Source organism: Lycium barbarum, chromosome 3 (assembly GCF_019175385.1).
Source record: "Lycium barbarum isolate Lr01 chromosome 3, ASM1917538v2, whole genome shotgun sequence".
NCBI classification, from domain to species: Eukaryota; Viridiplantae; Streptophyta; class Magnoliopsida; order Solanales; family Solanaceae; genus Lycium; species Lycium barbarum.
The window spans coordinates 112,747,835-112,799,160 of record NC_083339.1 but is presented as its reverse complement, the minus strand read 5'-3'; the positions used below and the strand labels follow the sequence as shown (position 1 = coordinate 112,799,160).

The 51,326-nt window shown below is 38.3% G+C and overlaps 1 long non-coding RNA gene across 10 annotated transcripts; it reads left to right on the top strand.

Annotated features, from left to right (window-relative positions):
- The first annotated feature begins 16,328 nt into the window (after positions 1-16,328).
- LOC132631851 (uncharacterized) lies at positions 16,329-26,909 on the top strand. 10 transcript variants are annotated; one of them, XR_009579123.1, is made up of 5 exons: positions 16,329-16,386; positions 17,279-17,613; positions 18,005-18,113; positions 18,222-18,283; positions 19,231-26,909. It is a non-coding gene; the product is annotated as an uncharacterized LOC132631851 (long non-coding RNA). The 10 variants fall into 10 exon arrangements; XR_009579121.1 differs by having other exon boundaries at positions 17,279-18,113; positions 19,231-19,338; positions 19,862-26,909; XR_009579124.1 differs by having other exon boundaries at positions 17,279-18,113; positions 19,260-26,909.
- Positions 26,910-51,326: the final 24,417 nt, after the last annotated feature.

Sequence of the window (51,326 nt, the reverse complement as noted above, 5' to 3'; positions counted from 1 at the left end):
CTCCCCCCCCCCCCCCCCCCCCCCCCCCCCCCCCCCCCCCCCCCCCCCCCCCCCCCCCCCCCCCCCCCCCCCCCCCCCCCCCCCCCCCCCCCCCCCCCCCCCCCCCCCCCCCCCCCTCTCCCTCTACAAATGTTGATAGATTATGTATACATTAATAATAGAAATCTTTTGATTACTGATCTGCGTATTAAATATATATAAAAGCTGGTCTGTATCGTTTTGAGATATATATGATCACCGTGCGTATGAAATCTATATAAATTATATATACTGTAGTTCTTAAAAATGTTAAAAATTAATATATGTACGAAATTTGTATTAATATGATATATATCATTTTTTAGATATATGTGGTCACAATGTGTATGAAATGCGAATAAATTGGATATAAATTAGTCTTAAAATGTGTATGAAATGGATATGGAATCTGGTTTGTATCAATTACAAAATTTATTATATATATCCATGTTTGAAGATGTAGCAAAATTACATTAAAGTTGTATTATAATTGTATGTTGAGTTGTATGAAAATTGTTCTATGAAATTTGAAGAATACAGTTTTAATATAATTTTTATACAAATTTTATACAACCGATAATTACCAATTAGAATGGACTTTTGAGTAAAAGGTGGAGAAAATCAGGGAACAATATCTGTTAATTTGAATGGAAAGAGAAAAGTGGATAAAATAAGGAAAGATCAAGGTGGAGAAAAATCAGGGAACAATATCATATATTTGAATGGGGAGCGAAAAATTGATAAAATAAGGGAAGATCAGTTTCTTATGTTATTTCCATGATTGGCGCTTAACTTATTTACTGTGTTTTATTCATTGTTTTTAATTTACCTGATTAGGATAGATTTTGTAAGAAAACTATTAATGTATTTTATAAACTGAAAAGTTTCGTCATTTCTGTAAATATATCCTTTTACTATGTACATGTAATTTTTTACCCGTCACTTATAGAATTAGTCCATGTATAGACCTTTTCAAAGCCCATTAATTTGCCTGATCTTGTTTCCCGCATTAGATGTCATTTGAAAGTCGAGACATCAATGCAACCTTATTTCTTACTTTTTTCATTTTGTGTGCCACATTAGCATTTGGGAGTCAGGTATTGGTTCTTTGAACAGATCAAAACTTCAGTTCTTATTTTATCATCATTGAAGTTGGAATATTATTTTTAAAAAATTATATTTTAGAAAGTGTCATTTCAATTAAATGTACAAGAATTTGTAGGCTATTTTATAAATAATTTATGGGTCAAAATTACATATTCATAACCCATATTTTAAATTACAAATCTACAGCCCAACATTTTATGACCCAACTTGAATATTCACCTTTATACAACAATATACAAATTTATACACCCACTGTACACAATATATACACCTTATATAAAAGTGTATAATAATGTATAAGACTAGTATACAATATTATGCAACAATATATAACATTATATATTTACTGTAGACAATGTATAAACCTTGTATAAAAGTGTATAATAATGTATAAGACTAGTAAAAACCGAAGAGGAAAAAAATGGCTATGACGGGTAATTAAAATAAAAGGGCTAAAATGGGTAAATATTTTGCCATAATTGGCATATAATGTAAAATTCCCTTTTATATAAATATTCATGTTAATTCCAGTAAAACACTCATATTTTTCTCCAAGTTTGATGCTATAAGAACTGCAATTCATGTGGAAACCTTCTTTTAATTTCTAAAACTGCTAAGATAACCGATAGGACACTCGAACACAATGAGTGCACCATAGTAGTACAATAATATTCTTTCCGTTTCATAATAAGTGGTGTTTTTAGCTTATTCACACCCCTTAAAAAATTGTTCACTCATAGAAATTAGGAGTGTTTTTACTAACTTACCCCTAATCAAATTTTACCTCTTTTCTAGAAAAGCTACGTAGGCCTCATTTGTTTAGATTAAGATTAATATGTCTGAATCTGAATACACATCTGAATATTAAGATGTTCATTAAGATTTAGATGTCTGAATCTGAATGCACATCTGAATATGTCTGAATCTGAATACACATCTGAATATTAAGATGTTCATTAAGATTTAGACGTCTGAATTTGAATGCACATCTGAATATTAATATGTTGTCTCTAGATCTGAATACTGAACGATTAAGACTGTTTGTTTTCAATATCTGAATGTGCATATGGAATTAACCAATATATCAATGAAATATTATAAAAATCTTATTTCAGCAAAATAAATTTATTTTTTGATAGAAAAAAGTATTTTGAATATTTACATTTGATAAATAATTTGAACTATCTAAAATGCAAATAAAAGTTACTCCATATATCAATAATAAATTAGTGTAACAAGGTAACACTAATATTTTTAAGAATTTGTGCTTATTATTAAAATGGTAAACCTTTCTTGATCAACTGAAAGTGATAGAGAGCTATTACGGCTGAATCCCACAAGATGTTTTCTAGTAAGAAACTTTATTAAAATAAGATAAAAGGGGTAAATTTTTCGATGCTTGACACAATTTCTAAACGTTCTCTGTTGTTTCTTGAAGCTTGTATTATGTATTAAGTTTCAAATTTGATTAGAGGGTTTTGTAGTATTCAAGTTTTTTTTTTTTTTTTAAATTCATTGTTATTGTCATATAGAGTCACTGCGATCTTTCAAAGATTGAGAAGTGGAGGTATGGCTTTTATTGAGAAGATGGATTCACTCGTGTTTAATTTATCTGGTGCAGATTAGAGCATGAACTGGGTAGATATACATGAGATTTCAAACAAAGTTTTTAAGAGACCTCAAAAAACTTCAAGAAAACGATTTTGCAATCCCAGTTAATTAGTTAATTTTTGCGCTTTCTGTATACGGTAAAAACCGGGTATGAGTCAAAATCGGTGATACGGGGAACAGAAGGAAGGAGGTCACAAGAACATAGATGAAGATTTTCATTCTGAACCGGAGGAACGGTCGGACCGGAGGATCGCCCGGACCGGAGCCAAGCGCGGGGCCGATTGGTCCGGTTTCTTCATTATCGGTCGGTCGAGGCCGTTAGTCCGAACATCCGTGGCTATTGGTCCGATAGAGCCGTTGCGCGTGAGCTACGCGTCGGTAGCGTCCTGTCATGGTCAACCACCAACCATGCGTGTGTCAGACCGTACGGTCAACCTAACCCACTCAGAGCTGTCCTTCCTCTTGTTTTTTAATGATTTGTATTGTATGAGGCCCATTGAGGCAACACTATAAATAAAGCTCATCCCTCTCCTTTGTAGAGGTTGGCTTACAATTGTCAAGCACACTTTGTAATAGCAATATATACACAAGATCTCTCTCAAACACCTGATTTCGGTCACATTTGCTGTGTTATTTCTTGCATTACTTCAATCGAATAACATTCACACATTAGTGAAACACACAAATATATAGCAAACCACCGATTATCATTGCTTTCGTCGCATTATATCTATATTTATACCTTTATTTTATCAAGTAGATTGAGGCTTAGCCACGTATCTTATACCCACTCACAAATTCAATTGATTATCCAAATTCGGGGTAAACAGTTTGGCGCCCACCGTGGGGCTAAGATAATAGTGGCCTTTTGCCTTGATCTCTGCCTTACCCATCTAAATCAAAAGCACTTTCTGTTCGTATTTGAAAAAACAAATGTACTAACTGGCTGACAGCGGGCAATCCGGTCACGTCAACAACAACGAAATCGTGGCCGAAAACGATGGAAGCGGTCCACGAGGACCACCGAACCCCATTGACCCTAACCCCATTAATTCGAGGGAGGTCCTCAATCGAAAAAACACCGTCGATCAGGAGAATGCCGCCTTGCCGGCCACTGACCCTCTAAATACCCACAATTCTGTCACTTTGTCCCGGGCACAGGACCGGAGAGAACCGAGTGCGCCGAGTGATAATATTGACTTACGTTTGATTTTTGAAATGTTGCAGGAACAAAGAACGGCGATTGCCGAGCAGGGAATCGCAATAGCCCGGTTGCAAAACGGGGGGAAACAGCGACCCCGGGAAAAACGAGCGGTGTTGCTGAACCCAGAAGGGAGGAGGCACGCGTTATCGAGAGCAATGGATCCGAAGCTGGATCCTCCACCGAGGTTCTGAAAATGCTCGAAACTTTGGCAAAACGGGTAGACTCGACCGAGAAGAGGGTCAAAACATACAACTCTAGGGTGGATTAGATCCCGAGGGCTCCGCCTTTACTGACCGGACTCAAAAAGGTACATCCAAAGGCCTTTCCCTCCGAGTGCGGCCCCGAAGCTAATCACGAAGAGGTTCAAAATGCCGGATATCCAGAAATATGATGGCACAACGGACCCGCACAAGCACGTGACCTCGTACACATGTGCCATAAAGGGTAACGATATAGAGGAGGACGAGATTGAATCGGTACTGTTGAAGAAGTTTGGGGAAACCCTGTCAAAAGGGGCATTGACGTGGTACGACCACCTACTCGAGCATTCGATCACGTCCTTCGAAATGCTCGCCGATGCCTTCATCAAGGTCCACGCCGGTGCCAAAAAGGTACAGGCCCGCAAGGCCGATATCTTCTGAATATCTCAAAGGGACGATGAGTTACTGCGTGAGTTCGTCAACCGGTTCCAAAGGGAACGGATGGAACTCCCCCCGGTTCCAGAGGAATAGGCCGCACAAGCTTTCACAAAGGGGCTCAATGTTCTAAGTTTAACAGCTTCGTTCAAATTAAAAGAAAGTTTGCTCGAATACGAGGCTGTCACATTGGCCGATGTCCATAATCGGTATGAGTCGAAGATTCGGGTGGAGGATGATCAATTCGAGCTCTCCCCGGGCCCGGTAAATATGGATAGAAGTTTTGAGAAACCAAGGAAGGGTTACGAAACAAACGCCGAATCATCGAAGGAAAGGTGCCGGCCATACTCCCATTCGGAGAGGCAAAGTTTTTGGTCGGAAAAGTCAAGGGAGAGCCCAAGCCGTTTCTCAGGTCGGGGCAGCAAGCGGGGCGAACACCCGTCAAACAGCCGGGGGCTCTCACTCAGGAGCGACGCCGGAAGTTCTGCCGGAAACAAGGGTTTGCCAAAAATATCGGAGTACAACTTCAATGTTAATACTTCGGGCCTCGTCTCGGCCATCGGCCGCGTCCCGGATGTAAGATGGCTGAAACCCCTGAGGTCGGATCCGGGCCAGCGGGACTCGAGCTTGGTGTGTGAATACCACGAAACCCATGGTCATAGAACCGAGAATTGTCGCCAGTTGAGAGAGGAGGTAGCCCGGTTGCTGAAGAATGGTCATCTCCGAGAGCTGCTGAGTGAACGAGCCAAAAGTCACTACAAGGAAAGGGAGACCTATCGAAGGACCGAGCCAGAGGAACCTTAGCATACGATCAGCATGATAGTTGGTGGCACCGATGAACCTCGAGGGCCCGTAATGAAACAGGTCAAGGTCTCTGTAGTTCGGGAGAAGCGCAGCCGGGATTATGTACCCGAGGGCTCTATCTCTTTCAGCAACGAGGACGCGGAGGGCATCATTCAACCACACAATGATGCATTGGTAATTTATGTACTTATCTTTAAGACTAAGGTTAAACGTATTTTGATTGACCCAGGTAGCTCGGCCTACATCATCCGGTGGAGAGTGGTCGAACAGCTAGGGCTGCTTGATCAGATCGTACCGGCAGCCCGGGTACTCAACGGGTTCAATATGACAAGTGAAACCACAAAGGGGGAGATCTCATTGCCTGTAAACGTCGATGGCACCATTCAACAAACTGTGTTCTACGTGATCGAAGGGGACATGAAGTATAATGCATTACTGGGCAGGCCCTGGATACATAGTATGAGGGTCGTGCCCTCAACGCTGCATCAGTTACTGAAATTCCCCACCCCGGAAGGGATAAAAACCATCCGGGGTGAACAGCCCGCTGCAAGGGAAATGTTCGCAGTAGAGGAAGCGGCGCCTCGGCCCATAGAATCGGTTCAGAAGGAAAAGGGTGTAACCGGAGGAGAGCGCGCCCAATAGCAATCAAAGCACACCGGGTCAGATCCAGTGCATGAGGAGGATGATTTCGAGGTACCTAGATCGTTCTTCATGCCGGATGACTCGGGTGCAAGCAAATCAACTGTAGAGGAGCTAGAGCAGATCATCCTGTTCGAGTACCTACCGGACAGAAAGGTATACCTGGGCACGGGGCTTACCCCAGAGCTCAGGAGCAAGTTAATTGAATTTCTTCAAGCTAACGCCGATTGCTTCGCATGGTCGCATATAGATATGACAGGTATATCACCAGAAGTAGCAACTCACAAGCTCAGCTTAGACGGGAAGTTTTCCCTGGTGAAACAAAAAAGAAGGCCCATGGCGGAAGTAAAACACGCCTTCGTAAAAGAAGAGGTAACAAATATTTTAAAAATAGGATCTATCCGGGAGGTGAAATACCCGGATTGGCTTGCTAATGTGGTAGTGGTGCCCAAAAAAGGTAATAAATTTCGGATGTGTGTCGATTACAAGGATTTAAAAAAAGAATGCCTGAAGACTCATTTTCGTTGCCTCACATCGATAGAATGATCGATGCGACAGCCGGACATGAGATGTTAAGTTTTCTCGATGCTTACTCCGGGTATAACCAAATACGGATGTACCCGGGGGATCAAGAGAAAACGTCCTTCATCACCCGGTACGGGACTTACTGCTATAATGTGATGCCATTCGGCCTAAAAAATGCCGGTGCAACTTACCAACGCCTAGTTAACAAGATGTTCGAAGAACAAATAGGAAAAATAATAGAAGTTTACATTGACGATATGGTTGTTAAGTCCCTGGAAACAGAGGACCATTTGAAGCATTTGCAGGAAACCTTCGATGTGCTCCGTAAGTATAACATGAAGCTTAACCCGGAAAAATGCGCCTTCGGTGTCCGATCCGGTAAGTTTTTGGGTTTCATGGTGTCAAACCGAGGTATTGAAATCAACCCGGACAAAATCAAGGCCATTGAGGATATCGAGGTAGTGAATAATGTCAAAGGAGTACAGAGGCTCATCGGAAGGATAGCGGCATTGAGTCGCTTCATATCGAGATCTTCGGACAAGAGTCATCGCTTCTTCTCCTTATTGAGGAAAAAGAACGACTTCGTTTGGACACCGGAGTGCCAAGAAGCTCTACAGGAATTGAAGAGGTACTTGTCTAGCCCCCCATTGCTGCACACACTGAAGGCAGACGAGCAGCTCTTTCTCTACATTGCTGTCTCCGAGATAGCGGTAAGTGGCGTCTTGGTCCGAGAAGAATCAGGTACACAATTCCCTATCTATTACGTGAGTAGAACTTTGGGGGATGCAGAGACCCGTTATCCCATATGTGTAGTAACTACTTACCCTCTGAAAAATATCATGCATAAACCGGAATTGTCTGGTAGGTTAACTAAATGGGCTGTAGAAATTAGCGGTTATGATATCGAGTATAAACCTCGAACGACCATCAAATCCCAGATCTTGGCTAATTTCGTGGCAGATTTTACCCCGGCTATGATCCCCGAGGTCGAGAGAGAGCTTCTGCTGACCTCAGGAAAGGCCTCGGGCGTTTGGTCTCTACATACGGACGGAGCCTCGAACCTCAAAGGTTCCAGGCTAGGGATCGTCCTTAGGACCTCAGCCGGGGATGCCATTCGACAGTCCATTAGAACTGCTAAATTGACTAACAATGAAGCCGAGTATGAGGCTATGATTGCAGGTTTGGAATTGGCTCGAAGTATGGGGGCCAAAATAATCGAGGCAAAATGCAATTCTCTTTTGGTCGTGAACCAGGTGAACGGCGTCTTCGAGGTCAAACCCAAGTGGTACTTTATCGATTTAAAGAATGGACCATGCAGCATATACCGAGGGAGCAGAACAGCGAGGCCGATGCATTGGCAAATTTGGGATCCTCGGTCGAAGGGGAGGAAATCAACCCCGGGGCGACGGTGCACTTGTCAAACACGGCCATAGAAAACGGACACGCTGAAATAAACACTATGGGTTTAACTTGGGATTGGCGCAACAAATACATCGACTACTTGCGTGATGGTAAGCTCCCAAACGACCCAAAGGAATCACGGTCACTAAGGACCAAGGCCGCCCGCTTTTGCTTGGTAAAAGGCCAATTGTATCGACGCTCTTTCCTCGGCCCCCTGGCTAAGTGTTTGGGCCCCAGTGAAACGGAATACATGATGAGAGAGGTACACGAAGGAACTCGTGGCAACCACTCCGGTGCAGAAGCTCTGGTCCGAAAAATTATCAGGGCCGGTTATTACTGGAACTGGATAGACAAAGACTCGAAAAATTTTGTCCAAAAATGTGACGAGTGTTAGAAACATGCTCCGATGATTCACCAGCCCGGAGAGTTGCTCCATTCGGTGGTCTCACCTTGGCCTTTCATGAATTGGGGAATGGACATCGTGGGTCCGTTACCCTGGGTACCAGGTAAGGCTCGATTCATTTTGTTTGTGTCTGATTATTTCTCTAAGTGGGTGGAAGCGCAGGCCTTTGAAAAAATCAGAGAAAAGGAGGTCATTGACTTCATATGGGATCACATCATCTGTCGTTTCAGCATCCCCGCCGAGATAACTTGTGATAACGGCCCTCAGTTCGTGGGTGCCAAGGTCAGCAATTTCCTCGAGGGATTGAAAATCAAGAAAATTGTATTAACCCCGTATCACCCGTGTGCAAACGGGCATGCGGAATCCACCAACAAGACGATAATCCAAAATCTGAGGAAAAGACTTGAAGCATCGAAGCACCATTGGAGAGAAATATTGCCGGAAGTGTTGTGGGCTTACAGAACCACGTCCAAATCAAGCACGGGGGAGACCCCATTCTCATTGGTTTACGGGGCCGAAGCCCTTATCCTTGTGGAAGTTGGCGAACCAACTCTCTAGTTCAGGTATACCACCGAGGAATCAAACAAGGAGGCCATGGCCGTGAAGCTCGACCTCACAGATGAACTATGCGAAAATGTGTTGGTTCGTATTGCAGCCCAGAAACAGAGAATGGAAAGATACTACAATCGAAGAGCCAATTTTCGACACTTCCAAGTTGGGGACTTGGTGCTTCGAAAAGTTACCTTACACACCAAGAACCCCAACGAGGGAAAGTTGGGTCCAAACTGGGAAGGCCCGTATAAGATAACCGGGATAACGGGCAAGGGGTCGTACCAGTTGGAGTCCATGGACGGGCAACAGTTGCGTAATAACTGGAATGTGGCTCATCTGAAAAGATATTACTGCTAAGGTATGGGCTCCCCGTGTTCTCCTGTTAACCTTTCTCTTTTGCAGGGAGTCAAGAACGGGATAAAATTAGAGTTTAGGCCTGAAAACACGTGTTGCACTCTTTTCCTTAGTACGGTTTTGTCCCAAAATGGGTTTTCCGACAAGGTTTTTAATGCGGCAACCAGTACAACGTGTTACTTGACAAAAATAAAGGGTGAACGCCCGGGCCAGCGAGGTCACGCCCTCCGAGTGGGGACTTAATAGCACTCACCTGACCTTGCAGCTCGAATCAGTGCTAGGGGAATACTATGCCCACATCGAAGATCACTCCGGTCAAAGAAGACGAAGAAACTCAACACTTGCCAAGGAAAAATTATCCCGGCCATCGGCCATAACCTTCGATGTAAGGACCAAACGATCATAATGAATTGTGTCGCATTTAGCATTCGATGTAAGGACCAAACGATCATAATGAATCGTGTCCCATTTAGTATTTGCTACGACAAAGGCAAAAGGAATGAAAATTCTCATGTGAACAAATATTTGGCAAGTAAATGGGCGTTATCCCGGTGATAACAACCGTATTTCGACACTGCTTCATTCACACGCCCTATACCGGGCACAATGGTCGAAATTGTACAAAGGCAACGAGGTCATAGCGAACCGAGCCAGGTAAGAATAAAAAATTCGACTAAGGCAACGAGGTCATAATGATCCGAGCCAAAATTTAGCCAAGGCCGAAGAAATACCAGCCCTAAAATATTGCCGAAAAAATACCGACCCTAAGGAAATGCCTATCGTGTTTCGGAGACATCTGAATTCACAACGCATCGGGTAAGTCCTACGGGCACGATGAACTAATAACCACGAGCCAGCTCGCCCTCGAAACGGACCAACACTTCCGACCAAAGTAATGTCAAACATTCAAACAAGGAAACCAGAAAGAGGCATTTTTCATTTACACAAAGGGATGTTCTTTACATCGAAAAATTAAAGTCCCACAGAGGCAAAAAATAAAATAAAAGCTAAGTATAGGCCCTAATCTACTCGGAATGGCTGGAACCGGAGCGCTCAGACTCTGTCTGCTCGGAGTCATCGGAGTCGGAACCAAGAGAATCCTTAGCCTCTACTTTGACCCTTTTAGCCTTGGCAATAAGGGCCGGAAGATCGGTGAAGCCATGCTCGGCTTGCTCGAGAGTAATCCTCTGAGACTTCCACTTCTCGTATTCAGCAACAATAGTAGCCTGAGCCTCGGCGGCCTCGACGCTCTTCAGAGCCTCGTCCAAATCAGCCTCGGCCTGGGCCAACTTCGCTGTTAGGGCATCCCGAGCCTCCCCAAGAACATTCTGCATCTGGATGGCCGATTAAAGCTCGGCCTGGAGGGTGTCATTTGCATCGGCCGTTTCCTTAAGTTCGTTCTTCAGGTCATCGCACATCCGGGCCCTATTCTCCGCTTTCTCTTCGAACACCCTAGCACGCTCTTAATACTGGGCACTCTTAGATTCGAGGAGCCGGTTCCTCTCGGCCAAGATGGAAGCATCTGACTTCACCAAATCCAGCTCCTCCCGGAGCTGGGAGAAAGCGGTCTCAAGCTCACCGAGCCTCGAGGAAATTTGAGCTTTATCCCGGTTAAGGTCGATCTTCTCAGCTTCGAGGCTCCGATTGTATTCAGTCATGGCGACCAGCTCACTCCTCAGCTGCCGGTTCTCGACCTTCGCTGCGTCAATCTCGGGCTGAAGATTGGAAAGAGTGACTGCTCGACTCAGCTCCTCCTCCTTCTCCCGATGAAGATGCACATACTTCTCCGTTTCCCGGCCCTGGGCGTCAATTGGCCCTTAAGATCGTCCATCTCCTGCTGGGCGCGAACGAAGGCCTCGTTGACAAGCACCACACTCTATAAAATAAAGCAAGTTAAATTTTTTAACAAGACAGGGTTAAATTCTTAGTAAAGGTGTGCAGAGACGGCTTAAAATCCTACCCGGTTGCCCGCATGCATACCCTCGTTGATAAGGCATTGCCAGGTGACCCCGGTCATCTTCCGCTTGTCCAAATCTGAGACAAGAGGCCTCAGGTAACTCGCTACGCCCACCGGGAGACAAAGGAAGCTGCAGTCCTCGGGGACGGTGACCACGACCGATTTGGTTCCCCTCGGTTCCACGCTCGGCGCCGGAAAAATACGCACCAAGCTGTCCCTGGCCCCAGATTCGGAGGACCGGTTGGCCGACCTCGTGGCCCGAGGGATAGGGAGATGCCCGAATCCAGCAGCTTCGCCGGTAGTGGGAGGGGTGCCCGAGAACATATCGTCAAACTTGTCAGGCCTCGGAGCTGGAGTAGAGGAACTTGGTGCAGCCTCAATATCTTCGGCAAAGATCGGGGGTTCCGCAGTTGCAGTAGGGTCATGCTCGGGCGTCAGATCAACGGCAACGGGGACTTCGATCTCCGGTTTCGGCCCGGTCTTTTGACCGAGTTCAGCAGCGGCCGCCTCCCCGGACCTCCTTATCCTTTGCAGGGGAGCTTCTTCAGAAGAAGTTTCACCTGTAATGTCGACAAAGTCAATCAACCTTAGAGGAGCCGGGGAAAGAATTTCTTCCGCACCTGTTTGTGAGACCGGAACCAGGAGTTCTTCAGCAGTGGAAGGAAGAGGTGAAACGGCAACAGCCTCCTCAGGGATCGGAGCAACGGGGGAATCTGCATCAACTCTCCGAATAATGATGTCGGGCTCTGCTTCATCCCGTGAGGTCCGGGCGACGCTCCTCGCCCTCTTCTTCGACTTTTTCCCTCTATCCGAGGGCCTCTTTCTTTTAGCAGCAGCAGCAAGGGCACGGGACGCACCCGCTGAGTCGAACTCAGATGCCGGCGCGGTGGGTTCGGCGCCCGACTCCGGTCTTGGATCCACCAAGCCCTTGGGAAAGCCTGAAAGCCGAAGGAACAATGAGTACGGATAATGAAAAATGCAGTGAACACAGGTAAAAACAAAGCATTACCGGGGTTTTGGGCGACCCATCGGCCGCGTGACAGGTGGGCCCATGTCTGGTTGTCATGGTCATACTGGCTGAGGAGCGTCGTGACCCATTCATTTAGGTTACGGACGGCCGGAGGAATGTATCCGTTGGCTAATAAAAATAAGAAAAGCAGTGAGAAAATAAGACCGAAGAATGACAAAACTTACAAAGGCAATAACTCGAAGTTCAGGCTTACGCTTGTTGTTCCACTCGTCTGGGAAGGGCATGAAATCATTCGGAATGATGTCCGAGGTCCTCACCCGGACGAACTGTTCCAACCAGCCTCGGTCCCTGTCTTCATCCATCTTCGAAAAAAAGGGGTTCCGGCTGCGTTTTGCTAATTTTATCACGCTGCCCCAGAATAGCCTCGGGGAGTATAGACGTATCAAGTGGGCCAACGTGAACTCTTTCTCGGCGTTATTGGCCAGTAGCCGAAGGCACGCCACGACCCTCCAAACAATCGGGTCGATTTGGGCCAAGGTCACACCGTAAGTCCGACACATGTCTAGGATGACCGGGTCGATCGGAGGGTCGAGTTTGAGAGTGAAGGGGTAGATGTAAACGTACAAAAAGCCTTTCCGGTGGTTGGTGACTGATTCGTCTGGCCCGGGGGCGAAAACTTGAACCGAACGTGTATTCCACCCGCAGTCAGCCCGGACCAGGTCGAGCTTATCCTCAGTAATGGAGGAGGGGTATCGCCTCACATCGAATCCCCTGTCGGCCACCGACGAAGGTTTTTCAACCTTGAGATCTTTGCTGAAGTTGAATTTGGCCGGTATACTATCCGAGGCTGTAGGCTCGAATGAGCTCTTTGCTTTAACCGGAGATACGGTCTCGGTTCCTGGGGATGAAACCGAGGGAATGTCATGGGAAGTGGTTTCAGACATTTGGAAATGTGAAAAGAAGAAGTTGAATAGATTCAAAAGAGGGGCTACAGAAAACAGAGGGCAATAGAGGAGCAGACAATGTGGAAGAACTCAGAAAATGAGAATCAACGGTGGACAGCAGCAATTCAGTGTGGAGAATGGAGCAGAATTGTCTCCTTTTGCGTAGAGTAAACAACGAATTAGCAACAAACTCGATCTGGAAGGAGAGAAGATGTGATGAAAAGGAATAAGCGAAGAGCAGAAATCTAAAGCAGAGAGGAAATGGGTTGAAGATTTGAAGGGTGCTGAAATGGAGAAATGAAGGGTTAAAAGGACGTTTTATAGTTTTGGGAGTTTTTGTGGTTACGGTTTTCGGCCAATCCGGGAGTGCCACGTGCCCCCATAATTAATGAGAAGCGACTCGAAACGACGTGCATGCGGCGGTTGTCAGATCGGACCATCCGGGACAGGACACGTGGCCGCTGAAAAGGGAGACGTGACGCAACCGTTCCCGCCAAAATGAGTAGATAACAACGAGCTAACGGGGTCACCGGTTTCGTGATTCATCCACTTCCCGATTACCCCGATAGATCAGTGACCCGGGAATTGTGGACACTATCTGTATACGGTAAAAATCGGGTATGAGTCAAAACCGGTGATACGGGGAACAGAAGGAAGGAGGTCACAAGAACATAGATGAAGATTTTCATTCTGAACCGGAGGAACGGTCGGACCGGAGGATCGCCCGGACCGGAGCCAAGCGCGGGGCCGATTGGTCCGGTTTCTTCATTATCGGTCGATCGAGGCCGTTAGTCTGAATATCCGTGGCTATTGGTCCGGTAGAGCCGTTGCGCGTGAGCTACGCGTCGGTAGCGTCCTGTCATGGTCAACCACCAACCATGCGTGTGTTAGACCGTACGGTCAACCTAACCCACTCAGAGCTGTCCTTCCTCTTGTTTTTTAATGATTTGTATTGTATGAGACCCATTGAGGCAACACTATAAATAGAGCTCATCCCTCTCCTTTGTAGAGGTTGGCTTACACTTGTCAAGCACACTTTGTAATAGCAATATATACACAAGATCTCTCTCAAACACTTGATTTCGGTCACATTTGCTGTGTTATTTCTTGCATTACTTCAATCGAATAACATTCACACATTAGTGAAACACACAAATATATAGCAAACCACCGATTATCATTGCTTTCGTCGCATTATATCTATATTTATACCTTTCTTTTATCAAGTAGATTGAGGCTTAACCACGTATCTTATACCCACTCACAAATTCAATTGATTATCCAAATTCGGGGTAAACACTTTCAAGAGTTCTTGGTAAACATCAATGCACTCAAGATTTACGAATATGAGAAATACTAGACTAATTTATGAAAACTCACTAGTTCGAGAGGTTAAAGATTGGTATGTGGTTGAGAAAGGGTAGCTAGAGGCATGAGAAGAGAATTCGTGAAAGATTTTATGAAATAAGAGTATTATTTAAATGAGTTTGAATGGTATTAAGACTCTGTTATAGATTTGATTCATTCAGACCTATTAAGAGGCTTCATAAGGAAACAAAACAAATGAATTTAATGGGCTGAATCTGAATGACTAAGATTCAGACCTCTATTAAGTGCAAACAAATGAGGCTTTAGTGATTCTTGATTAGGTAAATAAGAGTAATTTTGAAAAAATAAGATTAATTTCTTCTAAAAATTTTAAAGCACTAATTATTTAAAACAAAATGAAAAGCATAACACACGATTTATTTAGAAACGGAGGGAGTACCATTTACTATTGTGGACATGGGTCGGATCGCCAAAGCTGAATATGGATTTTGATTTCTGGGAAGATTTTTGTTGATTGGAGGTTGGCTTTCCAAATGTAATCCACTCCTTTTGCAAATGCCTTCTCCACATTATTAGGTTCAGTCTTTCATTTTAAAAACTTAAAAGCATTATTGAGTAATTTTGCGTTGTTAATCCTTCCTATAATGTGATGGCTACTTATTTGTAGTCCACACTCTGACAGATAAGCAGACGTTAATAGCAGGTTTAATTATTATATATTAGAAAAGGCTTAAGTTTCAATCAAGGGTGAAAGAGTAATTTTGCCTTGCTTCCATGAAAAAAAATCAAGTTGATGGCATAATTGACCTTTCACAGAATTGTCTTTCTTTTACCTCGCAACTAAGAGCCTGTTTGGGTGGGCTTATGCCTATAAGCTGCAAACAGATTATAACATAAAAAAATAAATTGGGGTAGTTTAAGTTATTTTTTTTTTGACTTATAAGTTTATAAGCTGCTTTAGATAAGCTAAGTCAAATAGGCCCAATTATTTTTTTAAGCTTATTTTAAGCACAAAATGACTTTAAACTGGCCAGCCAAACACTTAAAAAAGCTGAAAACAGCTTCTAAGCAACTTATAAGCCAATCCAAACGGGCTCTAAATAGGCCACATAGAGCCGGTTTGGATGGGCTTATGCCTATAAGCTGTTTGCAACTTATAAGCTAAAAAAAAAATAAGTTGGGTAGTCTAACTCAACTTATTTTTTTGGCTTATAAGCTGCTTTAGATAAACTAAGTTAAATGGGCCCAATTATTTTTTTAAGCTTATTTTAAGCACAAAATGACTTTAAGCTGGCCAGCCAAACACTCAAAAAAGCAAACGGGCTCATAATCACTTTCCACAATCTTCTAAAGCGTTTTTCGGAAAAGGGCCAAAATTACCCCTGAACTTTGAAAAATAGTTCATCCATACCCTTTGTTATACTTTAGGGCCAATTATACCCTTATAGTTATACTATGGGGTCAATTATATCCTTATGTCTAACTGCTGCCACGTGACATCATCCTAACCCTTCAAAATTATTGCACCCTCAAATAATTTTTTACCCACTAAAATAACTCAATCCGACCTGAATCTTTTTTTCCAGCAAAAATAATACGGAATTATTTTTATTTTATTTTGCTGGAAAAAAAATTTCAGGTCGAGTTGAGTTATTTTAGTGGTTAAAAAATTATTTGAGGTTAAAATAATTTTGAAGGGCTGGGATAATGCCACGTGGCAGCCGTTAGACATAAGGGTATAATTGACCCCATAGTATAACTGTAAGGGTATAATTGACCTAAAGTATAATGAAGGGTATGAATGAACTATTTTTCAAAGTTCAGGGGTAATTTTGGCACTTTTCCAAACTTTTTTTTCCTTTATTTATCCGATCACTCTCTCTTGCTCTCTATGTTCAGAAGCTTCAGAGTTTTACTGGTGGTTGATGCTGAGGTACTTCTTGTTTTTCTACGATTAATTTTTATTTTCGTTTTCTGTTTGGTATATATCTGTTAAATTTGAAGTCTTTCTGTTTTTGGTTAAAATTGAGAGTTTTGTCAAACTTAATAAATGGGTTTTGATGCTAATAGCTGATGTTGGGTATCGCTAATGGGTGTTTATGTTTCTAGCTGAAAATTGATCCTTATTGATGTCGTTTGTCTCTTAATTGTTGATTCCTACGATCTAAGCAAATATTAATTGATTTCTCCCAAATCAAATTTCAATAAGCACACACAGTTAATGGCTTGCGCTCAATTGCATATGTCGTTGATTTTTTTTTTTTTTTTTTTTTGGGTTTTTGTTGCGTGTCTATAATTGATTTCGTTGATGCTGAAATCTTGAAGTTTTTCAATATTTTTTCGCCAATGCTTTCGTTGCTTTGTTTTGTTTCATCTTCTTCTTTCAGTTAGGCTCTGCCATATGGCACTTGTCCGTTCTTGCATAGTCAATTTTCGGGTGAAAATAATACTCCTACTGTGTCCTAGCTTGAAATTCCAATGTTTATTGGTGTTTTCCCTGTAGTATTAGACAGTTCTTCGTAGAACTTGCTACTAAGTGTCTTGCTAAAAAAAAAAAAAGAGTGTCATTTTTCTACAATGTTTACCGTTACGATATTCTATCGGGATTTAAGTTTGTGTGCACTTTTAAGATGCTATTGTCTTTGCTATAATTGTACTAGAATATGCACAACATACATTCAACTCTGGTCTCTTTATGAAAATTCCATTGTACTTCTCTCTCTTGCGCTTAACTATTTAGAGAAGGAGACATTATTCCTGTCTCCTCCCCCATTTTCCTAATACATTTTAGAGTAGTTTCTAATCAAAGAATACAAAATTGGCAGGCCATGTTGTTCGTAAGCTTCAACAGTGAGGTAATGGATACTCTTACGTTCAAGTAATATGAAGTTGCTGAGCAATACAAAGGGAATGATATTAGTTTCTTATCGGTAATATTGAAGCCAATCAGAATCTCTTAAGTTAGGTTTCTTATCTGTTGTGCTTGGTTAATTTCTCATTTATGTACATCAATAGGGTGATGATATATTTGACTTCATTTAGCAGTTCTTTGGACTTGAAGATCAGATACTACTACCCATCATAAGGACATATGATGGATAGAAATATCTCAACCCAATATCGAGCTTGATGATATTACATTATGGGTTAAGGGGTTTAGGTGATGACGCTCTCTGCTTTTTCTTGTGTATTATATAGAACCGCTATAATTTTTGTCATGTTTTCGATATGGCTGCTGCTTGTCAATAATTCTCAAGCAGAGAGTATATTGGAGTTTTTAGCTATTTACTTATACATGACTTTTATCTTGCAACTGAACAGCTGCGTATCACACCACTTTCAGTTTGTGCTACATTTCATCGCCTTCTATTTTGAGTAGTTTTCTCTTGTAGCTCTGTCATCACTCTTTTCTCTAGAAACTGCTGATTTTATTCATCTATTATATATTATTTAGTGTCAAGCCACGATTCATTTCACATATGCGGGGACGCTTCAATTATTGAGTTTTAATTTAGGTTGGTATATACTTATGTCTTTGATTATATCAGCAGCTTCGATGTCAGAGTTCGAGAGCCAACAATGGAGTTTTTGATAACTAGAAGGGTTCTGAAAGAAGAGGAATGATGGCGATATTTTGATGTTATAAGTTCGTTAAAGCCTGTAAGCATTTCATTGCGTTGATTTTAGCAGTTATATAACTTTTGGTATAATAGTTCTCTAAGAAGATAACTATCTCCTTTTGGTGTAATGCTATTGTGGTTGAATTAGCTTGTGACTTTCTATTGGAGTTGGCTTCTGTTAACAAAATTCAGATTCTGACATAATCACGGGTATCATAGCTTCTTCGCTGCTCTCTTTGTTTCTCAAAATCCTCAATTACTGCTTTTTCTTTGCCATACTTGGTAGTTTACGAATTTCGATCTTTGGGAGGATTGGCTTATATATTTTTCTCTTACTTAAGAATACTCAATTCCCTAAATGATCTTGTGTCTTTCTCTTTAATGAAAGAGAACGCATAATAGGGAGAGGAAGAAGAGAAGTAGCACTTGAAACAATAAAAATAAGGTCATAAGTAATAGTAACTTCTATTGCATATAGCTATTTTGTTTATGACCGTTTCCAGTAATGCTTAAAAACTGGTTTAATTTTATGGAATTCTTGATTTCGTCAGCTGCATTTAAGTTTATTTCCTTCAGAAATGAAAAAGGAAGTTAATGTTTGGCACATTGAAGTCCGAATAGTATGTGCATCTGAATAAGCTGGAATGGAGTCTTAGTTTATTGAAACTGTAGCTCCAAAAACCGATACGAAAAGGGGAAGTTCTCTAGCTGAGCATATTTAGCTCTATTGGTTCTTGGATGTGCAGTCTAGATCCTGAGGCAAGTCTGATGACCATTATTGTTTAACATCCATGGGTTATTATTCCTTTTTGAAAAGAAACTGACACAAATAAAGACTGCTATTAGATGATATGTTATCCAAAAGCTTGATTGAAAAAACAACCTCTTGTGCTTTTCGCTGAGCACTATGCCAGGAGTAGAATCCTCTCTCTCAAAGTCAAAATATTTTTCTTACTTTCTATTTGGTTTCTCTTTTGAAACAAAAATCAAAATCGTGTAGAAATCTCTCTGGTAAATAAGTGATCTATCTCTTGTAGGTGGACAAAAATGTACCTTTAATCTAATAATGGTTCATTCACTTTGATGATCAACCATTTCACGATTGTCATGTTCAATTCTCTTTTATATGTAACTATAAATCCAACCTCTTTTCCCAGGAGTCAATGTATGTGCAACCATTTTGCAGCTTCACGATGACAAAAGCGAGTAGAAAGAGACGCACACCATATCGCGAAGGGCAATTACTTACCTATAGACTATATTAGGTAAGATATTACATTACAATGGTTAGCCATATGTGCATTTTAGCTGCCAATAAATTCTTAGTTTGTCATATGTGCATTTTAGCTGCCACTAAATTCTTAGTTTTCTTTTGAGCCATTTTTTAAATGATACGTCATAAACTAAATTTGCATTATCCTGTTTCTTAAACTCAATATTTAAGATTTACTATCTTAAATTACTTAATATCTTAATATCTTTTGTACTAATCATGTTATTTATGAAAATTCGCATAAAAAGAAACTTGATGCAATCCAACTCATCTAGATTAGGTGGCTTACATAAATCTATGTGATTGCGATAATAAAAGCGTTCTGTTAGTATTTTTTAGACAACGATAAATGTACTTGGAGTTGTCAGTTGTTTTAATAAACCACATCTTTTCCTTGAAGTCATTCACATGCAAATTGTAGAAACTTGGTGAAAAGATTTAGCATGCTAATTCTGAAGTCCTTTATGCCTATTTTACACTTTCTGTTTCAGTAATTGTTATAGTTGACGATTTAGGTACGCTATTTAATGGAGACTGTGATGTTTGTGAAAGTATTCTTTAGCTTTGAGATAATGGCTGAAAGAGTGGCAAAGGTCTGGTTAGTTGGATGGTTTACTCTGCAAAGAACGTATTAGTGTTCATTTAAAAGAAATTTAAAATTAATGCAACCTTTATCTTGATCGGAACTTAAAACTGATAACATGTAAACTTCTGACACAGTGAGACTTTGTTGTTTGATTAATGTCGTCGATATAACTTAGTGAGAATTACTTGTCATCTATTACCATTATGTGATTTGCTTGGGCTGTAGCTCTTTTCGATTGAACCAACTTTTCTTCCTTTGTATTCTTAGACTTGCTTATAATTTGATTTTATTTAGTGTTTTGTTTAATCCTTGTGATCATCTTTTAGAGTGTTTTGTTTAATCCTTGTGATCATCTTCATGGAAAGCTGAAGGACACTGAATGATATAAGTTCCAAACATTCAAACGTTAATAATTGAAAATGTTCACATACAACATAATAATATTAATTCTTAGAATTTTGTTGAACCATTTATATTTGAAATGTTGGTTGGTTCTCTGTTGATGCTGTTGAAGTAGTGTTTACAGCACTGTGGGTTAATCTTGACACGCTGGTTCACTTTTCTTCTAGACTGAGTGAAATCTCTGTGTCTGCTTCTCCCGTCTATTAAAGCTTAAAGGTTGAATCACATGTAGTCTTCTTATGTCACTCTGTCAACCTAGATTGATATTCAGCTTAGATGTTAATATTGACATTGGAAACTAATGTTGAGCTGCAAAATAATCTCAGCCTCTCCATAATTGCTAGAAAATTCCTTAAAAATTAGATTCATTTTTGGGAACTTTCTTGCAGTTTTCTATGCAATATCTGGTTCTGAACTGTCATGACCCAACCCGCCATGACCGGCACCCACACTAACTCCTAGTGGGCGAACCAATACGCTTAACCATCTACTCATTCAAAGTCCATTTTACTTGGTCAATTCATTCCGTTCACAATAAATTAAACGCAAAATTAAGTCAAAAGTGGTCATGCCATAAAACAATAATGTAAATGCAGAATTTCTAACTATTACAACCCCAAAATCCGAAAGTCACCGTGCAAAGACTCTAATCCAAACATGTCTAAGGAATCCATATTGTCTGAAATAAATAAATATCAATGTCTGGAATAGAAATAGACATTAAATAAAGGAAGATCTTCGGGCGGCCTGGCACGGATAGAAGCTCACCCTCAATTTGTCAGCAAATGACCTCAAGCTAGATATGAGGTCGAGTAGCAGTCTCTAGATCACAATGTGCACTAAAAAAGAATGCAGCAAGGCAGTATCAGTACAAACACTATATACCAGTAGATATCATAGGCCGACTAAGATTAGTATCACGCATGAATCATAAAATCAATAAAATAGACAGACGAGTCAACAACACATAATTAGATAGCCAACACCAAGTCAACCAATGATACTAACAAATCAAGTCCACCACTGATACTAACAATCAAGTCCACCAATGATATTCACAATCAAGTCAACGAAAGCAAGCAATGGAATAAACCTCACAACAACATTCTCACTTAATCAGTCACTGATCTGTCACGATCCAACCCGCCATGACTGGCACCCACACTAACTCTGAGTGGGCGAAACAATACGCCTAACCATCTACTCATTCAAGTCTATTTTTATTTAACCAATTCATAACAATTGAACACAAGAATAATCAATAAATAGTCATGCCATATAATAATAACGTAAATGCGGAAGTACTAACTATTACAACCCCCAAATCCGAAAGTCACCGTACAAGAACTCTAATCCAAAACATGTCTAAGGAATTCATACTGTCTGAAATAAATAAACATCAATGTCCGGAATGGATAAAGAAGATATTCGGGCGGTCTGACATGGATAGAAGTTCACCCTCAATCTGTCAGCAAATGGCCTTTACGCTAAATATGAGGTCAGGTAGCAGTATCTGGATCACAGTCTGCACTCAAAGAATGCAGCAAGGTAGTATCAGTACAAACACTATGTACCGGTAGATATCATAGGCCGACTAAGATTAGTATCATGCATGAATCACCAAATCAATAAAATAGATAGACCAATCAACAACACATAATCAAATAGCCTAACAACAAGTCAACCAATGATGTTAACAATCAAGTCACCCTATGATATCAAAAATCAAGTTAACGGAAGCAAACAATAGAAATAAGTCTACCAACAACATTCCCAATACTCAGTCACTGACCACTTGTGTACATACATGCTAATTGGTGTCATTTCCCAATAGTCATAACCCGCAGAGGACTCATGATGTCCATGTACCACTCGTTCCGGAACGAACCTCGGACCACAAGCTCGCACAACTAGGCTACATCCTCACCCCCGATCAAATGTGCCTGTTCATATCTAGGTCTCGTTCTCACCCCTGGTCAAATGAGTCTTTCCATACATATATATATATTTCTTGTCACATCACTTTCAACAATCGATTAACAATTTGTATCTCAATTTCATCAAGAAGATCATATTAACTTCTCACCACAATTATCATCAAACGATAGGTCACAACACAACGAATAGTGGCACTAAGCCCACATAATCACCCAATCAATAGCATATAGGAATTCAACCACACACATTATGCCTGAAGACTAGACATGCTTTCTCCTATAAATTTCACAATACATACAATCAACTAATTAAAGTCTAACTCAAGTAGACCGTAACCTACCTCAACTGTAGAGCTGGAACAATGTGAATCACTCCGCTATAGCTTTTCACTTCCGTAAAGCCTCGGAATGCTCAAAGTCTAGCAATTAAGATGCTGAATAAGTCACAAACATTCTAGTCAACAATATCAATACAATGCACACCCTTCCACCTTACCCCTTTCTAATGGTTGAATGATTACTAGGCGTAAATCATCCTAACCCTAGTCTTAGCAACCACAAACTCTCAATTTATACGGTTATTCAATCAAGTTATCTCTTATAAGCAGTTTCTATGGTCAAACTACCATTTTTATGAAACCCTAGGTCTCAATTCACTTGGTTCATGCCGCTAAAGGTTCAATTCTTATTTAGAAAGTGATAACCCAAGCCTTTAGATAATAATCCCACAACAACAATCATAACCCCTCAACTATTGAAAGTCTATTAAGTTCTAGGGTTACTATTCCCAATTCACCATTGTAGACCCATTAGAAGGATGATAATCTTAGAGATGAATGCGTAATGAAGGAAGGAATGGTTGAGACTTACCTCTCAAGAATACTCTTGCCTTAGCTTAGAATTTCGTCCTAGGTGCTCATTGGAAACTGTTTTGGAGTTTTATGAATAAAGAATTCGGAACTAAGTGTTTAAAAAATGAAATTCTATCCCCGTCGACAGCTGTGGCGGTCAAACCGTCACTGCAGCGGTCCCGCTATAGCGCGCAAGTGCCCACTATAGCGGACCCGCTCTAAAACTTTCTACCACTGTGGCGGGCATGTTTCCGCTATAGTGCCATCGCTACATTGGTCGAATGCCCGCCATAGCGGATACACCCAAACTCGACTGACCGCGGTGATGAGAAGTCTATCGCTACGGCGGTCCCGCCGCAACGGCTCATCCCCCGCCGCAGCGGCACCTCTGAACCAGTAAGCTCGCTAATTCTCACAGTTTTTAACTGTACCACCCAACACTTCATTCGAGGCCTCACAAACACAAACAAAACATGCACATTGATATAAAAATACCATACGGACTCACCTGTGGCCTCGGAATTCCCAACGGAGGTCTAATTTCCTACATCACCCCCTAATGGACTCAACACAATTAAACAATAATCACACACAAGCCAAGTTTTCAGTTCTTAGACTTATACATTCGAGTTTCTATTAGCTCGTTCTACCCTTGGGAAAGTTATATTTGGTAGGGTGATCCTAGATTTTTCATAACGACCGGGAGGGTCATTACATGATCACTCGTGTACATACATGCTAATTGGTGTCTTTGTCCAATAGCTATGACCTGCAGGGGACCAATGACGTCCATGTAGCCTCGCTCTGGAATCTTACCTCCAATCACGAGCCTTTAACTTAGGCCACATCCTCACCCTCGTCAAATATGCCCAAAATCTAGGTCACATCCTCACCCTTTTTCAAATGCGCACTTTCATATATATATATATATATATATATATATATAGTCACATCACTTTTAACGAGTGATTATCAAGTAGTATATCATTTTCATCAAGAAGATCATATTAACTTCTCACCACAATTGTCATCAAATTATAGATCACCACACATCGAATAATGGCATTTAACCCACATTATCACTCAATCAATAGGATATAGGAATTCCAACCACACATTATGCCCGAACACTAGATATGCTTTCTCCTATCAATCTCATAACACATACAATCAACTAATCAAAGTCTAACTCAACCGTAACCTACCTTAACTGCAGAGCTGGAACAATGCGAATTACTCCGCTATAGCCTTTTCCTTTCGTAATGCCGCGGAACGCTGAAAGTCTAGCAATTAAGATGCTAAATAAGTCACAACACTCTAGTCAACAAGATCAATTCAATGAACACCCTCCACTTTACCCCTTTCTAATGGGTGAATGCTTACTAGGTATAAATCATCCTAACATTGGCCTTATCAACCATAAACTATCAATTTATGAGGTTATTCATTCAAGTTATCTCTTTCAAGCAATTTCTATGGTCAAGCTACCATCTTTATGGAACCCTAAGTCTCAATTCACTTAGTTCATATCTCTAACAGTTCAATTCTTGATTAGAAGTGATAACCCAAGCCTTTAGATGATAATCACACAATAATATTCATAACCCACCAACCATTAAAGGTCTATTAAGTTCTATGGTTACTAGTCCTCAATTTACCATTGTAGACCCATTAGAATGATGATAATCTTAGAGACGAATGCGTAATGAAGGAAGGAAGGGTTGAGACTTACCTCTCAAGAATATTCTTGCCCCAGCCTTAGAATTTCGTCCTAGGCTCTTCTTGGGAAGTGTTTTGGAGTTTTATGAATAAAGAATTCGGCTAAGTGTTTTAAACACGGCTTAGTGGTTCTGTCCGCTGCAGCGGTCTCGCTATAGCGGGCAAGGACCCGCTGTACTGGGCGTCCACTTAATGCCCACTTTCACTGTGGCGAGCACAGACCCGCCATAGCGCAAACGCTACAGCGGTCCCCATTTCTGCTAAGTCCGCCGCGGCGAGAGATCCGCCGCTACAGCGGCCCCGCCGCAGCGGTGCCACTGAACCAGTGAGCTCACTAATTCCACCAGTTTTGTACTCTACTCTCCTAAATTCATTTGAGGCTTCATAAACACAAACAAAATATGCACATCAATGTAAAAACACCATACGGACTCACTCGTAGCCTCGGAATCCCTAACGGAGGTCTAATTTCCTATGTCACCCTCCTCCCCCCCAATGGATTCAGTTCAACCAAACAATGATCATAGACAAGTCAAGTTTACAGTTCTTAAACTTCTACATTGAGTTTCTATTAGATCGTTCTACCCTTGGAAAGGTTCTATTCGGAGTGTAATCCTAGATTTTCCCTAACGACCGGGAAGGTCGTTACATGAAGTTCCTTTGGGAAAAGAACATCACTTAGGTAAGACTCTTAACCTTATTCTCTGAGTTTATTCTTGATATGCAGATTTTTACCTCGCTTCGTTCATTTATATGTTTGGTGACTAGACATGGACTTGTAGGAAAGAAACACGGATTTTGATAAAGTTATTTCACTAGATGCTATTGGAGACAGATTTTACGTTTCAACATGCCTCAGGTATAGTTAAATGTACGGAATATCTGTTTCTATTAGGATATATGTAGGTGTTGATGGATGATGTTGATATTCTGTCTCTTAACTCTGCTTGTATTTGAATATGGTTCTCTTATGTATCTGAATAGAGGTTCAAATGGTTAGCTCCCTTACTGTAAGTCTCTCTGTTTTTAGCTTCTAATTCAGTTCTGGTGCTTATTGGTTAAGATATAGGTTGGGTTCTCTAAATAGATTAATGTAATTTTCTACAAGCCAGAGAATACTATTTCTGCATACAAGTTATCTAAGGAAAATATGTTGATATACTCTTGGAGAGTGAAAGGTTAAAAATCTTTAAGATAAGTTACACATTGCAACTTCAGTCTGTACCTTAACTTTAGTATACATATGCATTTTCCAGTGACATCTATTGGACCAACTTGCACCTTGTGAACAGTTGAACAAAATTGCATACATTTAGCATCCACAAGTTGGATCAACAATTTTCCTTTTATAGACACAACTACAAACATTTTCTGTTGCCGCATTCGATACACTATGCAGTATCTAACCGACCATTATTTCTTGATTTTGTTACCAGTGAAAGATCCGCTACTGTTTTTCAATATGGTTGGCTTTTTTAATGCACTTGAAGCTACTTTTGGTTCTACTTGTTGGGTATTTCAATGTATATCTTCACTGTTGCCCTGGATGCGGTTGCGTCCACGTTCGCTGCATGCTCATGTTAGCTCATCTGTTCAGCTGTCATTTTTTCTAGCTTCTGTTAGATGATCTACTGATAATTGAATTAGCAAATGTCTATCTTTGTGATGAGTTCAGGTACACAAATACTTGATGACAACATATGATTGCTTTAGTTATGAATGTGCTCATTTTCTCTTAAAAATATGCAGACATATTGAAGCTCTTCCCATTTGTTTTAGTCGTGTTATGTTTCCTTTGACTATTCTTATCTTAATATCATGCATTACTCTACCGGTAATTTCTGCCGAATGCCGCTAAGAAGAAGGTTACAGAGCAGAGGAAATGCATGACAGAAAACGCTACAAAGCAGAGGGAATGCATGACAGAAAATGCACGATCGTTTCCTAGATGTAAAAAGTATAGCCTGCAGATAGTTTTTGAATGTGATGTAAATAATGCAACCATGAATGTAGACAATGTAGCACTTGCCAACATAATATGAATGGATACTTCATCTTGACTTTGTCATTATTTGTTGTCTAACTCATTATAAAAAAACTGAATCTAACAAATACATCAACTGTACGTGCATACAGCCCCAACCCTAGCACGGGCCAACTCTGCCTAGTTTCACAATATAAGAGCTTTGTATTCGAAGATTTATGGCCATCAATAATGGGTATTATATTGGTGGAAATATATAAGCCAATACATCTCCAGGTTGTGTTTCAATGACGAGCAAGGCGGTTAACCTACTGTGCTTATCTGGTCAGATTGTTATGCCTCTCTTTATGAAATACCAGGAAATGTAAATAGAAAACATCCTTTGGAAAAGTCTCATGACATGGTGATCGACGTAATAATAATGACATTTGTTGATATGCTACTGACTGTTTTCAGGCCACATGAAAGTTCTTTGCTGAATATATTCTTTGATAAAAAAGAAGAACTACATCATTGATAAACATACTTCCATTAGCAATTCAGATCTTTTGGTCCTACATCCGACACTAAAGCTTAAGTCGTCTGGTAAAGAGAATTTTTTTTTTTGGAATAATTTTTCATTATATAGTGTGTGGTTATAAAAAATTTAAATCTAAATTGGAGTTGAATTCAAAATTTGAAATGAGTGCTCCAAATCTGATTTCTAATTCCATCTTTACAAAATTCAAATAAAATATGAAAAATTTACTTGTCATAGCTACCTGTAAGATTTATTTATGAATAATAACTATTTTATTTTTTATTTAATTTTCGTAGCTTTATTTTTTCAAAATTACATTTCATAACTGGTCCAGTAACTTTTGAAATACATGTACCTCTCTATTCTCCCTCACTACACATTTAAGATTTATCATCTTCTCTAAACCCTAAAAAAAATAAAAATCCCTCTCCTCTCTCTCCTTCCCCTGGCCTCACTATCGCCTCTCTCCCTCCCTTACGCTATCTCCAGCCTCTCTTCTCTTTCTACTCACTTACCCTTCCCGTCTCTATCTCCACCATCCACACCGCCGTCAACACCACCACCACTATTACTACCATCTCCATCTCCAAACTCGAAAAAAACCTAAGGTTCTAGTTCTTCAGATCTGAACTCCATACGCTTCCGTTCCATCACCTACATCAGAAGAATCCTATAGTAGTAGCAGCAGCCATGGTCGATGACGGAGTGAAGCTTTATTAAAAAGAGCCATGGTCGACGACAGAGTGAAGGTCGATGACGGAGTGAAGCCATGGTCGACGATGGAGTGAAAAAAAGAGCTCTAATAACGGTGAAGGACGACGGAGTGCAGCTTTATTAACTAGTCCAATTGAGAGTCTTTATCTCCGGATAACGTCCTTTTTGTAGCAATCTGAGACGACACGCTTCTTTCCCATGAGAATACCATTGATGAAAGTTGTGGTGCTTCATGCCCACCAAGTGTTTGATGAAATGTTTCAGTATATTTCTGTGTATTAACAAACAATATATTTAATTTTAAGTATATTTCAGTGTATTTCAGTACATTATTTCGCTGTATTTCAATGTATTATCTTTTTTTGGTGTAAATATAGTGAATGTTCCAAATATAGAGCCTATTTTTACAACATTTTATTTTCACGACTTTTGTATTTCGCTGTATTTCAATGTATTTCTGCATTTTGTATTTCTAATTTATGAAACCGTTTCTGATATATTTCATTGTATTCCATTGTATATACGCATACTACAACTTTATATTTCTTAAACAATTAACCATATTTCATTATATTTCAGTGTTTATTTTTCTGTATTTGGAAGTTTTTAGATCTTTAGTGGTTTTTGAATTCAAAAAGTTTTGATTGTGATAAAAGTTGAGAGAGATTCGTAAGTTTTTATGGAAGAACAACCGTTATGCGTGATTTATGGGAAGTTTTAAATTGAATCCCATAATATTTTTTTTTTAAAACTGTTCCATAATTAGGGCCTGATTTTACTCTTCAATGATTTGTGTGATATATGATTGATTTAATTTGACTTACTATTTAAAAAGGAAAAGAATATTATGTTAAAAAAATATAGCCTATTTTTTCTCTCAGAATTTTTTTTTTAAAAAATATGTTCCAAAAATAGAGCCTAAATTTACTCTGACGTGTTTTGTATTTCTCTGTATTTCGCTATGTTTCATTGTATTTAAAAAATGCGAGATACTATTGAAATACAGCCAAAAACAGATACGAATTGTAAATCTTCAACTTGTAGCTATAACTAGTTAAAAGTTATTAAAAGGTAGCTATTTGTGTAAGTTTTATATAAAATATTCTCCGCTCCCCTTGGCAAAAAATATAACCAAACACAACTTCAAATCTTTGACTCCAACTCTTAAATTTCAAATAAAGTGAAAAATATCTGGAATTTATGGCCAAGCCTAGTACCCTACTAAATAAAGCTAATAAGATCTGGTTTCTACTGTTAATCTTCTCCTTGGTAAGTTCAGATTGAAGAACAGAAGTACGGAAAAAGAAGAAAAGTTAAAAGAAACGCTAAATTAAAAAATATCGAATTGTACTTCCCTAATTTGGTGAATGATCAATTTGAACTGTGAATATGGTACTCCAATGAACGTTAGGATGTGTCCCCTTTAGTCATGATTTCTTTAGTCAGGAATGGACCCGTTTTTATTTTTCCCCGCGATGGGATCTCTTTATAGAAGAATTAAATTAAATAGTTGTCCATCCAATTATTCAAAGTTTTAAATCAAAATTATACTGCAAACGTATTATATGTATATAATTATATATAATAATTTATATATACCGACTAGAAAAGTAAACAGTAAATTTAGTCGGCTATTTGTAAAATGATTCCTTATTCAATATCCTTACAAGAGGTGGGTGGAGTGGAGTATCCTCCAAAACAAATACTTCGTACCTCAAGCGTGGTCTTTTTCTTTTTTGGTTAAGTAATATTTGTGTTTGGTTAGGTGCAAAAGCAACATATAGGGATTGTACAAGGAGTATTGTAGTATTTTGGTGACACTTTTGAGTATTAAACGTTGATAATAATATTTACATGCTGATTGAAGTAATTATAAAGAATAAGAGTTGAGCTATTCGCAAAAGCAAAATGATTTCCACCCAAAAGAAAGAAAGTCGTACTCCTCTTTAATTTTTGTACGAAATAATTCTTAAGGAGAAACTTTTTTCTTATTTAATTTCAAGATAACCAAATAAAAAAAAGTGACTTGCTTCATCAAAGAAAATACTTCTTTTCTTTCTCAAGAAACTTTTTTTTTCCCAAAGTAATAAAATTAAAGATAATACCTCATGTTTACAAGAGAATAAATTCAACATTTATCAAAAGATCTTCGGAGTAGCAAACTCAACAATTAAAAAGAGAAGATTCTTTAAACATATTGAAAGTGTATACTCGATCTCTTACTCCAAGTTATGTAAAGACTTAAACAAATTTATAACAACTATCTTGAACCTGATACAGCAAATTAAGATGTAGCAAAATAAGTTCATCTTTTCTCAGCAAAGCATACTACGACAGTAACCAATCACATTGTTGCTCAAATATGTGGGGTACATAATTTAACGTTGCAAAAATATACTTGCTTGGGGTGGCCTATCAGACATCAGAATCTATACTATTAATAATAATTTGGATAAAAAATATTGACAAGTACAAAACCAAGAACTTATACAGTTGTTCCAGTTAGTTACACTCGTGTCGTTACATAAACATATAATTGTATACCTCACAAATGCGAAATAAACTCACATCCATTCATTTAGGGTGTGTTTGATACGGGGAGAAATATTTTTCACAGAAAATATATTTTCCTGAAAAGTAAGTAAGATTTTTACTTACTTTCTTTATGTTTGGTAAATAAACAAAAGTATTGTTCCAAAAGTTCCGATTTATCTTTCAAGTAAAACACTACATGTGGGGGAGGAGTGGGTGCGGCAGGGTGTTGGAAAGTTGACATAGTGAAATATCACTTATAAAACTTGTTTAATCTATTCTCACCAAAAAAGTTATTTTCCTGATTTTTAAAGAATGTATTTTTCTATGAAAAAGTATCCAAAACCTTTTGATCAACCAGAATTTCGTCAAAATCCCTAACACCTAGTTGAATTTTAACAAGTTTTGATAGTCTAGACGATACTACAATTTGCATCACTTTCAACCACAAGTTTGAGAAGTTCACAATATCTTTTACAAGTTGTGGGGTGGTATTTGTAAAAACTAAAACTATAGCACTGCGAAAGGGAAATTAACCCTTAAATTGAATCACTAGACAAAACTAAAGCGATTACCTACTCTTTCCAAATTTATAAATCAGAAAAGAATAAAAGTGTTATAAATACCACGTATTGTGGATGTCTATTCAAATACACAATCATCTGGATAAACTTATTGTAACGACCCGATATTTTTCAAGTGAATTTTAGAGTTACTTCCTTAATTATGTCTTACTAATTTTAACGAGTTGCATATCAAAGGGGGTATTGATTACTTTCATATGATATATATATATATATATATATATTTATAAGATATGTTGTATGAGATAGTAGATTAATTTTAGTGTTGATGGACCAATTTGTAGTATATATAAAAAAGTTGGGTAAGATGTGGGTAAATAATGCCCACTCCGGAAGACGGGGTAAGGCATGGACAAATACGTATCGTGTCCCATGAAAATAGATTCAGATTCAATGTATTTCATATAAGTGACCCGGGTAAGATGTGGGTAAATAATCCCCACTCCGGAAGAGGCGGTAAGACATGGACAAATATGTACCGTGTCCGGTGAGCACAGATTCAGACTTAGTGTATCTCATGTGTTGCTTGTTTATGCTTCATGATTTCAGCTTCAGCTTCAGTGTTCATATATATATTTAATATACTTATACTGTTTAATTGCTTTTATGCATTATCAGGAATTTCTAAGACTTGCCCCAGAGGTAAGCTGAGAGTGTGTCGATGATCTTGCTGGGTCTTTTGAACTCACACTTGTTGATGTTTGTATGTGTGCAGGTGTTGATAACGGTAACCAGGTAGCCAATACTTGATCATTCCAACTTACTTCAGTCCAATTCAGTCGAGGTGAGCCCTTTTAGATCATGGCGGCCTCTTCTTTTTTAGTTGACTTAGTAGTATTCCGAGCTATGTCTCGTGCTTTTGTATTCAGACTAGTGGTTCCATGACTTAGACATTTTATGGGGTTTATGGCCAGACTTAGAATTTGTATTTCGCTTCCGTACTTTTCTTTATATTATGAGACATTGGACATTATTCATTTTATTCGTTAATCTTCACATGATTAGTTTAGAGGGTTCACCTTATGGGTAGAAGCTCGTTAGGTGCCTTGTCACAGCCTGGGTGTCAGATTTGGGTCATGACAAACTTGGTATCAGAGCGTTAGGTTTTAATTTTCTTGAAGTCATGAAACGGTGTCTAGTAGAGCCTTGCAGATCGGTACAGAGACGTTTGTACTTATCTTCGAGGCGTTGCATGGACATTTTAGGAAAGGTTCCCTTCTTTCATTCCTCCCTCATGCTATAAAGTTTAAAGTATGAAAAATGATACACTTCGTGTTCTTACCTACGTGAGGCGGGAACAAACTCAACTATTCAGGCGTTAACGACTAAGAATTGTTTTCCGCAGGAGTTACAAAGGAGTTTTGAAAGGTAAGAGGTAAGCCTAAAGATAGGTAAAAATATAGAAGACGACTTGAGTTGAGTATTAGCTTACAAGGCTAGGATAAGTATGCACGAGTTACTACACAGATCAGGAAGATTCTAAGATTTGAGTTATACCTTAAAGACAACATCTCTTTATGTTTCTTGAAGTAGGAGCAGAGATTTAGTCAGTTGAGCGACAATTGTGCCTACACAGTCAGTGGCATATATAGTAAGGCTACGAGCAAAGCAAGAACTACACTTCATACAGGTTATAGTTGAGGAATTATGGGCATAATTAAGTGAATTGCCTCAAGTGTAAACAATAATAGAAAATGGAATTTCAGCACAGTTACAAATTAAGACCACGATCTTATGTCACAATCATGAAAGTTGACTGCTATAACACAATGAGGAATATCATTTCAATTCAGCGTGTCCAGTTAGCTATGTAAGGCTATCGAGAATGAGATATATGGAGAATCAACATTGACATTTCAATCATCACGACTTCCACAGTGGGAGAATCATATTGGCCTAGTACAACATATTTCAGTTTGGGTTTTGGAGAGTTCCGAACTATTCAGTAGCAGAGACTATAAACCTTCGAGGATTTTGCACTTCGAAAGGGTGTGTTAAAGAGGCGTTTCATTTTTTAAGTTTGTGTGTTGAATACACCACAGTTAGGTGATGTCATACCTAATTAGGTTCTTTGATTTTGATTTATCTTCAGAGCACGGGTACACTTTCCCTCATAGTCACAAGTATGTTGAGCGCCAAGCTTAGCATAGCAGGGCACTTTTGTCATCACAATTAGATTTGCGCTGAGCGCCAGGCTTAGCATGGCAGGGCACTTTTGCCATCACAGTTAGATTTGCATTGAGCACCAGGCTCAGCATAGTAAGGCATTTTTTTTCCACCGCAGTTAGATTATTGTTGGGCGCCAGACTCAGTATAGTGGGGTGTACATGCGACTACAGTTAGCTATCTATTAGGACCAGCAGGTTGTAAAGTGCGAGACTCACTATGGACGAAAGAACCTTCAGTTATAAAGCAAGATGTTGAGCATGAGACTCAGCATACCGGAGCATGACTGTCAATTCAGTTTGAGGACGATGTGATGTATAGGGAATTTTACACATCAACAAGGTAAAAGTTGAGTTATAGAGGATGTTCGCTACATTTGGAGGTAGTGAAGTGATCGACATCGAGCGTGATTTTTTTTTCCACAGTTGACTAATATGTGTTATGCTTCGCTTAGCATGAGCTTAAGAAAGATAGTCAGAATGCTGATACTTTATGAGGAATAAAAAGGAAAGTGAGTTGAAAGATGAATTGTTATAGCTTCAGCCCAAGTAGGTAAATGTCTTATGGTAAACTGTGCCTATGAGAAGAGGGTGCTTATAAATCTAGCCGGAGAAGACTAGCGAACCTGGCAAGTTTGGTTGAGAAGGTCAAGTTGAGCATTGATCGTTTGTTTTCATCAGATTGGAGCTTAGCCTCATATGGAAGTGAATGCACAGTTGCTTTCGGACAAGGTTATTCCTTTATCTAAAGTTCAATAAATATCAAAAAGTGTGTGTTCAACAAGTATTATGGCTCCTTGGACACTAGAGTGGAATTTTGACTCTTGAGACAGTCCCACAATTTGAAAGTTCCAACAATATCTTGTAGATGTATATGATGTTTTACCTAAGAAGGTAATAAAAGTTTGACTCGATATACCGAAGCAGTTTTTCATGACTTATTGAGGTCACTACAAGTGTTTCGGGAAAATCTTTAACGTAGATGACTTATGGTTAGTCCATATTGGGCTTAAGGAACCAAAGGTTCAAATCAGCATTGGTGCTACTGCTATAGCATGAAGCATACCATAATGATTACTATAGATACCGAGAGTACTATATGGCCGGTCAAGTAATAAGAGAACAAAATCCTACCAGAATACCATATTAGATTGGTACGATTCGAGCTAACTATAATATCTAGAAGAATTATGAAGAGATTGAGACAAGTCAAGCAGTGGATGTATATCATTTTATGTATTGAACAAGAACTTAACAATTGTCATGTAACAGACTTGACTGTCACAACACCTTTTACTTTCTTGACTTAGAAGACAGTTGTTGAAACCTGATTTTTGACCTCCCATAATTTATTTTAATTACTCGGGGTCCTTGGATAATAAATGAAATAATTTGCACCACTCACAGAGGATCTGAATGATTTCACATAATTATTCAGGCCAATATTTTACTTCTATAAATCAATAGAGGAACTTTCAAAGCTCTATTAATCATTCAGAAATTTACCAGCCTTTTTACAGCATTTCTATGAAATACTTTTGCAATTTATCAGCAACAGAACAATTTTAAATAATTCTTCATTTAATTAACCAAAATCAAAGAAATCAGATGGGAAGGAAATTTATTTTATTTTATCCAAGGAATTTAAGTACTTAGGAGAATTTACCATCTTACCCCTCAAGCTTTGAATTTTATATGTTTGCATAATTATGTTAATTGACAAAATTGTTTTGAAATTTTATATTTATTAGTTTTTGATTATTGTGTCCTTGCATCAATGACCATCCCATAATTAACCAATTTATGGTTCGAGATAGCTAGGGTCAATTTTGCAAATTCTAAATTCCTAATGGCTTTAATTGAAATGTCCAAACGATGGGAAAATTAATTAAGGACGTTAGTGCATATTAGTCTTAATTGGTTAAAATTAATACCAAGGTGAGGCTACACGTGCAATGATTAATTGCAAGAATATTTCTGCAATTAATTAGAATAGCAGGCTATAATTGCAATCCTCATTAAATTAAGGGTCAATTAAAGGCCATTTTTGCAAAATAAATTTTAAAGTTGCTTTTAATTTAATTACGTATTTTTTTGACCATGTTTTAGTTTCTTTTTGCTATGATTAGTTACTTTAAAAATCAACCTATTTTACTAAAATACTCGTTTCGCCCCTACGGGTGTATATACACACGACATACGCGTATATACCCGTGTAAATATATAAAAACGTTTTAAAAAATAATAATAATGGGACCGGGGCCAGCCCACAAGGGGCTGACCCGACCCAAAGAAGCGAGTATTATACTTCCATATAACTGAGGGGGGGGGGGGGGGGGGGGTTATACCCCATTTAAACCGGGTCAAAATAGAGTATAACATATTGTAGATTCTTTCATTGCTTTATTTAAGGAGTCGCCACCTAATTGATTTTAAGGTGAATTAGGGCACCTAATTATTAACTAAGGTGAAGTTAACTAAACCCCGTTAATGGTTTTCTTAACTTACGATTCTAGGTAAGTGTTCTAATTATCCTAAAGGGAAGGGGTTAGGCACCCTCTAGGATCCGTTAACTACGGTTATCCGGCCAAACATAGGTTAATTAATTAAGATTAAATATAGTGCTTAAATTTTAGGAATGACTTACAAGTATTGCTAAAGTTTTAAAGGAAAATAATGTTAGCTAAGATTTACAGAAAATATAATAATTTGTACAAAAGAAGACTTTAAACGCTATTTTAAAATAAGACTTATAAATGCTGTTTAGACTTTAAATGAAAGCAATAATAATGCTATTTAAGATAACACTTGTAGAAAATATAATAACTCGCATAAAAGAAGATTTTAAATGCTATTTAAAATAAAGCTTAAAAATGTTGCTAAGACCTTATATGAAAATATAGTAAATGCTATTCAAAATAAGACTTGTAGGAAATATAACAATTTGCCTATAAATAATAGCCTTTAAGAAGAGATTTATCAATTTTGAACTTCAGATAAAAATTATTTATATGAATATGGCGATGTAGAAAAGTCTAGACTTATCTTTTTAATATGATGAAAAGGGCATGAGTTTTCTTTCTCTCTTTCTTTAACTTTATTTAACTATGCTTGGCTAAAAATATGTATAATCAGATCAGTCTAAAAAAATGCTTATAAATATACTTGGATTAATATTTACATATTAGAGACGTTTTGAAAATTTTTAAGATAGTAAAATAAAACATGATTCCCTTAACTCAAAGTATGTAGCCAAGTTATTTTGAAAATCAATTATTCTAATGAAGATAAATACTATAAGTAAATAAAGAGGATGAAACTTATGGAATTAATCGTTAATTTTCCTTACATTAACTACCCGTTATTAAAGCTAAAACCCACTAATGTCACTAAGGTTCATCTAAATTAGCAAAACAAAGTATTAGTCATACAAGTTAAATGCAAAAAGATAAAATAGAGGAGCAAGTAAGTTAAATGGGCTCAGCCCATTTTCAAGACTGCCATGATCATGTTACTATTGGGCTTCGACCCAGTAATTTTCACTGTAGGGCCGTGGCCTGTTGCTGCTGTATGGTCTTACCCAGAATATTTTTTTATTCCGCTGAGGGTATGGGCTGGACTCGAGAAAGGTCGCGCTGGGCTTTTCGCCCAGCATCGAAGGCGGAGGAAAACGAGTCCCTTGGACTCGTGCGCGATGGTCATGCATAAAACGAAAGAAAAGGATTAGTATACGATTAATGAATGATGTTAAACATATGAAATATAAACTCAAAACAAATCAGCAGATTGTGTATATTCTATGTATATTTTAAGTATATCTCATATATACACACCCATAAGGATGTATAGAAGGTCAATATCGGAAAGCTTTTACCCCCGTCTTCCCGATGTTGCACAAGTTCCAAGGGATTTCATGAATCTCAGGCATGGCTAACACCGGGGAGGGTTCAATCTTGATCCATAATGACCAATCTAACCTCCCTATTGATGTATTTTTCATGAACATACTTCAAATATACATTTATATACATATTTCAACTGAAATATATTTGCAACAACGCATAAGATTTAAACAACCAAACTGCTAATAAACTATACAGGGGATTTTCTAATACATGTTTACTCACACGAAAATACACATGATGTAGACTAAGCATATTCACAATATCCAACCATTTGAAGAATTCAAATAAGGCATTTTGTATATGTTGCACGTGCATAGTTAAAAAAAAAGGGTGTGCTGCCAATTCATGATACCTACCAAGTCCAAACATGACATACAAATATCTACTGAATTCAGGAGGGATTTTATGGCATTCAGGCACATTTTCCAGCTCATATTCTTTACATTAACAAAGCAGAACACTAATATTTGTAGCGAAATATCATCACTGCCAGTGACTTACCATACTAAAGCTATAGCAAAACATCATCGCATTTCAGTTCATATTTTAGTTGTTTCCAGAAAGAATCATTTCAACATTCATTAAAGCCAGACAACACCTAATCCCACAAACCCAACTGAAATTATACCATTTGAAAGGGGCTGATCATGTTTAGAGGAATGCTTGCATGCAGGGAATCGTATAAGGGAAAACAACTGCGTTAAAAAAATAGGGTGGTCTTTTGTGTCTCCAAATTTCCACTCGAGTTAAAGAAGGTTTCAACAGATTCAGATTTTATATTACACTGCACTCAAACCATTTAAGCCACTGTTCTGCCCAAACTAACTAGGGACTACATCTAATACAATATAAATTGAATGACATACCCAGATGATAAAGGAGGCCGAGAGACTGGGCTTAAAACAGCGAGATTCAGGAAACAACAATATCTTGACCATGTTATTATTTCAACTCAACTGACCAAACTTTATGCAAAGCAGTTTCAAATTAACAAAAGACTGAATTAAAACATAAACATGCTTGATTGGACCAATTGACATCAACACTGATTCACACACAGCAGTGGTATTCGACAAAGATATTCATATTTGCAAATGGACATATTTACAGACACAGAGATGGGATGCCAGGTTCAAATACAGTGGACTAATTCATTATACCATATTCTACAATTCATACATATACTCCGAATTCTTGGGTTAATAGAATTCACGCCTAAGCTTGAAACAGGTTTATTTCTTATGTCCTTTAGTCCATTTTTCTCAAATAAGCAGCAAGATAAAGGCAGGCTGATTACACTATTATGCCTAACCAAACTGAATCCAATCATGCCTAGACCTTATTACGTAATAATCGACTAACTACTCTTACCATGGTAGTATATTAACACAGGACACGCGTTTAAACTAGACGAATCATAATCATATAATGCCCAAAGACATGCTTAAAACGGACCAGGATAACAACCAGTCATGCTAAACAGACTAAATGTCTTAAGTCTACTGAACAACAAAAAAAAAATGCAACCAAACTTAAAGCATATTAAACTGAACCAAAGCAAGAAAGTAAGTACCAGAAAAGAAGTTGAACCAGACAGGGGACTAATTACCACAAATGGTGCCTAGTAAACTTAACAAAACAAGAAACCAACCATTCTAACACGTACACAGATATTCAGACTATGTACACAAATCACATAAAAAGCAGTACTTGAACTAACATAGAACCACTAAATTGAAAAGTAAAATAAAGACATAAAAGGGAAAGGAGAATCACCTGCTTCGGGTGCAGCGAAGTGAGGCTTCGAGTCTCCGATCTGCCTCGAAACACCACAAACTCCTTAGTTGGTACCACTCTGGTCCGAAACAGCGAAAAAGGAAAAATGTTTAGTATTTTGAATCGATATTAGGCGATATTGTGACTGTTAAAAAAGAAAACTAATATTTTAGAGGGATTTTTAGACAGCTTAAAAGAACTCTTCTTTTTTAGGGGGGATTTTGTGTGGCTAAAAAGTCATATATTTTAGGGAGTTTCGGCAGCTGAAAACCTATCTCCAAACCAGTTCATAAGCCACCATTTATAGGAGGCAGCTAGGGTTTTTCTGGGGTTTCATAAAATGGGCGGGATTTAAGTTGACCCTATTTTCAAATCAAACGTTGGGTTTGCAGGTATTTTGACCTATTCAAGATCAGAAAAAGGGAACTAGACAAAAAACCATAAAAATTTGTACCCGAAAAATGAAAAGGGACTTGTAAAGGGGATGGATTTGAACTCGCAAAGGGCCAAAATCCATTAAACTCGTTCAGATCAAAACAGATGAAAGAGGAATACGACGACTTACCCCAAGCTGTTATCTGATGGGGGAAAGGACGAGTCATTAACTCCCTTTCCCCGAAATGTCCATGCAAGACCTGGGGGGATCGAAAGACGTCTGTGAAATAACCGTTTCTGTCAACGAAGAGAGAGGGAGTGAGGAGAGAGAGGAGCGGGAAGAGAGGGGGTGCGGCGGGTGAGCCTTCTTTTAGGGTTGATTGATGAATTAAGCTGAATGGGCCAGGGCGGGTCATAGATAGTGGGCCGGTTCGGTGAATTAAACGTGGGCTGGGTATTAAATGTGGGCTGGTCGGGTAATGTGAAAATATTGGGCTGTGCTATTGCACATTTGGGGTAATTAAATAGGCTGAATGATAATGGGCTGATTGGGCTCAGATTGGGGCTAATATTGGCTGAATGAAAGGAACAATTTGGGCTTCCAAATTTAAATAAATAAAAGACCTATTTTAATTAACTACACACTAACGTGTGCTAAAATATTACCTAATATAAAATATGTAATTATTAGTGCTCAGATAATAAAATTATATGACGTCGTAATAGTCGTGCAATAATATCAGTAAATAAACGCTATTATTTAACTGCGCAAAAATAAATGCGATGCGTATGCATAAGATGGTAAAAATGTTGAAATGATAAAAATGTGAATTATCATAATACTGGTAATGATAATAATTACAAATAATAATAATAATAATAATAATAATGATATTAGTAATAATAATAATAATAATAATAATAATAGTAGTGGTAGTAGTAACGGTAGTAAAATAAAAATAATAACAACAGTGACTACAATAGGATAAAGAAACGCCGGTATTAATAAAAGCTAATAATTGTAGTAAAGTATAAATAATTATTTTTAAAGTTGCCAAAAATATTAGAAGTGTAAAATAAGTATTTTGGGGAAGACGGGACAAAATTGAGTGTCAACAGGGGGATCATTTGGAAAATTGAAAGGGGGCTAGGGGTAAAACCGTAGCCGCCCTATGCGCCTCTACACATCCTTACACCCTCACCCCCTCCCTTCTATCCCTTTGGCGGTGAGTATGGTGGATGCAAAAAAAAAAAAAAAAAAAAAGGACGGAGCATTGAATGCTCGTCCTTTTTGCCCGATTTTTCGCTCATTTTGTATCCAAACACGGTACCAAGGTACAATCCACATTCATTACTTTATTTTTTTTTATCTATTTTTGCAAGCTGTTAAGGTGGAGTGAACCGTTGATTTTATGGATCTTTCGATCTGGACTGTATAGTTGTGTTCTAAGTTAAAAAATGGTAATTTTGGGGGAGTACCACATCGATAGTGTTGCTTCTAGTGTTCCTTTGGGGTTCTATAAATAGAAACCCCCATTCACGAGTAAAGAAAGAGAAAAAAAGTTGGGCTTGGACAAAAACAAGTGTATAAGCTTAAAACTAAGATTTGAGAATCTCATACTCGAATCTATGAGTTTAAGAGCATTTTAGTTTAAAATTTTAATGTTTTAAGGGTCTATTTTGGCTCAAGTTTTAAAATTTTTATTTTGTGTGGGTCGTTGGCAGAGTTTGGAGAGTGGAAAGGTGCTCTCAAGTGTAGCGTGTAGTATTTTTTACGATTCGCATTTGCACTTGCCTCATTTAAAAAGGAAAGTGTCCCGGGGAAGTGCGGTTGTCAATCGTACAGGAAAAAAGGAAAAAATATACTTCTACTTAATGGTGCTCTAAATAGACTTATTTTTTAGAGTCGCCACCTAATTTTTAGGAAATTAGGAAAAATCGAGTCGAAAAGGGTTCATTTAAAATAATTGTTTTATGATTATTTTAAAAGAAACCTAATCTACACAGAGTCTAGGTAAGGGTTCTGGTGATCCCCGGGGAAGGTGTTAGGCACCCCGGTATTAAGGGTCCGCTCAATTGAGGTTTACCTACGGGTTCTAATAATATGTTTATATAGATATAAATTGGTTTGTGATAAAAATAGTTTCTGTTTAATATTTCCGCAAATAAATGTTAGTCATTTATGCAAAAATAACGCATTTCAAGAATCAAAAAGTGGTAAAATTTCACCCAGAATTGGGCGTTTGGGGTGTCGGACTAGAACAATTAGGCTAATACCCGAAGGCTCTTAGACTAAGTAGGACCCTACGTAAGTCCACCCAAAATAATTTTGACATATATATTTTTAGTACAAAAAATAGTTTTTAACAAAATAAGATTTAGGCATACTATTATAATTCATATATTGATAGTATACTATATAATCCATTTTTATTTTATGTTTTGGTCAATTTTAGCCAAACTTTATTTTTTAATTTAGTCCCACAGGTTTAGTCCAAATCAGTCCACATGTTCAAGTCCATATGTTTCGTAATGTCCAAATTAGTCCCATAATTTATGAAATCGGTCATTTTCAGTCCAAATCATATTAAGTCAATCCGTTTGAAGTCATAAATCTTATTAAAGTTTGCAAAATTGGTTTTACGTAGTGTTAGAAATCGGATTTAGGCAACTTTATATATGGGGTAACCTTAAGGGTTCCAATTTATAGGCAAAAACACAAGTATAGAATTTAAATGCATAAATAAAATAAAGAGATAGGGATATTGGGCCGACCAAGCCCAATTAGAGATAAATAGGCAACAAGATATCCTTAGGGCCCAAAATTACGTATGCTCCATGCTATGATCCAAGAAAGGTTGACTTGATCTAGATACGTCGATGGGCATCGTTGGGGCCCACCAACGGATTTGGGTGGACAAAGCCAAACGGGTATGCACAATATTAGTATACTAATCAACACAGCTAAGGACTAAAATAATTACAAAGCCAAAATAATTAATTACATTGACTTGGGCCAAGCCCACATTAATAACCAACGCGATAAACAATATCGTAAAAGAAAAGCCCAAAGCAGAGCCCAAAACTGAGTGCAGAAACACAGAAGGAGGTCTAACGGACCAAAGAGATGCAGCCCAGAATCAGAGGCCCAAATTATAACTTTCCCAGATTTCCAATTAAGTGTAAGGCCCAAGTTGTACGCAAGATATACCTCAAATATACACACTTAGGAGAGCAAAACGATGTTGCATACCCTCAATATACTTGATATACACTTCATTTTTTCTAACCAAATTTTATTCCCAGAGCTATAACTACACTAAAGCTTCCAAACACTTCAATTTTAAGCTTGATCCTAGACTTTTAGTTGGTTTTAAAGACAAACAAATTTCCAGAATTACATTAATGCTGCTAAGTGATCTGGTCAATCTCATAAGGACTCCAAAGAATCCTCTACCTCAAACTAAAAACTCTAAAACCATCCTTAAGAACCAAGTTGCTAAAGACTTGACTCAAATAATTTAGAGAAAAAAGAAAAACAATAGCTAAGTGTTACAGATATCCCCACAGGTCTAAACTATATGACTTAAACTATATGGTCACATGAATGTCAAAATGGCATAGGAGCAAGTAGCAGTAATGAATAAATAGGAAGTGCAGAGCAATCAGATTAGTCAGTATCAAGGTGAGGTGCACACAACATTAAATCCTACTTAGCTTTCAATGGAATCAAGGGACAACACCAGGAAAGATACATGATTGGCCTAGCTAAAGAGTTCCTTTTTGACCAAGAGGGAGCCAAATCGGTTTCTAGAAGTCAATTCTTTTAGCCAGATTTTTCACTTAAGCAGGTTACAGAATCAAACAACTAGGTACTGAGTTATTTTAGACTAGTTTTAGCTTTAAGCAAGTTCAAATACTCAAAGGCCCAGTATGCAGGTTCATCAAGTATAGTTAAGTCTAATCATGGAAAAAGGGAAAAGTTCAGACAAAGGCACTTAATAGTTCAGGAGTTCCCAAAATATTAAAGAAGGAACATAATACTACCTTAGATCTTTCAACAATATATTAGTCATGGTTCAGTTTCAAAACAAGCAAATAGGGATCAAAAATACATAATAGGCAGTCTCAGCTCGCACAAGCAAATGTCAGGAGGGAGGTGTATCACAAACAAATAGGGGACAAGTATGCATATGAGGCAATCCTAGACAACACAAGCCAATGACATGAGGGAGATGTATCACAAAACAAGTGTCACACTCAAACCTTTGAAACAACTTCAGCATTAGTTTAAAATCCCCACACTTAGACCATTATATGATCATACTAGGCAAAGAGAACCAAGCACACTATAAGCAATATATGTATCAAATACAAGTTTCTAATGATAGACCAACATGAACATGACAAGCAGACAACCAATATGGGACAGAGTAGTGATCCACAAGTCACAAACAAGTCAAAACCCAACAAGCTAGCCACCCTCCAGACCCTGTTATTCCAATTTCAAGTTAAGAACACAACTTTCTTACATATCCTATTCCTTATTCGTCTTAACAAATTCCCAGAAAAAGAAAAGAAGAACAACAATCACACAATGTTCAGCCATCTAGACTCTTTAACATAAACTAACAAGACAAGTTACAAGTCTTTTAGACCCTTACTTTAAACAAGTATCTAACTTAACAATCTCATAATACAATTATGCTAGTTCAAGGGAGTCAACCTTATATTTCAAATAGCTAATAGGATTCAAAAGGGAAAATCACAATATAAGTCAAACAAATAGTGGCCATAAAACAATTAATTCCTCTTCCAAATCTTTTAAAGTCACAGAGTCAAGAACAAGGAAATTAAGGTCCATTTTAGAAATTCTCAGAACTAGCAAAGTTCTCATATCAACACCCAAAGTTCAAACAAACAACATTTAGGAAAGAGAGAAGTCTTCAACATACCAGTGAAAAAAAGCCATTTTTTAAAAATTCATATGTCAAACATTAAGAGCAACAACCTCAAATTAGGAAGATGGGGTTTAACATGATCATGACAAGCAAAGTATTAGGTCTCTTCTAGTTCAACATAGACAAGACAACACAGAATCAAACAAGACACATTTCCAAGTTTTAAATTCATTTTTTCAAGGTCACAAAAGTCTTCAAAGGACTTCAAGATCAAATATACATCAAGTTCCCACCCTTAGTTTTAAAACCAACAAAATATTCACAGAAAACACAAACAGACCTAGGCAAACTATCAAACATTTTGAAAACCATTTTTTTCTTCCTAAAGATTCTCAAACCCTTTCAAGACATCTCATGCCATCTTTAAGGCAACTTTAACCATCAGTAACAAGTAGAAGGGAAAACCACTCTTCTTTTAAACTCCCAAAATAGTTTTCAGCTAAGATGATTACCCTTTAGGTACAAAAACAGTCTCAAACAAGACCACAAGTCTTCATAATTCAATAAAACCAATGACAATATAACAAAAATCAGAGAAAGTAGTTCTATAGCTTTTAACATCACACCTAAACTCCACAGAAATCACATGACAGACTCATATGATCAAATCAAACATCTTAGACTAAAAATCAATGGAGTAGTAAATTCAGGACACAAACAAGCCCTTCTATCTATGTCTAAAGCTATTCAAAACATCTCATCCCTCAAATAAAGGCCTTAGAACTCAGAACCAAACTTGAACACCTCAAAATCAAAGAAAAAACCAATAAAACAGGAACCATAGGCATAGAATAGGTCTCCTCCCAATCAGACACATTTTAAAAGCTTCAACACACTTATTAAACAAGAGTAAGATACATCTAAGCAACTCTATATCACATTCCACATACTAAACAGTTTCACAAGCCAAAAGCAGATTATGATTCAAGACACATAAATAATAATATAAACTAAAATAATAGACTGAAGTAGGCTTAAAATAGTAATATTACCTTTTTGGAGGGAAACCTAAAGATCAAACAAGGGGGATTGGATCAACACTTCAACAAGCACTTGAAAACCCTTTAAAAGATGACCTTTTTTTTTTTCTTCAATTTTTCTTCTTGTATGTTATTGTATAGCTCATACAAGGGACTGGCGAGATTGACGATGTTGTCACACATCGTATTGGAGCAGGATGGATGAAATGGAAGCTCGCATCGGGGGTGTTGTGCGATAGGAAGGTGCAGCCTATTCTAAAGGGAAAGTTCTACAAAGCGGTGGTTAGACCGACTATGTTGTATGGGACGGAATGCTGGCTAGTTAAGAAAGCTCATGTCCAGAAGATGAAGGTAGCTGAGATGCGAAGGCTGAGGTGGATATGCGGGCATACCTAGAGAGATAGAATTCGGAATGAAGTGGTTCGGAAAGGTGGTGTGGCCCCTGTGGTGGATAAGATGCGGGAAGGGAGGTTGAGGTGGTTCGACCATATGCAGTGGAGATGCGCTGATGCGCCAGTGAGGAGGTGTGAGAGGATGGCAGTGGTGGGTCTGAAGAGAGGGAGGGGTAGGCCAAAGAAGGCCTGGGGAGATGTGATTCGACAGGACATGGCGCTACTTCAGCTTACCGAGGACATGACCGATGATAGGAGGGGTAGAGGTCGAGTGTCAGAGTGGAGGGCTAGTGGGGGGCCGCGAGGTTTCCTTTCTCATATTAGGAGTATTTTTACCCTGCTTTTATGTGTTGGGTCTTGTCTATCTTTGCTATTTTATTATGACTTCCTTGCTCTTGCTATTTCTCATTTTCGCATTGTTTTGATTTGCTTGTCCATATCTGACTCTTTTCGCTTGTTTTCCTTGTATCCTTTTGAGCCGAGGGTCTTTTGGAAACAGTTTCCCTACCTTCCAAGGTGGGGTAAGGTTTGCATACAATTTACCCTCCCCAGACCCCACATTGTGGGATTTAACTGGGTATGTTGTTGTTATATGTTATAGTATAGCTATAGTTTTTTAGTATTTTCAGTAGACAATAGTGTGTTATAGTATCTTGGTCGTGTATTGTAGAGTATATTTCATGTATATAAGCTAGATATTTTCAGAAATTTTTAGAGACTTTTTCTAGAAAAAAGAGGATCCTCACAATGGCCAAAAGACTTTCTACTTATAGCCTCTCAAACAGGGTTTTAAGGACAGAAATGGAAATAATCCCATTCCCCCCCCACCACCAAATTCTTCCCTAATTTCAAAATCTACCAATTCTAAAAATCAGAAAAGCCAACTGGATTTTTCACAATTTTCCCCAAATTCGTACTATATCCAATCACAATTACACACTAAATCACATAATACAAACAAACTATACCCTAAATTCTAATAAATCAGCCAAAAATGGAATAGTACACCTAGTCATAAAATAAAACAAAAATGCAACGTTTCAACGGTAAAAATCATACCTAAACAGCTAAATCTGAAGTTAAGCCCTATAAGCACTTCACTGAAACTAAAAAGAAGAACAAGAGCAATACCTCACAGGCTAAAGCAGGAACAAGGGGCGCAAGCAGTATTTAGAAGTCTAAACTAAGAAAGACTTACGAACCACTTAGGAAGGATAAGAGCCGTAGCTACAAAGCAAAAGAAGTTGACGGAGGCGATGCGATGATACTCACCTCAGCCTCTATGGCAGCATTAGTTACCAGATTCATTCAGTGACAGCCATAGGATAAGGAAGTCCTTTATTTTCATTGTTGAAATAGGCGGCCACTCTCTCTCTTACTTTCTTTCATTTAGTTAGGTGTGGTAAAGGATCTCGCCCATGGCTACTACACACGTGAAGGGCCTGAGCAACATCCCAACCCCCTATTCGGGTAAAAATCAAAGATCAAAACAAACAAAAAATGCGAAAATAAACCTGGTAACCATAAGAAAACATGATAGATGGTGGAAATCCTCAAAAATCCGGCGTACAACAGCATGAGACGCCATGAATCAGACCAAAGAACAAACTCTAACGCCGTAGCCATTTTTCTCAAAGAGAGAAGAGGGGTCGGGTGGTCAAACTAATGAAAACGATGGGGGGAAAGTTTATTAAGTTAAACTTCCCCCCTTTCATTTTAATTGATTCTCCAACCCCCTCCCCCACCCCAAGTTTTAAAAATTAAAATCAAAACCCCCCTCTTAATATAAACCAAATAATAACTAAGTGATATAAACTAAATAAAATAGTTATTTTAGGCTAAATTAAATTTTAAAACTCGCAAATTTAGAAAATTAATTTCAAAACGAGCCTAATATTGATATAGTTCTAGAGAATATTTAAAAAATGTGAAAAACGCGGTCAAAATGAGCCGTAATTCATACGTCATCTTAATTAATAATTTTCTCGAGTTAGACGGAGCGGGATATGTATTTTCTTTTTGAATTATATTTATGAAAGTAAATAACTCATAATTTCTTGTAATTGTCAATTTTTAGAATAATAATTAAACGTCAATTTTTGCAAATTTCTCGGGATTTTTGAATTTTAAAATTTTTAAAAGGCCTCTAATGTGGCGTGATTTTACGCCACAATCGATGCTTTTCGGCTATAAGTTTTACTTGTTTTTAAGCGAGTCTGGGTGATTTTACGTAGTTTTTGTCATGTTTCAGGTAATACGAGGTCCCTAGAGCCTAATTGTGGAAAACAAGCGAAAAAGAGTAGAAAAAGTTGATCACTGGAAGTAAATCGAGATTCTGGAAATTCTGGGAAAAAATTATTCTGCGCGATTGCGCAGTGAACACACGTGTTCGCGCCCACGCGCACTTGGAACTATACGCGTTCGCGTCATATTCTCACGCATTCGCGCTGAAGTAAGGCGAGTGGAGCTGACGTCATCCACGCGATCGCGCAGACACATGGCGCGATCGCGTTGAAGGAATTTCGGGCCAGACCAAACAGAACTCGGATTTTTACGATTTTTGCTATTCCAGTTCCTATAAAAAGCCAACTAGGGTTTTCTAAACATATCTTTGGCAGCTTTCACAAGTTGGAGGCTAGGGTTCCTACATAAATGTTCTCTTTTCTATTTAATCCTTGTTGATGGAAATCTCTTGGTGACAATTAAGATTGACACTCTTGTTGTGCTTATTTATTCATTTGCATTATTCTTAATCAAGTAAGTTTTTGCTATTTTAATTATTCTTGTTCTTGAATGTTTTCAATGGATTAGCAAACCCTTGAACTCGCCCATTTACTTTGTTTGAAACTCGGAAGAGGAAGAACGGAGTTGGGATAGAATAATTAACATGAATTTGGGGCGTTAATCCTCATCTAATGAAAATTGACCTAGGAATAGGCAATACCACTTGTAGCCATATTCGGGTGTTCTTAATGCTCCTAATTGCTTGAGGGATCTTCAATTGGGTAGTCTAGTTAATCTTCGGAAGAAGGTGATTTAGAGTCATTATCCGAGGCTAAATAACATAAACTTGCTATTATTTATAATTCGTGAAATAGATTGGATCGTTACTTGAGAAGTAGTTTCCTTTATTCCATTCTTGTTGCCATTGATCAATTTACTCGCTTTCTAGATTAGAATTTATATTTTCATATTTTATCAAAACCTTATCAAAAACCACCATTGATGCGTTCGGGCATAGCTATTGTTAGTGATAATTCCTAATCTGCTTAAATCTCTACATATTGTTCTCTGTGGGATTCGACCCCAACCTTGTTGGGTTACTATATTTGACAACGTCCGCGTTATACTATTAATAGGTGTAATTTGAGCGTATCAGCCTCCTTACTCCGTCTTGGACTTGGGAAATTTGAAAATTAGAATACACGTTTTATGAGGTGAAAATTAGGTGTCAACATTAGGTTCATTCTTGGCCGAGGCTGCGCCCGAAAAAGGTAATAATCTTTTTGTTTATTGCTCTTCCTTTAATGTTGTTAGATTTTGCCTTAGTTTGCTGCTTTGATTAGTTGTTCTTGTTAATAGTAGATTGTTGTTTAGTCTAATCATTATATTAATGCTTGTTTAGTTAGTTAAAGTTTTGTATTGTTAGTGTAAATTTAAATGATGTAGATTAGTATTGTTGTCTTATGATCTTGGACTAGAATGTGCTTTGTTTAGAATAAGAATGACCATCTAATGAGCTAGTTGTGTTAATTATTGATCCATTAGTATAACATGTTATGTACATTGTAAAATGGTGCTGTTTTTAACTTTGATTAGAGTTAGATTGTATTGCTAATGTTGATGCTCTGTGCCATACTTGCTTGATCTGTTTTTCTTTGAATTTAGGCCAAAATGAATCATGTTAGAACAAAAAGGATTAGTAATGATTGCGTGGTAGTGGTCTAGGGCTGTTAGTGTGATATAAGTTGTAAAATGGACTGGTTGGTTTGCTTGATGGTCTGTTAAAGAGGAAATGGGTTGATCATTCAAGTTTGTCTTGTCTCTAATGTCATATTCTGTATTGTGTGTGCTGTTCATGACATGTTCTAGGAGTATAGGTTGTTGAAATGGTTGTATATTCTTAAAAAATGATTACTTTGGGTCTTATGTTAATGTGTTCTTGTCTGGGGTGTGAGTTTTACCTATTGGCTGTTAGTACGAGGTTCATTTTGATTGAAAGGAACTTTAAAACTGTAAGGGGTGGCAATTCTCTTTTGGTTTTTTGCTTTAAGATTCATGTGAAACATCTCATTTAAGCTTGACCTTTGCATCTGCATATTAGCCTCTTGTCTCCACTTGCTTGTTTGAAGTTATCCTTATCTGGTGTTTTATGGTTACTTGTTTTGAGTTTTGTGGGAACATTGACCTCTGCTGAGGAAAAGTGAGGTTGTTTTAGCGTTGATCTTGTAAGCATGAAGTTCTGTGTCACTCCATGATCATGTGAACTAGCCTATTTGCTTCTATATGTCATATACTTAGATGATGGTGCTCAGCTTGTAAACTCTAAGCCCTGTTCTGTGTCGTTGTTTAATTTTCCTGGACTGCTTCTATATTCCTATGCATATGTATCACCTGAACCTGATATTGAGCCTGTTGTTCTCTCCCATTGCACCTGCATTTTAGTTAGCATTGTTGTCACACCCCAACCTTGGTGGGGTGTGATTGGCACCCGACATCTTACGGGGCTGAGCGAACCAACTTATAGCTCGCATCATCTATGTCTCGAATGGGAAAATAAGGCCAAAGTGTCCGACTATGAATATAATATCATGCATAAGAATATGTACGATAGGCCCACGATGCTGACATAACAACTGACCAAGTAAGACTAGTTGTACACAAGAAACTGTCTGCAAAGCCTTTATGAACATGACTGAAGTATATAAGTGGGGACAGGGCCCCCGACATACCCGTAACACAAAACACATATACAATCCCAGACTTGGAAATACTCCAGAAAGAAGTGGAGTTCACCAATCAAAACTGGTACCGGAAGCAGCCTACTGCGGAAAGTCCTCGTCTCGTCTGTCTATACCTGCGAGCATGAACATAGCGTCCCCAAATAAAAGGACATCAGTACGAATATTGTACTGAGTATGTAAGACAGAAAATGTAACATAATAAGCATGTACTGTGATGAAGAAGGATAAGAATCAACCTGACACTCTGAGTTACCGATGTAAATCTAGCATACGTATATATATATGTACCTCTTCATATTTTTGCAATCTCCACTAGGTCTTCATACCCTACCAAGGCTCTGGTTAACCTATGTTACACCTCGAAAAAATTTGATGTCGTCATCTGATAGATATGCTAATGCAGGGTGAGATGAATACGATGTTTTTATAAGTAAGAAAGGTTATTTAACGATCCTAGATAAGATTTCAAAGATGTTGGAAGTAAGAAGAGAAAGTTCCTTAAGAAGGGCAAAGTATATGTTGTGTTTTGGAAAAATTCTGTAAAGTACCGAGCTAATGCTGACTTAATGATGTCTTAAAGAAGAGTTGTAACTCTCCTTAGATTGGTAATGAAGTGTTAAACAAGTGTTAAGA